Source organism: Lathyrus oleraceus, chromosome 5 (genome assembly GCF_024323335.1).
Source record: "Lathyrus oleraceus cultivar Zhongwan6 chromosome 5, CAAS_Psat_ZW6_1.0, whole genome shotgun sequence".
NCBI classification, from domain to species: Eukaryota; Viridiplantae; Streptophyta; class Magnoliopsida; order Fabales; family Fabaceae; genus Lathyrus; species Lathyrus oleraceus.
In genome coordinates this window covers 616,054,674-616,126,762 of record NC_066583.1, presented here as the reverse complement: position 1 = coordinate 616,126,762, position 72,089 = coordinate 616,054,674, and the positions used below count along the sequence as shown (strand labels likewise).

The 72,089-nt window shown below is 36.6% G+C and overlaps 1 protein-coding gene and 1 pseudogene across 1 annotated transcript; one reads left to right on the top strand and one right to left on the bottom strand.

Moving 5' to 3' along the window:
* Positions 1–26,444: 26,444 nt before the first annotated feature.
* LOC127082427 (uncharacterized) lies at positions 26,445–57,203 on the bottom strand (annotated as a pseudogene).
* A 10,823-nt stretch (positions 57,204–68,026) lies between these two features.
* On the top strand, positions 68,027–71,053 carry LOC127087090 (probable CoA ligase CCL7). Its single transcript, XM_051027946.1, has 6 exons — positions 68,027–69,205; positions 69,293–69,482; positions 70,018–70,163; positions 70,262–70,329; positions 70,434–70,536; positions 70,792–71,053. The coding sequence occupies exons 1-6, from the start codon at positions 68,198–68,200 to the stop codon at positions 70,903–70,905; spliced, it is 1,629 nt and encodes a 542-aa protein (XP_050883903.1). The 5' UTR covers positions 68,027–68,197; the 3' UTR covers positions 70,906–71,053.
* Positions 71,054–72,089: the final 1,036 nt, after the last annotated feature.

Here is a 72,089-nt window from a genome sequence, read left to right as displayed (position 1 = left end):
TCGGGTTGTGGTGAATATTAAGGACTACCACTTATGCACCTGCTCCTCAGGCTACCATTACTCCAATTTCGTTCCCTGCTCCTACCTTGATTGTAGAGGCTTCTGCTTTTTCTCCCGGGGAGGATCAGCTTGTTGAGGTTGCAACCACTTTGATAATGGAAGAACCAACCCGCCTCCGATCAACAAAAAGAGCTCGAGATGGGGAACAAAAAACCCCATGGGATGAGGGTTCTCCAAAACATACCCGTTTTGCTAAGGGTGATGCTTCCGGGGAGATAACTCATTTCATGCAGGTGCCAAATGTCTTTTCTTCTCGGCTTTCTCTGACTCCTAAGAAGGCGACCATTACTCTCTCGACGTGATATTTAAACTTCATTCAGAATCTCCTTGGGGGGATAAGACGGAACTGGCTTCTGAGCTTGCCCACAACAAGTTCAAAGTTACTTCTATATCCTCTCTTGTCTTTCTGGATAGAGAGATGTCTTAGCCCCAAATAATCCCTCCCAAGAAAGTGATACTTGGAAAGGGAAGGTCGAAGCTATGGAACAGAGGTGAATTACTCTCCAGAAGGAGCTTGTTACACTACATGAAGAGGTTAAAGCCGCCAACTTTTTACAAGAGGCGGCGAGGGTACATGGTTTTCTTCTATTTTGGCCCCTCGTATGAATGAGATAGAGGGTTCCCTCGGGGATTCAGAGAATCAGTATCAAGTTGCTTTTGATTATGTTGGGAGAAGACTCGCAAAGTGAAGCAGCTCCACAAAGCTCTTCTTCAGGGAACTAAGGCATATGCAGAGGCCTTGAAAGCTCTATATAACAATAAGGCAAGTCAATATCGAGCACTCAGAGACTCTCTTCATCAAACTATATAGGACAAACTCAAGGTTCGTGAGCGAATCTTGGAACAAATGAGGAGATTCTTCCCCGATGCTATAATTTCTCTCGAGACGTTGGACTCGTTCAAGTTCGTTCCCGAGGTGACTCAAGAAGGTGATCAATATTTGATGTTTAATGGAAATAACTTGTATTATTTTATTTTCTACAGTGCTTCCCAGGATTTTGTGCCTTTGGTGAACAATATTTGATGTTTAATGGAAATATTTTACCTTGATGATACAAGTTTTATTTACTTTAGAACCTTTCTCTTGTCTATGTTTTATCATAGTGGATGTTTATGAATTGTTATAACTCCAGAGCTCACTCTTTTATCTTGTAAAGTTTTTCAGTTTAGGTCGGATCAACGACTTTCATCGGCTACATTAGGATATCTATTTTGGTAATGAGAAACCTAACTTCTTGCATTACGAAAGAAAATGTGCATTTGATTGTAATGAAGTTGCAAATATGCCTCTGGAATGTTCCTTCTTTGTTATTCGCAACTTAGTGCATTGAATAATGTTAGCTACCATTTTTTATTACTATATTTGCTTATTGTATTTAGCATTATTTTTTATAGTCTATTGATTTGTATATCACGTTTGGATATTTACTTGAGTTCCGCGAGGCGAGGCCTGAGATCGGTGAAATCAGTGTGATATGGACATACTTTTATATTATGCTCTGCGTCACAAAGGATTGTTTTCCAGCCATGGTAACATCCTTGTCCCTACCCTGAGGCTAGGATCAGATCGAGGTGGAGGTCTCAGGATCCACCATTTATTCCCTTGGATTAGCTTGATTCGAATGGAGGCTAAGGCATTTATGAAGAAATTTGTTTAATATGCCTTAGTTGAGGAGTTAGGTGAGGTATGAGTTTGAGTCGTATTAAAATCGCATAAATGTGTTAAGTCCGTATCAGATACGCAATCGAGAATGGAATGTGTTTAAGCCGTGTCAGAATAGCATAATTGCGTTAAGTCTGTATCAGTTACACATTAATGCAAGCAATGCCCTAAATCCATATCAAAATCGTAGAAATGCGTTAAGTTTGTATCGCATATGCAATCGTTTAATATCTAGTTGGATGGTCGGATCCTCTAAGGGTGTAACTTGAGGGCTACCATTGAAACTTTGAGCTTCTTGAATTGCTCTATTTAATGTATTGGCAAAGTGCCTTTGGATCACCTAGGCCGAGACATTTCTTTATCTTCCTACTTCTGAGTGGATATCTACCTAAAATAGCTTATAGGTGGGTGTCGTACCTCGAAAAAAGCACGAGCTCGTGATGCACATCACACGCTAATGAAACAATGGACTAACAAAGTCTCCACCGAACTTTATTTATTCCTTGAAAAGAAAGGATAAGTATCGATAAAACCCGAAAATAACGACGAGGATATGGTCATTGCAACCAAATCAAGGTTTGAGTTTCGATTATGCAAGGGGAAAGTATTAACATCTCTCACGTCTGTTGTACTCAACAGGATCCGTTTAGTTAGCGTTGAATGAATGTTTGCATGATGTTAGTTTGTGATCTTCTGCTTATTTGAGCGAGAAAAAAGAATTGAGATATATTTTCGGATTTTTTTACTAATGTGCCTCACAAGATTTTAAAATCCTGCTTCTACGTATCTCTGTGTGTGATGGAGAACTCAAGGCTATGTAGTTTTTGGTAGAAATGTTTCTTTGTTGGTTGATTTTAGCAAAAACTAATTTGTCTCAATCAACGGAAAAACATTGTTTGCTACCCAAAACAAGTGAGAAGAGGGTGTTTGCATCATATTGAATGGATTTCTACATATCAACATTCACGGGAAAACATCACTTATCTCAACTCACATGATTATGGACGAAGCATTGTCTTGTATCGTCTCGAGACAAAATATATTTCGTTTGAAAAAAGGTTTTAGGATCGCGCAACAGAGAGAAAAGATTTTGATTGGTTGGATTATTTTTGGGTTGGAAGTAGAGTATTTATGACTTGTAAGCTTTTACAACTTGAGTCTAATACTAGTGACTTTGACTTAATTTTACACCCAGATAGTTCTTTCCTTCCATTTTTTTATGAAAAAAGTCAAAGTTGTTATTAGTCTGAATTTATTTGGGAAAATGGCTTGACGTTGGATCTAGCTTTTTATTTGTGATGTGAGTGGATTGAAATAGGTAGATAGTTGAAATGGATGGTGAAAATGATTTATGGTTGAAATGAGTTTGGAGTTGAATGGTGAAAACTTGGTGTTGATAAAGTATTTGTGAAAATGGAGCTTGGTGTTGACCAAATATTTTTATTGTTTTGAAAAGGTTGATTTTTTATTTGGGACCAAATATTTATTTAGTTCATTTTAACTAACTAATACAATAGAAATTAAAGCGAGAAAATAAGTACAAATCACAAACAAGAGACGGGGGTACATTTATCATTTCGAGAATAATGGAAAATGAAATAAAGCAAATAAGAATAATTATAAAAAACAACCCAATCAACATAAGAACAAAACAAAAGATAAAATAACTATTAATTACAAATAAAACAAGATAAATAAATTAAAATATTTTTGTGTTTTCCTTAGAAAATTGAGAAAATACTTCTTTTTCAAATAAACATTTTCAAAAATATATTGAGATTTTTTTTCTTGTTTTATAAACGATCAATGTTTATTTTTATCTATAATTTTAGATTACCTTAATGTCTAATTAAAATAAATTAATAAGACAACTTAGAATCATAAAAAGAAATAAATAAAAGGATAATGGGCTCTAAGTATTGAAGATGTTATAAATGCGGCTCGCGTTGAGGTCAGTGATCCTTTAGAGTGGTTATCCCTTTCAGTATCAGGGGAAAAGAGGATATATGGTTCTTTTGACGACTGCGTGGTCCCATTATATGAGTGTTTGTTTACAAGAATATGACTTTGACTTCCTTTTTTTCTGAATTTAAGGTAGTCATCCTAAAATATTTAAATGTTGCACCTACCTAGCTTTATTTGGGGTCATTGGGATACATAAGGGTGTTCCAGTTATATGCCAAGCATAAATCCTAGAAGCCCTATCTTAGCTTAGTTTTTGATATTTTCCATCTGAAACGTACTTCCATGGATAACTTTTGTAATTAGGGGCTTATCTACTTCCATCTGGACAACTTTGGTTTGACCCATTTACTCTAGGATGAGGCAACTTCATGGTCATTATTTACTAGTAAACCCTCTAACCATCGACGCCCATCTCGTTTTCTGCTATATCGCAACCGATTCTAATCACTTATGTCGGATTTTGTATCCAAAGTATTGGTTCAAGATCCACTTTAATTGGGATGTTTACTTCTATTGTACCAAGTTGGGTTCTCTTTCTCCAGACAACGTGACAATGAAGGAGGAAATGAAGTATTTATTTTAGGGGCTCGACTATAAGGTGGGGTGCCTCTTACCGGGGTGAGAAAAATACGGATTAACACACGTGTTATCTTGAATGCAGTTAGCTAGAAGGGGAGGAGAAATATTTTAGGTTAAGTTGGAGTATTCATGCCTTTTTTTTACATGTGTGATTACGTTTTACATATAGCATGGACAAGGTAAACCTTGTAAATGCCCAAGGTATTCGTTTTGTGGTGAATATTAGGGACTACCACTTGCGCATCTGCTCCTCAGGCCACCACTACTCCAACTATGTTCCCTGCTCTTACCCTGGCTGTAAAGGCTTCTTTTGCTCCTGGGAAGGATTAACTTGTTGAGGCTACAACCACTTTCATATTGTAAGAATCAACCCCGCCTCCGGTTAACAAAAATAGCTCGAGATGAAGAACACCCCCCCTCCCCCCTCTGGGACGAGGGTTCTCCAAAACAGACCTGTCTTGCTAAGGGTGATGCTTCAAGGGAGATAACTCCCTTCATGCATGTGCCGAATTTCTTTAATTCTTGGCTTTCTCTAACTTCTAAGGAGGCGGACACTACTATCTCGACGTAATATTTAACCTTCGTTCAGAATCTCCCTGGAGGGATAAGATGGAAATGGCTTGTGAGCTTGCCCACAAAAAGTCCAAAGTTACTTCTATACCCTCTCATGCATTTTCTGGATAGGGAGATGTCTTAGCCCCAAGTAACCCCTCCCAGAAAAGTGATACTTGGAAAGGGAAGTCCGAGCTATGGAACAAAGGTGAATTACTCTCCAAAAGGAGCTTGTTACACTACAAGAAGAGGTTAAAGCCGCCTACTCTTTACAAGAGGCGAAGAAAATACATGTTTCTATTCTATTTTGGCCGCTCGTGTGAATGAGTTTGAGGGTTCCCTCAGGAATGTAGAGAATCAGTATCAAGTTGCTTCTGATTGTGTTGGGAGAAGACTCGCAAAGTGGGGGAGCACCACAAAGCTCTTCTTTAGGGAATCGAGGGCCATACAGCGGCCTTGAAAGCTACCTATAACGATGTGGCAGGTCAAAAGCGAGCGCTCAGAGACTCTCTTCTTCAGACTATGCAGGCCAGACTCAGAGTTCGTGAGCGAATCTTGGAACAAACAAGGAGATTCTGCTCCGATGCTATAATTTCTTATGAGACGCTAAACTCGTTCAAGTTTGTTCTCGGGGTGACTCAGGGAGGTGATCCCAGTTCCTCAGCTCTAGATTCTTCGACTTGCCTTTCTTTTTCTTTGTATTATTTTATTTTCTATAGTTCTTCCCAGGATTTTGTGCCTTTGGTGAACAATATTTGATGTTTAATGGAAATGTTTTACCTTTATGATACAAGTGTTATTCACTTTAGAGCACTTCTCTTGTCTATGTTTTATCATAGTTGATGTTTACGAATTGCTGTAACTCTGGAGCTCGCTCTTTTATCCTATAAAGGCTTTATGTTTAGGTCAGATCAACGACTTTCATCTACATTGGGATATCTATTTTGGTAATGAGAACCCTAACTTCTTGCTCTAGAAAGAAATAGTGCATTTGATTATAATAAAGTCGCAGATATGCCATTGGAATGTTCTTGTATTGTTATTTGCAACTTAGTGTGTGGAATAACGTTAGCTACCATTTTTTGTTGTTATATATTTCTTATTGTACTTAGCACTGTTATTTGTAGTCTATTGATTTGTATATCACGTTTAGAGATTTACTTGCGTTCCCCGAGGCGAGGCCTGGGATCGGTGAAATCAATGTGATATGGTCATACTTTGGTACTATGCTCCACGGGATAGAGGACTATTCCCTAGCCAATGGTAGCCCATGCGTCCTTGCCCTGGGGCTAGGCTCGGATCGAGGTGGACGTCTCAGGGATCCACCGCTTATGCCTTTGGATTAGCTAGATTCGAATGGAGGCTAAGGCAGCTATGCATAAATGTGTTTAATATGCCTCATTTAAGGAGTTAGGCGAGATGTGCGTTTGAGTCGTGTTAAAATCCCATAAATGTGTTAAGTCTGTATTCCATACGTAATCAGGGATGGAATGTGTTTAACCTGTATCAGAATTGTAGAATTGCATTAAATCTGTATCAATTACACATTCATGCAAGCAATGCGCTAAATCCATATCACAATCGTAGAAATGCATTAAGTTTTCATCAAATATGCAATCGTCTAATATCTAGCTGGATGGTCGGCTCCTCTGAGGGTGTAACTTAAGGGCTACCATTGAAACTTTAGGCTTATTCAATTTCTCTATTTAATGTTTCGGTGAAGTTCCTTTTGATCACCTGGTTCAAGACATTTCTTCTTCTTCCTACTTTTGAGTGAATATCTACCTAAAGTAACTTATAGGTGGGTGTCGTACCTCGGAAAAAGCACAACCTCGTGATGCGCGTCACACGCTTGTGGAACGATGGACTAACAAAGTCGCCACCGGACTTTATTTATTCCTAGAAAGGAAAGGAGAAATATCGATAAAATCCAAAAAGAACGACAAGGATATGGTCGTCGAAACCAAATTAGGGTTTGGGGTTCGATTACGCAAGGGAAGATATTAGCATCCCTCATGTCTATTGTACTCAATGGGATCCTTTTGTTAGCGTCGAATGAATGTTAATGTGATGTTAGTTTGTGATCTTCTACTTATTTGAGCGAGAAAAAAGAAAAGAGAAATGTGTTTAGATTTTTTACTAATGGGCCTCACAAGAGTTTAAAATCCTACTCCTACGTATCTCTAGATGCAATGGAGAACTCAAATCTATGTAGTTCTTGGTAGAAAAGGTTTCTTTGATGGTTCATTTAAGCAAAAACTATTTTGTCTCGATCGACGGAAAAACATTGTTTGATACCCAATACAAGTGAGGAGAGGATGTTTGCATCACATTGAATGGATTTCTACATATCAACATTCATGGGAAAACATCATTTATCTCAATTCACATTATTGTGGACGAAACATTGTCTTGCATCTTCTCGATACCAAATATCTTTCGTTTGAAAAAGGTTTTAGGATCACGCAGCGGCGAGAAAAGATTTTGATTGGTTGAAATTTGTTTGGGTTGGAAGTAGAGTATTTATGACCTATAAACTTTTGCAAATTGAGTCTAATACTCTGGACTATGACTGAATTTTACACCCATGTAGTTCTTTCCTTCCATTTTATTATGAAAAAAGTCAAAGTCTTTATTAGTCATTTTGAATTTATTGGGAAAATGACTTGATGTTTGATCAAGCTTATCATTTGTGATGTGAATGGATTGGAAATGGTTGATAGTTGAAATGGATGGTGAAAATGAGTTTGGAGTTGAATGGTGGAAACTTGGTGTTGATAAAGTATTTTTGAAAATGGAGCTTGGTGTTAACCAAATATTTTTATTGTTTTGAAAAGGTTGATTTTATATTTGTGACCGAATATTTATTTAGTTTATTTTAACTAACTAAAACAATAGAAATAAAAGAGAGAAATTAAATACTAATTACAAACAAGGGATGGGGGTACATTTATCATTTGAGGAATAATGGAAAACGAAATAAAGCAAATAAGAATAATTATACAAAACTACTCAATCAACATAAGATCAAAATAAAAGAGAAAATAACTATTAATTACAAATAAAACAAGATAAAGAAATTGAAATAATTTTCTCTGTGTTTTCCTTAAAAAAATGAGAAAATACCTTTTTTCGATTAAACATTTACAAAAATATATTGAGATTTCTTTTTTTTTAAAAGATTAGTATTTATTTTTATCTATAATTTTAAGTTACCTAATATCGAATTAAAAGAAATTAGTAATACAAAATAGAATCATAAAAAAAAAAAAGAATAATGAACCAAATAGAAATAGATCAAAACAAACCAAAAAAAAATTGAAGAGGGTGTAAGAAAAAATGCGGTGCAAACATTAAACTATATTGGGTCCAAATCAAAATTTTCTACTAACCTTAATTATAAAAAGAAAATATAAATAAAATAATAATAATAGTAATAATAAACAAAAGAAAGAAACACTAATGTTGTACTGGAAATACACATACCATTAAAAAAAATCCAAATAATTAACAAAACCAATGAAGAGCGGACATGTGTTATGCAATTAATTAAAAATATAAAAAATAAAAACATGGCAAAGACAAACAAAATGAAAATCATATTTTTTATCCTAAATAAAAAACTAATGATAATGAATCACACAAGATAGTCCAATTTAAAAAAACATAAACATGGAACTCGTCCTCTCTCTCCCTTTCAGGTTTTCATATTTCTCTTTCAGTCATATTTTGCATTCTTCTCTTTCAATTATAAACTTTCTCATAAGCATAACAAACAAAACGCAATTACAACACATGAATCATCACCTTCTTCATATAATAAGTTTATCAAATAAAATCAAGATTAAAAAAATCTTACCACGGCGGTGCCGGAGTTGCTAGGAGGTGGTGATATGGGCGGCGGTCGTGGTACATCACAGAAGGAGTTATGGATGTTATGTGTAGTTGTTAATCATAAAATTTAGTAAATAAAAATAATCTCAATTTATTTAAGGGATTAAACTCGAAAAGATCTCAAGACATATTTTATGTGAATCATGCATGAATTTTAAATGATTTTGACATGTGTAGTTTGAAAATAATAACTGAAAATCGAAATGTAGTTTAAAAGTAATGATTGGAATTTAAATTGAAATTGAAATACGTAAGAAATAATTACTAAAAATGCATAAATGATTAGAATATAAAAGGCTTTAATATGTAAAAAAATGGAACACATACGTACATTCTGAAATTCTTTCTCAATCACATAAATACTTTGAGTTATGTAGAATTGCGTATAATTATGGACCCCTAAAACACAAATTTAACGTTAATTTTATACTAATCTTAAGGTAATTGTCTACAATGGTCGACTACAAATGCCACGTCTTCAATCCCATGCAGCCTTCGCCTTCGACAAGCTTCCATGTGTCTTTCAGGAACCATTTCACCTTATCCATTTACACTTCATTCGACTGCACAGAGAATGACTTGAAACTCTGAATTTTACTAAGTCTCCAACTCTTTAATCTTTGTCTGACTGCAATTTCGACTGCAGTGACATTCCTTGTCGACAAGTCACATTTTTCAAAATCCTTATGACCATTATTCATTATTTTGACTTTACACTAAAGTCATTATTACATGAGTTTTTTCACATTAATGCTAGTGTCGAAAATTTGAGATAACAAATTTCCCCCAAAATGCCATGTTTCGATTTTAGATCAGAATAGAGAAAGGTGGCATTTTTTAATGTATTTTCGACAGCGCTCCAACTCCTACATTGACGTCATCGTCATCATCACCAATTTGTCGCGTGTTGTCATTTTCAGAAAAATCTTTTCGGAATCCCATCATTGCTCCTAGTTTCTAGGAGATCATGCATTTTCACATCTCATTAATTGTTCCACACACATCAATTTCTCCACTTCTTACCAACTCCCTCACTTCTCAAGACACTAAAACGATCCACATTACCACACATCTGTAAAGTGTCTGATAATGAGATGGAAAGAAACTCTATAAATACATCCATAACACTCACTTTTCATCTTCTTCACTTTCGCTTCCAACCGTTTCGTGTACAGAAAAAAAAACCTCTTTTTCTTCACAACAAGCTCTACAAATCTCATCAATGACAGCTAACACTTCATCCAACAAGTTTGATACTAGGAAGAATCTGATGGGTTACACGATTTTTCCATCAGAAAATGATGAAGGAATGAATTTTGTCCCTAAACCGTCAATGGCTAAAGAGAGGATCTCCATTTGGAAAAAATAGGTACTTATTCCCTTCACTCTTTCTAGTAAACTGTTAGGATTTTTAGGACCATAGCCAACTACTAAAACTCAAACCTGAAAAAGTAAAGAACTTTTTTTTGTGTTATGCAGTCATTATGCCCTCAGCATTCAAAGAACGCTCTCTTGACTTGTCCTTTATGGAGACACCTGCACGTGTCTTTCGATATGTTCCTCCTACCCAAAGTAAAGAATACCTTTCCTAGCTTAACAAATTCAAAAGCAAAAACAAAAACAATGGGAAGATTTAGGCATCTTAGACATGATACGAATTTCTCGAACTAGCCCTAGGTATAACCCGACCATGTTACCTGCGCCAATCTTATTTTGGGAAATTTCGACTAACACCTTTCAGTTCCCTTGTGGAATTCTTACACCAACCTTGTTCGACATAACAACCATCACGGGACTAAACCCTCTTGGGGAAACTTTCACCCCCATCATAGAAATCGACCATGAATTTGATATTAAACACTTCAGCTTCAAGAACTTCATTATCGGCCACCATGAAAAGCAAGTTAATGAAGTTTCAGACTAAGAACACATAGCCTACTTGACCCATTTGGCTTTCTTACTATGTTTTATGTTCAGGATCATTACATATAGCTAAAAAGTTTGTCCCACTTGCAATTCAACTCCATGAGGGTCGAAAAATTTCCCTAGCCAAACTACGTCTAGCCAATCTCTATCAATCACTTGGGAATTCTTCTAACAAGTTAAAACATATCCCCGAAATCAACAAATCATACCTCGTCTCTGACGCTTTATGGCTCTTGCAACTCTGGTTGAAATCTACCTTTGAACCTAAGTTGCATATTACTGAATCGAAAGCTTCACTTGAAAAAATTGATTGCAGAAGTATCGAAGGCACTAGACTTGTCTTAGTCACTCCTTATGACAATCCTTCCCAAATAAACTTTATGAAATATATCAACCTCTTCCTTGAATCGAAAACCTTTGTTTCGACCATGGCCCCTTTTGTAGACAAATGTTTTGGTCCATCTTGGTTTTAAAACAGGTTCCCTGGTGTAACCCATGAAGTTGCTGCAATGTCGAATTCTGTATGGGCACATTTTTTTACTTTGACGCTCCTCTTCACCAGAATTGAAACTGGAGCCCCTGGGTTTGACTTCATTGGCTACCATCACAATATGGTGCCTAGACAACTTAGTTTTAGCCAAATGCTGCCAAGTTTGCTTTACTCTTGGGAAGGAAATTCACTCCAGCAGAATGTAGAGATTGCATCGCCTTTGCTCGTTAGCAGGTTCTCAAGCTACCCACACTTCCACTTTCAGCCATCTTTCTTTCTAATAGTGGAATTTGACAACTGGTGGACAAGCTACTTTCAAGGCCACCTTTCCGAACAAATTTTTTGTAAGAGGTTATCGACTACCTTCTCTAGCTTACATGAGAACCCAAAAAATAAAACAGGTATACATTTAGTCATTTAAGTTATTTTCTTTAATACCTTATATTTCTCATATGTTCCTTTTGTAGATGAGACTGCAACAAAGGGTGACACCAAGGTCGAAGTCCTTTCCAATGCTGGTGATGATAAGAAAAAGAAGAAGCTCAACAGAAAAAAGTGAACTTTTTTTCATTCTTCATACTTTATCTAATTTTTGAAATGGTTCTAATATTTCCTTCATTTCAGAATCGAAAACACAATCCCGACTCCCTGCAACCACCAAAACCAAGAAGAAAAACAAATCTCAAAAGGCTACCACAACACAGGTACATATTTGATTTCTTCTTTGATGGCTTCAATTGACAGCAAAACTAAACCATCTTTTCAAACAGGATACTCCAAGATCCATAGAAATTGTGGCTGAATTCGAAAGCCCATAGGATAGTGAAAACACTATGGTTTTGTCAAGGCCCAAACCGAAGACTCCCTCCAAATCAACTTTCTACAAAAAAAGGTGCAGCCCCCAAAATCATCGTTTGAAAAACAACAACAACCTCAATTAGTGGTCCCTTCAATAAAGTTAAAGGAGCAGAAAACTTTCCTACTGAGGAACCAACCCAGGATGAGCAAAAAAGTTCCCTAATTGAAGAAAATAATCCCAAGGTATTGCTTTGCATAATACATAATTTTACTCTTTGATTTTTAACTCAACTAACCATTTTTATTTTTAGGAACCACTGAAGCCGGATGAAAACATGTTGAATGAAGTAACAGGTATCTCCTATTAGATTCCTTCTGAAACCTTCTCTCATATTCATTGGTCAGACTTTATTGACTTCAGACTCTCTTCTATTCATTTAGAACACAAAGTAACTAATGAAGATACATGTGTCTCACTGAACCAACCCCTGAAGTATAGGTTAATTCTGAAGAATTGTTTCCTCAAAGAGTCGAAGAGTTAGATGACATCATAGCTTCCATTCATGATAATTTGTCTTCCGACCAACCAACAACAAAAAGCCATGAAACATTGGAATAGGAACAAACCATCCCAAATGTTGAAATTGTTCCGACAAAAAAGGAAAATCATCCAGCCACTGTTATAGAGAAACATGCCCAACATGTTGTTCATGATTCATCATCCAACACTTCTTTGATCCGGGAAGAAATTCTTGCCCTTAAGAGGAAGAACCCGACAAAGGCTCTAAAAAGGCTTCAAAAACCGTGCAAGCTTTCAACTGGCTCCAGATCCTCTCAATCCTTTGATGCTTCGTTGGTTGATACAGGTGATGACTCGAAAAACCTCTTGATTTAGCAACTAAAGGCAAGCATATTTAAGGTTGATCTCCTCAATGCTATCGAGGGAAACGCCTGACTTGGTACTGACATTCAAACTTTATTGGCTAAGCTCAACCAACATTGTGTCTTTAATCCTATGGTCCAATTCTAGTTCAACTTTGAATCTTATTTCGACCAAGTCTGTTGGGATATCGAACTTAAAAGAAACAACAATGCTCAACTCCAACAAACAAAAGAGGTTATATTTGTAGCATGGGACGTGAGTGATGCGTCTGAGAAGGAAATCGATATACTCAAATCTAAACTTCAAGAGTACACATACAAGAAAGCTTCCCTTTATGAACAAATTGCATAACATCGTTCCAAAATTCTTGAATTGACCAAAGAAATCGACAATTTGAAAAGGAAGAAAGCTAAAGTTGCCTGAGAGAAGTCATTGCGTACCCAATAAATAATTGATCAGGAGGCCACCAAAGGTGTTGAACATGTTAAAGTTATTTTCAACCTGGGACTTGAAGTCGAATCTCTGGAAGAGACCCATGATCGATTGATGGCAAGGTTCAACTTTTCAAAGATCATGCTTGTAGAGTTAAAATCCAATTTCCCCGTTTAACTTGTACTTTGAATTTTTTTCGCTTTCCATATTTTGATATCTTGTAATGACTTTGCCATTTTAGCACTTTTATGAACATCATTTTGGAACTTTCTCTCCTATATTTATTCTATTGCAATTCTAATTTCCTGTAGCACAGGTTTATATCTTTTCAAGTATTTCCCATTTACTCTCGATATTCAATGATTAGGTGCTAATTCTTCGATCTCATAAGCATTTTTGAAAATGTTTGAATGATTCGAAATGGACCTTCCCAATTAGGAGACCATTTACCCAAAGTCTTATCTCTTTGATCCATAGGTAAAATAACCTTCCACACATAGGCTCCAACTAAAAAGGTTTTTATCGTAACCTTCTTATTGTAGGCCTTAGCTACTCTTTCCTTTTTCCTTATTAAGACATCAAATGCTGCTAACCTTTCTTCATCCAAATCATCCATTTTTTCCGATATTATATTCCAATAGTGATCAGATGGAATATCTCCTTGCCACTGAATTCGCGTTGATGGCAAATATATTTCGACAGGTAAAACAACCTCATGCCCATAAGTCAATCGAAATGGATTTATATTCTTCGCCTCTTTAGGAGACGTTCAACATGCCCATAATACTTGATCCAAGCTTTTATGCCGATTCTTTGGCTTTTTTCCCACATGTTTCTTAATCAAATCAATAATGACTTTATTGGCCATCTAGACCTAACCATTGGCTTGGGCATAATAGGGCGTAGACGTCAACAACGTAATCCTCATCTCAGAGGTGAACTCCTGCATCTTTCGACCAGTAAACACCGAACTTGATTAGTCGTAATGGTTTTAGGAATTCCAAATCTATAAATAATATGTTTATGAATGAACTCTATTACTGCTTCTTGGTTAGCATTAACTAAGGGAATCACTTCTATCCACTTAGTAAAATAATCAATAGCCGCCAAAAATATATTTCTGACTTTTATATGATGATGGTCGTATTTTAACAATTAAACTCAATGCCCAACCTCTGAATGACCATGGCTTCACAATTGCATGTAATTCTCTTGCATGGACATGTTGAATGTCTGCATGTACTTGACACTCTTGACAACCCTTAGTGAATTAGATACAATCCTTTAGCATAGTAGGCCAGTAAACACCTTGTCAACAACAACCATCTCATCTTTTGCCCCACTTGATGGTCACCACATGATCCGCTATGAACATTCGAGACATCTAAATACGCCTTATTTTCACCAAGGCATTTGAGTACAACACCCTCATGTGTCTTTTTGAACAATTTGTTCCTTATGATAACATAACTCAGAGATCTATACTTAAGCTTTTGATCAGTTGATCATGTCGGATTCTCTAAGTATTCGACTATTGATCTTCGCCAATCGATATTAGTCAAATTTTCGACGGCAAAGACTTCAAAAAATTTCAGGATTTGTTGGCCCTAACTTCGTCATTGTTAGATCTGAAGGAGACAACCTTATCGATTTTACTCTTCCTCGTACCTCAACCAAATTCTCTAACTTCTCTTTTGACACTTTGTATCCTGAAGCAATTTGTGCTAATTCATTCGCCTTTTGATTTTCCAGTCGAAGAACATGTTGGATATCCACATAATCAAAGCAATTGATTAGTCAGTTGGCTATAATAAAGTACATGATTAAGTTATCCTTAATATGTTTGTACTCTTTTGTTATCTGCTTGAAAACCAATTCAGAGCCTCCTCTTATCTCAACTCTTTTTACCTTTAAATCTAACAAGATCTCGAGACCAACTATTAAAGCTTCGTACTCAGGCTCATTATTTGAGAAAGAGTCGTTAATTCTATATTTAAACTTCGTCGGGATCTTATAAGATGAAATTATTAAAGTTCCAATGCCTGTTCCATTTCTATGGATGGAGCCATCGAAGTATAACTTCCAAGGTTTTGGATCCAAATAATTTTGAGGTGCCTCGACTATCGCATTATCGACGATAAAGCCAGCGACCACATGTCCCTTCATTTCCTTTAAAGGGACATATGTTAGGGAATATTCTATCAGGGTAAGATCCCATTTTCCAATTCGACTATGCAAAATTGGTTTAGATAACATGTGTTTAATAACGTCGAAATGTAAATACACATACAGATCAACTAGTTTTATATAATGTTTCAATTTCATACAGGAGAAATACAAGCAAAGTCACATCTTTTCTAAGACTATACCTAGTTTCTGCATTGTTCAAGACCCGACTATAGTGATAAATGGCCCTTTCGACACCATTATCATCTTCATGTGCTAACATGCTTCCTATAGTCAAGTCCGACACAAAAATATACAACCTCGTGCATCTATTTCTAATAGGAGGGGACAAAATTGGAGGATTCATTAAGTACTCCTTTATTTCGTTGAACACCCTTCTCCAATCGAAGTAGTGGCGAGAATGGTCGAATCTTGCCACTAAGGTTCGAGATAAACCTCCTTAAAAAATTAATCTTCCCTAATAAAGATTGGAGCTCCTTCTTAGTTGGAGCAGGTTAAGTTTCTATGATGGCCTTAGTCTTAGTCTGATTAATCTTGATTTCTTTTTATGGACAACAAGTCCAAGGAAGTCTCCAGCCCGCACACAAAAAACACACTTAAGAGGATTCATTTTTAGTTTGTGCTTCCGTCTTCGGCACATCTTCATCAGCAATAAAAATTTGGTTATAACCAGAATAACCATCTAGCATACTGAGATATTCAAAACCCGCAGTTGAGTCGACCAACATTTCAGTGACATACATTGGCCGTCTTTTAGGGTTGCTGCATTCGAATCTCCGAAGTCGATGCAAACCCTTAATGTTCCGTTTTTATTAATCATTGGAACAACATTTTCAAGCCATTCGACATGCCTCGCCATCCTTATGAACTTTCTTTTTAGGAGTCTTTCAATCTCCTCTTTTATTTTGCGCATCACCTCTGGTGCGAACCTTCTAGGAATTTGTTTGACCGGCTTTTTCACAGGCTTTATTGGTAGTTTTAACTCCACCAAGTCCCTCCTCAAACTTGGAATTTTGTTATAATCCCAAGCAAAGAAATCTTTAAATTCATGAAGTAATTTAATCACATCTAACCTTAGACTTGGGTTGATGTTGGTGATGATATATGTTGGCCTCTTAACGATTCCATCACCCAAATCGACTTACTTCAATGGATTATGGGGCTACATCTTTGTTACTGATGCGTTGGGATCCTTTTCGAAGCCCAAAGGCTCATCATTGTAGATGAAATATAGCCTTTGGATTTTCAAGCCATCGTCTTCCCCATGTCTAACACCTCTAACTCGTTGCCTTCGATAGCCATATGTGGTATCTTGGCCTCTAAGGCTGCTTTTAGACTATTTTTGGCTACATAAGCTAAAATTCGTTCTAATGCATCAAACTAAGACATCTTCGTCGAATTCGTCCCCCTTCCAATCTGCTGGATGGTGTCATAATACCTTTCACCCATAAGTTCTTTGTCCCATGTAAATCCATGGGTTGGGTGGAATTTAAGAGAGTAAAATGCCTCTCCCAAAGGCATGTATGTAAACCCTACAAGAGTGCAATGTAATATCCTTGATATTCCTCTACATTCTCAACTATTATATCGTTCCTTCATTTCTCTATTCTTTGATGAAGTGGCGAAGGTACTATCCCCACTCCATGTATCCACTCCGTACCAAGGAGCCAGTTATAGACCCCATTATCACATCAACTTGGATAACACCCATTGTCTGGCTTGTTTTTCCTTCGTAATTTGAGAGCATCATGTAATATGGTCTTAATTTCGTGTCATATTTTCCAATCTTCTTCAGCAAAAAGTGGGGCATCAGATTCACCACAACTCCTCCATCCACAAGAATTTTATTCACCGTTGTATCTTCAACTTTTTCCCTCATAAAAAGGGGCTTCAAATGACTTTTCATTCCTTCGCGAGATCTCTCGAAAACTACGTTATGTTTCTCAATTCAGTTGTTATTCATGAAGAAATAGTATACAGATTTGTACTTTATCATTTCCTACTCCTCACAATCCGTTGGTTTAGAAACTTCGATGGCACAATCATACTCCCTTGGGAGTACCAATATGACATTACACAACACATCGAAATCCTCTTCCGACCTCGTCTCAAAAATTATGAGTAACTAATCATCCTACTTAGATGGTAATTCCTCCTTCTTTTTTCCCTTCGACTTAACTTGTTTAGGTGAAAACAAATGTCTTCCCTCTTCTTCTTCCTATGAAATCTTCTCAATGAGTCCTTAACATAGGGTTCTTCCCCATATAGTTACTAGCACCATATGAGCGCCTCTCTGATACCTGGAAATTTTCTCGATAGGTTATTAAAGAGTCTCGAGCCATTTCGATATTCCTCCACCTCTGATTTCCAGACTGATCCTTTCAAACAGGCTTCGACCATCTCCCTTGCGGAGCATTAAATGATGGTACGTAAATGCAAGGCTTGCCTCTCTGGTGGTTAGGAAACTGCTCCTTTTTCTAAGGAACTCCCCTCTTATCGAAATAGACTCATGCTTGCTCCTCCTCCAGTTTTCCTTCTTCTTTTCCTGCTGGGCACTTTCCACTTTCTTTGCAACTCTCTTGTCAAAAATAGAATTGCACCTAGGGCACAACATAACTTCCAAATCCTCAGCTTTGCATCGGTGGAGGAATTAAAGAAAACCTTCGCCAGCCTTATGATAAACAACTTCAATCTCAATGCTCATGAAAGATTCATCCTCTTCCTTCATGTCGAAATCAGTGATCTCAACCATGTTGATTCCTACAAGCTCAGCAACATTGGTTTCCCCGAGTTATAGTGGGTCGGAGTCGATCTTCGTTGGAGCTTTGCCTTTAGTGAACTTGAGTCTTTCGTATTTCAAAGCATTCTAAACAAGATCCTTGAAAATAAAACATTGTGAGGTTTTATGCCCTAGAAAATTATAATATTCACAAAACCCTCGTTTCTTTCTTTTCTCTAATGGCGAAACTTTTGCGCCTGGTGGAACTAGTACCTGGCCACCTACAAACAATAAGTCGAAATTTCATCAAATTTGGTCACATCGAAGGTATAGGCTTTCTTAGGGAACTTATCATTTTTCTCAGGTTCAGAAGGGTTCTTCCCATTTGCAGGTGTAAGCAGTTTACATATATATGGAGGGTTCGAATTTAATTCGGCCATATCAACCTCACTTTATTTGATATGGTCATACTCGATATCTGATATCAAGTCATTGTCTCCCATATCGACATAGGCCATTTGCTCTGTTAACTTTGTTAACTCTGGCTTTCTCTGCCTTCAAGTGTTCGACATGTTGAAATCTGTCCGCTAGCTGAGCCATATCTCTTAGATATTATGTGCAAACTTCTTCCTAATAAAATAATCTAATCCTCCAGCGGCCATTTTTACAAGTTCATGTTCAGAAACTTAAGTAAAGCACCTTGTTTTTAAGATTCTAAAGCTATTAGGGTAGTCATCAATTGTTTCAGCAAATTTTGTTTCACACTCAATAATTCTTTTAGACTGATCTTAGATTTCCCCATATAGAATTGTTCATGGAACAACCTTTCCAAACGAGTCCAATCATTTATAAAATGCGTGGGAATCGTAGTAAACAACGTAAAGGCATTCTTTGTAAGGGAACTATGAAAATATATCATCCTTAAGTTTTCATTATTCACTATGTCCTCCGCCTCATTCAAATATTGAGTAATATGCTCAACTGTCAACTCATTAGTATCACCAGCAAATTTGGTGAACTCATGGGCTTTCCATCCCCTTGGGAGTTCAGTTTGCAAAACATACTTCGAGAAAAGAAACATATAATTTGGCTTCTATAGGCCTATGCTGACACCATTTTGCGCCATTATTCTTTCGACTATGGTTGCAAAATTGTTTTATCCTAACAGATTCTCTTGTCGAACTTGACGAACCACTTGGTCAGCGTCTTGGTCTTGATTCACTACCAAAATTGGTGGTCATTCGGTCTCTTTAGGCCTCCCTTGTTCGATTACCTGGGAAAAAAATTGTTTCCCCTAATTCACCGTGTTTTCCTCACAGGCTATCCCTTTATTTCGAATTTTCTTAACTAATTGAGGTTGTACAATGGGTTAAATCGATGTTGGTGGAGCGCCAAAGAACTCATCCATTTGATTCATTTGAGTTGACAACTGTTGGTAACTCTTATTCGTATTTTAAATCAATAGGTTAAATATGGTACCCATTTGCTAAGTAAGCGTATTAACCATATCATGGTTACTTTCATCCATCTACTATCTCATCGCCATCATAGAATTTGTAGTAAGTGTTGGCGTTGCTTGGGAACCAAGTCCCATCCCTACTTGGGGTTGTATGGTTCGACCAAGGTTGCCTATGGCAGAGCCAGATGCCAATATTGGTGAATATACATTCATAACATTGTTAGTAAATGTCGAAGGGTTAGTATGTAGGCTTTCCATCATTGATGTTGGCATACCATAAGGTTGTTCACACCCTGACACGGGCATTATGAAATTAATGAGAAAATGTCTATAATCCATTTCCATAGTCGGTTTAGGAGTCACTAGGTGACTCTGCATTATCGAAGGGGAAAAAAGCACCCCTTCTTCTGGATTTGATGGCATAATCATCGTTGACGGTATGGCCATCATGCTAGCAATAGAGGCGACTGGTTCAGTTGAACTTGCAGACACCGTGCCTGCCCCAGTGCTATTGATTGGTTATTCTCCATTATTGTTGTTTCTGGGATTAACTATCTTCCTAACTTTTCTCCTCATTGGATTTCTACTTTTCTTTTGGTTATCCTACCACTCCTCAATCTCATCACTCTTACGATATAAGAAGTTTCTTAAATGTATAACTTAAAAATAAGAATTTTTAAAAAAAAGGTATATATTCACAAAAAAAGGTCCCACCGGGTGTGTCATTTGTTTATCGTGAAATTTAGTGAACAAAAACAAGTTTTAATTTACTTAAAGGATTAAACTCGAAAAGATCCAAAACATATTTTGTGTGAATCATGAACTTTAAATTCTTTTGACATAAATGTTGAAATGTGTAGTTTGAAAATAATAACTGAAAATTGAAATGTAGTTTAAAAGTTATGACTGGAATTTAAATTGAAATCGAAATACATAAGAAATAATGACTGAAAATGCAGAATTTATTCAAATATAAAAGGCTTTAATTTGTAAAAAATGGAACGCATGCGTGCATTCTAAAAATGTTTTCTCAATCACATAGATGGTTTGAGTTATGTAGAATTGCATACAACTGCGGACCCATAAAACTTAAAGTTAACACTACTTGTATATTAATCATAGGGTAACCGTCTACAATGGTCGACTACACATAGCATGCCATCTCTTCAATCCCATGCAAATTTCGCCTTCGAAAAGCTTCCATGTATCTTTCAGTAACCGTTTAATCTTATCAATTTACACGTCATTCGACTGCATAGAGAATGTCTTGAAACTCTGAATTTTTCTAAGTCCCCAACTCTTTAATCCTTGTCCGACTGCAATTTCGACCACAGTGACATTCTTTGTCGACAAGTCACATTTTTCAAAATCCTTATGGCCATTATTCACTATTTTGAATTTACACTAAAGTTATTATTACATGATTTTTATCACATTAATACTAGTATTGAAAATTTGAGATAACAGTAGCAAGGTTCTTGGTGGTGGTGCTACAACGCTTGAGTTGGAGGTTCCACGGTTTATGTTATGTAGTATTTTTTAAAAGAATTTGAGAGTTGTGTTGAGTGGTGAGAATGAAGCTTTTTATGGTGTTGTGAGGGAAATATGTTGTTTGGTTGTTATGTGTTTTGGTTTGTATGGGTGGGTTTTTTTGTTGTTGTGAAGTTTGTTGGTTTATGAGGTTAGATGGAAGAAGGTGTTATGGTAGTGAGTTGTTTATGAAGTGTGAAAAATGATGTGTGTTAATGGTTGTTGTTATGAAATATGGTGGTTTTATGAAGTAGAAGATATTGTTGTGAATGAATCGTTATTGAATGCTGATAAAATGGTGAAGGTAATGTTGTTTTTTGAGTAGAAAAGAGAGATTATGTTAAGAGGGAGTGGATATTTGTGTATGTGGGAAGAAGACAGAAGTTGGTTATGTGAGGAATCAAAGATGAAGATAGTGAAAATGTATCCTCTTTTTTCTCAACTTTTTCTCTACTTCATTTGATTTCTGAAATTGAGAGAGTGAATTGAGGACAAGTGGGTGTCGGGTCTCACTAAAATGGTGTGTGTCTCTCCATTTTTTTCATCAGTAATAATATATGCATGTCACCTAGGGTTGCTAAAATTCAATAAATGCCTCCTTGGAGTGTCACTTAGTGTAAAAAAGTTAGAAACAAATTAAATTAAATAAAATTACATTAACATAAATAATCAAAATTAACTCGAAACAAAAACATAGAAATTTCTAATTATTTATTTCGTACACTTGGGCGAAAAAATAAAAATAAAAGGACTCAAAATGAATAAAAAACCGGGCACAAAAATACTTGAAAAATTAAACTGGGTGCACTAAAATGACCAACACGAAATAAACTTCTGGAAAATAGACAGTTTTTTTATCAAATCTTAAAGTAAAACATAATCGGTAGAACAAGCTGATCAAAGTGAGACCAAAAAAGGAGCCGAAAAATAAAACGAGCATGCTAGGTTAAACTACATGAACTGTAGATCAATAAAACTGAAGTCTGCAAGCTCGATTTTAAAAAAAAATTGGCCACTAATTTCATGTACTTTTGAGAAACGATTCGACCGATCAGTCTGTAGATCTGATAATTTATTATGGTTGACATTTTAGGCGTGATGCAAAATGAAATGCATGTATGCATTGGTTTATTGAATGAGAGGAAAATTGGGGTATGACAGTGGGTAATGGCATGTCTCTGGGTGATCCGGTTTGATGATCATCTTCCCCTTAACCCAGTGTGACAATAGATGTGGACGACTTCCCTTGGGAGGCCTGTCTCATTGACCAATGCGGGGAGAGGTCGAATATCCCTCCTCCTTTGGGACAGTGATGTTGGTCAGGAGTATGGGATTACATGGTAAGATAACCCCATCCATTTTTTGATATTCTAATCAACTTTAGGTCCATAGCTTATTCTTCTTGATATATCGCCCCAGAATAGTAGCGGCAAGTAGTTAATCAGTAGGTTGTCACTGAAATCAACTGCTTCCCCGAGGCTATTAACCTAAGAGATATAGAAAGGGAGCAGTTGAATAAGCTTGCTCTATTCCGACTTACTGGACTTACCCTGATGAGGATCTGGATGCAAGTCTAAGATCCTTTAGTACCCATGATAGGCGCCCCCAATGTTTATTTTATGCACGATGTTATTATGAACTTATCATATATTGTGATGTTGTTTCTGTAAGTACCCCAACAACGACGGAGAGTACAGACGATGTTAGATTGGAGGGAGGATCGTGAATCTCCGACCTGGCCTTCATGGTTCTTGCCTTTAGACCTCGACATAAACCTAGATCTGGATATAAATTCTTCATTATGTTGTTTTGTGGAGCTTCTAACAGAATCAAAGATTTGGATTTCGAAGAATGGTCGTTGAAACGATAATCGTCTAAATCAAATGTGATGGATCTTCGCATTCCACTTTGAACACTCTTGATTTAGTGAACTGAAGAGGTTGCGAATCATAAATTGGAGATCTTGATATGAAATCGTAAGAATATAAATCTAGAAGTTTTATGTTCGCACTATGAGGTTGGAGAGTGAATGTGAATTCGTGAAAATCGTAGGAATCAGAAATTGATTCCAACATAATGTGTCATTATTCCGTTCGGGAATCAGAAATGAATTCAATTGGAAAACTGGTGATCTTGAACGGTTGCTTCGATCTCCTTTATGGCAGCGCGGACTGGAATATAGTGAAAATGGAGATCGGGAATTATACCTTGCACTCAGCGTGTGAACTGACTTTTATACCTCAAACCAAATAAAATAGATTTGAGATGGATTGAGTCTTGGTCATTTAAGCCTTTAATCGATCCAGATTAGAAACAATGAAAAGTTACTATATATATATATATATATATATATATATATATATATATATATATATATATATATATATATATATATATATATATATATATATATATATATATAATCAACTTTGTCTAAATTTATGTATTATAATTTTTTGTGTTCTTCAATAAATTGAAAAAAGATAAATATTTGAAGATGAAAATGATTTTAATTTTTTTTTGAAAAGTTTATTAAAAATAATGAATATTATTTAGGTCTAAAACTACACTTAAACAAAAAAAAATTATTAATTAAAAATATGTTATTCAATACTAGTGTCCAAACATACTCTTTTGTACCTGTTCGTTAGGATTTTTTTAAAGAACACACATGTGAAAAATATAAATAAATATTTTTTTTATTTCTTTTTAATTTATATTATTTGTGTAATGAACTTGATGATTAGACTTTATAAATGGCGAAATAAAAATATTATATAAATTGTGAGAAGTTACCATTATTTAATATTTTTTTAAAAATATTGAGAAATTATTCATTTATAAAATAATTTTAATAGAAAAAAAATAAAAAAAATATTTTTTGAAAGAAAAATATATCATCTCAAATTCTCCAATCCCCTAAATATATTGTCCTTTGTATATAGTTAGATAAAAACATTAAATATTTCAAAAATAAAATAGAATATAAAATTATCGATAAATATTAAAGCAGTTTGAACTATGACCAAAACTGATAATAAAAAACAAACGAACATGAGTAATTATCCAATACATCATTAATTCATTAGGCATAAATTACATCATTAATTCATTATCCAATATACATTCCCCACCTGACATTATTACATTAACATGTTATTAAAAACAAACAAACATAACTATAACATGGTGAGGGTTTTATTAAAGTTTTGCCTCTTAAAAAAAATTACAATTGGACCAGCAATAAACACATGACAGGAACATCCTAAGACAATACTATTAGCACCCCTCACTTTTTTGTTCCAACCATAATCGTTTGCCAATTCAATTTTTTCTACTTGTGAACATTCTCATATGCATTTTACACCTAACTACAACCAAAAATTTTGCTTCCAAAAGTCATTGTCATTATACGCCTACGTTTTCTACATCACAAAAATGGTACTACTCGGCATGTATTTACCAATGTTTATATATAGTTATTTATAAGAATGAAATTAAATCTAGAAACTAAAGTTGAATGCCTGAAATATTATATAAAATATCAATTTTTATATTAATCTTTTAATTTTTTTTAGCTGTAAAATTATTTATCATAATTTTATAATTAGGCAATTCTAACACTTCAATTTCATTGAAAATTATCATGTCTGATAGGACCCTTTTCTATCATTAAATCTCTAAATTTTTCATCAATATTTTTTCATAGTTCGGGGTCATCAATATTTGTAGGTACTTCACTAGAAGTGTTATTATGCTCAACATTCCCTTCTATTTCTATTTCTAAAATATTATCTTCTAGTTCTTGATCAAAATTATGACTATTTATGTCGTCATTATTATTTATATGTGATTGTTCTATCACATTTTCAATATTGTCAGTATCATCTCTAGGTGGTTGCTCTACACCGTTGTCAGTATTATCTAACCGTGATTGTTCTATCACATTTTCATCTATTAAACTTGATTTTACGTCCTTTTTATGAACAATAACAAAATAAAAATCAAAATAAAAATAAAAATAATTTTTCAACTTTTCGTTTTTTCTTCAGTTTTTAAAACCAGATTCATACTTTCTATTTGACATTTTTTTTTGTAAATAATCAAAATAAAAATAATAATTAAATATTAAAGAAATTACTCTAAAATAAATATAGAAAAAGATAATCGATAAACAAAATGACAAAACTTGGAATTGGAAACGGACAGAGATGAAAGGCTTTGACGCTCCGTACGCGGGACGCCGGGATGTATGTTGTTTATAGGTGTTCAGAATCCAGACGATGTCAAATTCAGAGAGGTTGAGCCGCAAAGACAATGTTTGATCAATAGACAATAGGTTTCAAGGGAAGGAGAAGAAGAATTTTTTTATGAACAGAACTAGTAAAGGACCCGTGCGTTCGCACGGGTCGCGCAAGTGCAATAATTTATTTTAAAAAAATTAAAATATAATATATTTTTTTGTTTATATATATATATATGGTTGGATCAACGTACACAAATTTATTGCATAAGAGTTTTTTTTAATGTAATGGATGTTAAATGATCAATGAATGAGTTCAAAAAATTTCCACAAATAACTTTTTTCAGTTTGGGACATAATAAAGTAAAACATTATTAATTTATAGTAATATAATTTGCTTAATTTTTTTGTATACTATATTAAGGAAATAATCAAAAAATATAATACAAAAATATTTTTACAATTTATTGGTATATTGATATATAATAAACATTCCATTGTTAATGTTATGAATAAACATTCCATTTATCATTGAGATTTTGGACATAAGAAATAAAAATATATTTATTTAGTAATGGATGAAATTTTCCAATCTGTTACTAATTTGAGGTATAAAAACGCAAATATTAACCTTCATAATAAATGATTATTTAACCAAAATACATAAACCATGTAAAAGAAATACCAGAACCTCATTTGTTTTAAAATATAGTAATGAATACTACCAAATGTTGAAATTAATTGCAATTGATACAGTAAGGTTTAATGCAACAAAAGATATTGAAACAAAAGGTTCACAATTTTAGTTAAAATTGTGAGAAATAAGTCCAGCAACAAAAATGATTTAACTTCGTACAATTCTTTGGTCCTTAAAAAACTGGGTTTATACAAAACCTGCCCGCAACCTTTTAGGAAGTGATGATTCATTACCCTGTAAAAAACAATTACATCCATATAAACAAATGTTAAAACATAATGTATATTTTATACAACTCATTCAATAAAATTCTAATAATAAACAACGACATTTGTTGATATAATATAACTAATGAAAAACTTACGTTTTATAAGTTTTCAAAAACTTCTTTGAACAAGACGTTTGTTGTAGAATTCAATGGATGGTTATCCTTGTCATGGATTAATATCTTAAGCCCTTTTTTACTTTTGACCCTTGATATTGCAACATATATGTCATACGGTGAACTGACTTAGTGTGCTTTTGCTTTGTAAAGCAAATGTCGCGGTTAGCAAGAGTCGCCACCGACTTTTCTTTTATCCAATAAGGAAAGGCGGAAAAGAACAGGAAAGACCTTAATTAGATTTTGGGTTCGGGAGGTACATTATACAAAGGGAAGGTGTTAGCACCCTTTGTATCCATGGTTATCCATGGGCTCTTAATTGCTTGATCACTTATATTATTTTTCTTGTCTGAAAAAGTGTTTGTGAATTGTTTAGAAATTGTTCTGAAAAGAGAATTTAACTTTGTAATGATTCTTGTATGAATGTATGCAAACTGGTTATCTCGTTTGGTTTTGAAAGTTGTTTAGAAAAATATAACTCGGTAATGATGAATGTATACCAAGTGGTGATTTTCTAAAAGATGTTTTTGAAAGGTGTGAGGTGTGAAAAGTATTTTAAGTCGTGAGTAAGCAATTAAGAGTTATACCTTCCTAGGGTCTTTATGGGCATTTCCTATCCTTATGAGGGTAAAACTGTCCTTACTATTGAGAAGTAAGTAGTCTTGTCCTTTTGAATTTAAGGGTCATCGTAGGGTCATCGTTAGGTCATTGAAGGCAACATTTGTAAGGATACCTTAGCATGCGGAGGGACGATCATCATTTAACCGTAGGCTACAACGAAGGGTCATCGAGGGACAAAATCATATATTCTAAGGCAACATCCGAGGGACTATGATTTATTTTAGAGGGACATGATGATTTAATCGAAGGGTCTTTGCTAAGTGTATCCCCACATTCGCGGGACATGACCATAATACCGTAGTCGTAGGGTAACAAAGAGAGGTCCAAGATCACTTATTTAAAGACAAAGTTTTACAATTAATTAGATGGCCGTAATCGATTAAGTAATTAGGTCCACATTAACATCGATGAAATCAATACATTAAAATCAACTAGAGAATTTAGGATGAATCTCCACATTAAAATTAAGTAATTCAGAATCCATCTCCAAAGGGATATCCCACACATATGATGGAATACCTAGCCGGCCGTTTCCTCGGGAATATGTAAGCCTTTACACAATTCAGCACACGGGTTAGAGCATCGAGATAAAGTACAATTGAAAATCGCACCACAAAATAAACACAACAGTCATAAAGTCAGGCCAAATAAAGCAGAGTTATAATGAAGTTTGATTAGACAAACATAAGGCAGAACAGAAAAGAAACAAAACAGCCACTGTCTCGTTCGCTCCTGCTTCGCCTAGCGAAGGCTTAGCGAGTGCTCGCTACAAGCTCGCTTAGCGATGTGCTAGCGAGCGACTGCTGGTTTTGAATTTGATAGCAGCATGGTCTCCGGAACCCTGAACTTTGTGGCATTGAATTACAGGAATAGCATGGACAAACATTCAGGATATTCAAGCATATTTAAATTCGCATGTGAAATCAAATTACATATCCGAAAATTTAATCATGATGCCTTATGTATGTAGAGATTATCGATTAAAAGCATAAAACATTAGAGATACGCAAACCTGTTTGCAACCGAGCTGCGATGTTGAAGGGACTGACCACTCTTGGTATCGGATGGAATTGGGCGGCGGTAGCTTCGGAGCGGAGGAGCGGAAGAGCGGCCTTCAGGGTTTCTTTACTCGGAACTCTCTAAGGTAGCCTCCAGGGTTTCTGTGCCAGGGTTTCTGTCCGTCTTCGCCTCTGTCCCCCTCTTTCTGACTGAAGCTTGGCTATTTATAATGCTCTTGTTGTGACCTAATGGGCTCAGAGTGAAGCCCGAAAATTCTGATGTTCGCAAGCTTCGATAGGCGAAGGAGTTGCTCGCCTAGCGAGCCAACTAGTTTGGGCTTTTACTGGATCTGATGCTTTGCTGGGGCGAGTGTCATAACGAAGTGTTCGCTAGGCGAAGGAATTGCTCGCCTAGCGAGCAAGCTAGTTTGGGCCATTTTCTGGATTGGGCCTGTTGTGAGCTGGGCTTTTGTCCCTTTAAGGTTAGTGCCTTGCAGAATAAGTCGGAGTACTTCGAGAAATGTTTTGCAATATTAATGGGCAAATTTTGGGGTATGACAGCTGCCCCTGTTCAATATTCTTGAACCGAGAGAGTTAGGATGGCAAGTATGCCGTTCGTGGTCTGGAGGTGGAAGATTATTGAACACTAGAATGCCCCAAAAATTTGCACTTGTCAATCGGGAGGTGGGCTTAACGATGTCATCCAGGAAGTTTGATGATGGGAGCTTCAAATTGTGTCGTACGTTAGACGATATCTGAAGACATGGGTGTCATACCGGGTCGTACGTTAGACCGTATAATGAGTCCTCCATTATGCTGTTGACTTCGTTGGGGAGTCAGAGTGTGTTACACGCTGCTGGGGATAAGGGATCAGAATGGATCATATGCTAGACCGTATCTGAATACCAGAGTGAGTTGTTCATCAGGCGGATGACTTTGCCGAGGATGAAAAATCAGAATGGATCGTACGCTTGATCGTCTCTGAGTTGCAAAATGAGACCTCCATTAAGCGGGTGATTTCACTGGGGATAGAAGATCAGACCGGATCGTATGCTAGATCGTATCTGACTTGAAGATCCAAATGGGTCTTATGCTAAACCGTATTGGAGTTGCAGGATGAGCCGTCCGTTAGGCTGTGTCTGATGATGAAAGGGGGTAGTCGTACGCTAGACTACACTTCAGAAATGTACCGTACACTAGGTAGCATCTGAGGAGACGAAGGTCTAACTGGGTCGTACATTAGACCGTATCTGAGCAGAATAAGCCGTCCATTAGGCTGAGTCTGATGATAAAAGGGGGTAGTCATATGCTAGACTACACTTCAGAAATGTACCGTACACTGGGTAGCATCTGAGGAGATGAAGGTCTAACTGGGTCGTACATTAGACCGTATCTGAGCAGAATGAGCCGTCCATTAGGCTGAATCTGATGATAAAAGGGGGTAGTCATATGCTAGACTACACTTCAGAAATGTACCGTACACTAGGTAGCATCTGAGGAGATGAAGGTCTAACTGGGTCGTACATTAGACCGTATCTGAGCAGAATGAGCCGTCCATTAGGCTGAATCTAATGATAAAAGGGGGTAGTCATATGCTAGACTACACTTCAGAAATGTACCGTACACTAGGTAGCATCTGAGGAGATGAAGGTCTAACTGGGTCGTACATTAGATCGTATCTGAGCAGAATGAGTCGTCCATTAGGCTGAATCTGATGATAAAAGGGGGTAGTCATATGCTAGACTACACTTCAGAAATGTACCGTACACTAGGTAGCATCTGAGGAGATGAAGGTCTAACTGGGTCGTACATTAGACCGTATCTGAGTTGTTGAAGGTCAGAATGGATCATACATTAGATCGTCTCTGAGTTGAAGGAGTCATATGTTGAGCTGAATCAGAATAAACCGTACGCTAGGCTATATCTGATAGTATTTGTATATGGTGTATTTGCAATAAATGTCTGGGATGGGCTTATAGATGCCATCGTTATGAGGATGTCAGAATGAATGTTGACATGGAGTATATCTGAAAGATGTAGTTGAATCCTGAATGTAATTGATAAAGATGTCCGTCTGAATGGACCTTTGTTCTGATTGTATCAAGAGGATAATTGACCTGAAAAATAAAGTTAGCTTCATGCCATGAGATGCAAATGTTGTATGCATGCGTGTGCTGTGAAATGATGTAATGAATGAATTATGCGTCTGAAATAAATGCGAACATTGTATGCATGTATATGTTATGCAATGATGTAATGAATGCACTATGCGTCTAAAACGTTCTTCCAGGAGACTCTACTGGGGAAATAAATCTCAGTCTGCTGGTCGGAGATATTTGTATTGATGATCCTTCCTTAGCCGGGGATACTTGATTTATGTCTGACGATGGAAACACTCAACAGAGCCTGGCTAGGGCTGGAAGAGATGACCAGTCTGTCTGGTAATGCCAACCTCTTCTGGGAAATAGCTGGTTTTTGTTGGGGAATAGAATTAGCAACGGATTCATTGGGAAGCGTGATTAGACCTTCTCCTCGATCCTGAAGTCGTGTAGTAATTGCTATTGCTATTCTAGGCATGCATTTTTGGTAAACATTGATCATATTCAGATGCATAAATCAATTCAAATTAAACCAATGGACGTTTACGCAAACAAAACAGAAAAGTAAAAACGAAATCATCTTTTTGGAAATAAAATTGTATTGGTTTGAAAGAGGGCCCGTAAACAGGTAATTTGTGTACAAGGAGACAGAAATCCTAGTAAGAGGAAATTGTCAGGCAAACAAAGAGGAAGCTATGCAAAAAAAAGTCCTATCGATTCTAATTCCACTACTCTCATTATGTCTTCAAGCATCTCATCTCCTGCTGTCGGATAGAAGTGATTAGCTTGTTCAGTCCTTTGAACTTGGGTGAAGCTGACTGGGAACAGGACATAGTCATACGCTTTAATCCCTAATTTTTGCCTGGACCGCCTTTTCAGGTTTTCAGTCCATCAGGATACCCTTTTTTGCCCAAGCCGCCTTTTCAGGTTTTCGACTTGCCGGGTGTACATTTTTATATGTTTATCCCTAATTTTTGCCCGAACCCTTTTGGTTCGCCAGGATGCCTTTACTTTTGCCTAGATACGTCGACCTAGCGGGTCTCTTTTATGCGTAGTATTTTTTAACTATGTTCGCGTTCACAGGAAGCGGGAAATCTTCGCCGTCCATTGTAGCAAGTATCATGGCTCCACCAGAGAATACCTTCTTAACTACAAATGGCCCTTCGTATGTGGGAGTCCATTTACCTCTGGGATCACCTTGCGGTAGAATGATACGCTTGATCACCAAGTCGCCAATTTGATATACCTGTCTCTTGACCTCTTTGTTAAATGCCTGGGTCATGCGCTTCTGATATATCTGCCCATGACAAACAGCCGCAAGTCTCTTTTCATCAATCAAATTTATCTGATCGAGTCGAGTCTGAATCCATTCATCTTCATCTAAGTCTGCATCTTTCATAATTCTTAGAGAGGGCATCTGAATTTCCACTGGTAAAACGACTTCCGTTCCATAGACTAAAGAGAAGGGAGTTGCCCCTGTCGAGGTGCGCACTGAAGTGCGATAAGCATGGAGAGCAAAGGGTAACATCTCATACCAGTCTTTGTATGTTACTGCTATCTTTTGTATGAGCTTCTGGACATTGTTAGCAGCCTCCACGGCGCCGGTCATCCTTGGCCGGTACGGAGAAGAGTTATGGTTTTTTATTTTGACTTGCGTGCAGAGTTCAGTTTAGTACCATTATCAGTGATAACTCTTTCAGGAGACAACAGGTTTCTTGAATAGACATTTGATAGAATCCATCTTAGAAGTCAATAAAGTGGTATGATTCAACATATACTGTCTTAGTCGGCGAGCAGCCTAAGCCAAAGCACAGCAAGCTTTCTCGAGCTATGAGTATCTTGTTTCACAGTCGGTACCTTTTGCTAAGGCAGTATATGGCATGCTCTTTTCGACCAGACTCGTCATGTTGCCCCAACACACACCTCATTGAATTTTCTAACACGGTCAAATACATGATTAGAGGTCTTCCTTCAACTGGTAGCATCAGAATTGGAGGTTCTTGGAGATACTTCTTGATTTTGTCAAAAGCTTCTTGGTATTCATCATTCCATACCATCTCTTGATTTTTTCTCAGTAATTTGAAGATGGGTTTGCAGGTAGCAGTCAAGTGTGGGATGAATCGGGCAATGTAATTCAAGTGTCCCAAGAAACCTCTGACTTCTTTCTTGTCTATTTCAGTATCCAGATTTACAATTTCGATTGATTCCTCATGCGGCTGTATAGTCTTTTCTTCTTGCAGTAGTCTGGCAAGTTCTCCAGGGAATTCACAATCTTCCTCGCTTCCATCCTCGGCTTGGTAGATCGGATTTTCAAAGTCATAATGAACAGTAGCAGAATTATTATCCACAGGATCCAGAGTGGCTATGGATCTGCAATTTGTTACGTGAGTGTGTGCAAGAAAACATAGCTTGTTTAAAAGATGACAGGAAAGATAAAGAGCGTAATATTTGAATGCAAAAAGCCCATTGATTTATTGAATATGAATATGCTTATGAAATGACAAAACCCTTAACAAATTAGCTATTGTGCCCCGGGCATAGACACAATGCTTTAAGAAGTTTAATTGTAAAAACTAAAAAGTTGCAACACTAAAATAGGCAATAACAATTACTCCTGACTAAATGAAATCGGGATAGTGTCTTCAGCCTTCCAATTATTGAGTCCGTCACCAATTGTTGGGAAAATCCAGCTATCCCAGTCACAATCGTTATCAGCATCTTCCACAGCATTGACAGTCTTGTCATGATTAGGCAGGGGGGCAGTGATGACATTAGGAGTCTCAGGAGGATCCAATTCAAATTCTCCGGCGTCGATCATATCCTGAATTTTATTCTTCAACGACCAACAATCGTTTGTATTATGCCCGGGGCTATCGGAGTGATACGCACACCTGGCGTTGGGATTATAACTAGGAGAAGTAGTGTTGGGTTTTGCAGGAGGATCTCTGAGGGTAATTAAATTTGCTTTTAGCATACCCTGCAGTGCTTGTGCTAAAGTCATATTGATCTTCGTAAACTGCCTTCTTCCCGGGTTAATGTGCCTCACAGATTTCTTGTCTTTTTTCTTCTCGAGCAAGAGAGCCTTCAGTTCTTCCTGCCCCTTGGATAAGTTCAAGATCATCTCCTGGAGTTGAGCATTCTGAGCATGGAGATCTTTGACAGTTTGTCCGAGGTCCATTTTTCTATTTGCATGAAAACCGTGAGAACATTGATCCCTTTAGAACACCCGTTATGCAATGTTATGCTATGCAATGTATGAAATGTTTTCAAGGACTTTTGGAATTTAATTTTTTTTTTTTTTTACAAAATAGAGCAAAGTTAAATCCCTAAGTCCTCGAAATGGTTAGTTCAATGCCATGATGTTATGATGATGTTATGATGTTAAGTAAATAACAAGCACAAGCAAGTCACACAACCATCATTCCTAAGTTTTAAGGCTTGCATGAGTTCCATAGGTAAGTACCATCCCCACTGAAGTTTGGTTGGTTCAACCTGTCCTAGAATAGTAACCGGGTTCTAGAAGGATCTCAGATCATCGACCTTTCTTTAAGTCCACTTCAGTGCAACGCCAAGTGGTTGACCAAAGCTTCCCTAAAGTCCAATCTCAAAGAGTGTAGTATCGAGTCTCAACCAACCCCAGTCGGAACCGAAGTCAGTTATCTCACTACTTTCTAATGGCTAGGATGAGTCAATTAGGGTTCTAAAGGTCTGGTTAATGCTTTGATGACACCACGCGAATGCCAAAATTTTCCTCAAGTAAACATGAGGAACATCAGGACATCCAAAGTGTCACATTAACCATAGCCATCATTTTAACCATTCCAGTATACGCCGGATAGTCGCGATGATCTATTGCTACTTACCTAAGGCACACTAGATCCGGGTGTAGGATCTTTCACTCAACAATACCCTTAAAAGAAGGAACAGTTTAAAACATAAATGATTTTTAAGGTGACCTCTCTCTTTGTAAGTCCCCAGCAGAGTCTCCAGTTCTGTCATACGGTGAACTGACTTAGTGTGCTTTTGCTTTGTAAAGCAAATGTCGCGGTTAGCAAGAGTCGCCACCGACTTTTCTTTTATCCAATAAGGAAAGGCGGAAAAGAACAGGAAAGACCTTAATTAGATTTTGGGTTCGGGAGGTACATTATACAAAGGGAAGGTGTTAGCACCCTTTGTATCCATGGTTATCCATGGGCTCTTAATTGCTTGATCACTTATATTATTTTTCTTGTCTGAAAAAGTGTTTGTGAATTGTTTAGAAATTGTTCTGAAAAGAGAATTTAACTTTGTAATGATTCTTGTATGAATGTATGCAAAGTGGTTATCTCGTTTGGTTTTGAAAGTTGTTTAGAAAAATATAACTCGGTAATGATGAATGTATACCAAGTGGTGATTTTCTAAAAGATGTTTTTGAAAGGTGTGAGGTGTGAAAAGTATTTTAAGTCGTGAGTAAGCAATTAAGAGTTATACCTTCCTAGGGTCTTTATGGGCATTTCCTATCCTTATGAGGGTAAAACTGTCCTTACTATTGAGAAGTAAGTAGTCTTGTCCTTTTGGATTTAAGGGTCATCGTAGGGTCATCGTTAGGTCATTGAAGGCAACATTTGTAAGGATACCTTAGCATGCGGAGGGACGATCATCATTTAACCGTAGGCTACAACGAAGGGTCATCGAGGGACAAAATCATATATTCGAAGGCAACATCCGAGGGACTATGATTTATTTTAGAGGGACATGATGATTTAATCGAAGGGTCTTTGCTAAGTGTATCCCCACATTCGCGGGACATGACCATAATACCGTAGTCGTAGGGTAACAAAGAGAGGTCCAAGATCACTTATTTAAAGACAAAGTTTTACAATTAATTAGATGGCCGTAATCGATTAAGTAATTAGGTCCACATTAACATCGATGAAATCAATACATTAAAATCAACTAGAGAATTTAGGATGAATCTTCACATTAAAATTAAGTAATTCAGAATCCATCTCCAAAGGGATATCCCACACATAAGGTGGAATACCTAGCCGGCCGTTTCCTCGGGAATATGTAAGCCTTTACACAATTCAGCACACGGGTTAGAGCATCGAGATAAAGTACAATTGAAAATCGCACCACAAAATAAACACAACAGTCATAAAGTCAGGCCAAATAAAGCAGAATTATAATGAAGTTTGATTAGACAAACATAAGGCAGAACAGAAAAGAAACAAAACAGCCACTGTCTCGTTCGCTCCTGCTTCGCCTAGCGAAGGCTTAGCGAGTGCTCGCTACAAGCTCGCTTAGCGATGTGCTAGCGAGCGACTGCTGGTTTTGAATTTGATAGCAGCATGGTCTCCGGAACCCTGAACTTTGTGGCATTGAATTACAGGAATAGCATGGACAAACATTCAGGATATTCAAGCATATTTAAATTCGCATGTGAAATCAAATTACATATCCGAAAATTTAATCATGATGCCTTATGTATGTAGAGATTATCGATTAAAAGCATAAAACATTAGAGATACGCAAACCTGTTTGCAACCGAGCTGCGATGTTGAAGGGACTAACCACTCTTGGTATCGGATGGAATTGGGCGGCGGTAGCTTCGGAGCGGAGGAGCGGAAGAGCGGCCTTCAGGGTTTCTTTACTCGGAACTCTCTAAGGTAGCCTCCAGGGTTTCTGTGCCAGGGTTTCTGTCCGTCTTCGCCTCTGTCCCCCTCTTTCTGACTGAAGCTTGGCTATTTATAATGCTCTTGTTGTGACCTAATGGGCTCAGAGTGAAGCCCGAAAATTCTGATGTTCGCAAGCTTCGCTAGGCGAAGGAGTTGCTCGCCTAGCGAGCCAGCTAGTTTGGGCTTTTACTGGATCTGATGCTTCGCTGGGGCGAGTGTCATAACGAAGTGTTCGCTAGGCGAAGGAATTGCTCGCCTAGCGAGCAAGCTAGTTTGGGCCATTTTCTGGATTGGGCCTGTTGTGAGCTGGGCTTTTGTCCCTTTAAGGTTAGTGCCTTGCAAAATAAGTCGGAGTACTTCGAGAAATGTTTTGCAATATTAATGGGCAAATTTTGGGGTATGACAATATAGTTGACCATGACTAAATACACTTCTAGGCAAATACAATCCAACATAATCCAATGACTGACCTTGAGATTTGTTAATTGTCATAGCATAACATATAGTTATGGGAAATTGCCTTCTAGTCATTTTGAATGGCCACGGAGATTGTGTTGGAGTCATATCCATTCTTGGAATATAGATAACCCCTCCAATATTCTTTCCAGATATAATCTTTGCCTCGATAATGTGGTTTGCCAATCTTGTAACTATAAGCCTTGTTCCATTGCAGAGACCTTCAGGTTGATCAATGTTTCGAAGCAACATAATAAGGATCCCAATCTTCAATTTAATCTTGTGGTTAGGTAGACCGGAAGTTGTAAGTGTATTCAAAAATTCCGGGGTCAAAACATCAAAAGTTTCATTTCCTTCACCGTCAAAAGTGTCTACAGAATCTGAACTTAAATATTCCTTTTCTTCACCTTTGGGAAAATTTTTGAAATTTTATTATTATAAATCTATGTTAGTACATATAAATATATGAATGTATCTATAAATATGTTTACAATGGATAACGCATACCTGGTATGAATTCCAAAACGTATTGATTTATGATGTCAACCGTTTCAATTGTTCCTGCCAATATAGCTCTTGATTGCAAAAATTCTGGATTCTTGTAATTGTTAAGAAAATTCGGATATGTTTCACTAACAATGGCTTGTAGTGGATCATCATAGTTAGAAATTAAGAAATCATTTGGAATAGGAATATCCGTGTAACCATCGTTAGGTTCTTCCAATTTCCCATCGCCAACTTTTAATATCCAATTAGAAAACAATTCTAATTCAGATGTACTTGAAGTATTGCCGGCTTGTTGGAGTCGCATGTTCTTTGTAAGCTTCAGCACAACACAATGATCCCAGATGTATGATGAATTTATTGTAGAATGTATTATATCTGAACGGCTGCCCCTTCGTATAACTGGTAATATTTGCCGAAAATCTCCACCAAATACAATTACTTTCCCTCTGAATAATTTGTCAGAACAATTGGAACGCCCCATTATGTCTTTAAGGGTTTTATCAAACACTTCAAAACAAAATCTGTGTGCCATTGGAGCTTCATCCCAAATTATCAACTTTGCCATTTTTAGTAGCTCTGCACGATCACTACCTTTGTCGATATTACATGTAGAAGACTCCATTGTAGGTATTGGAATTTTGAACATTGAATGAGTCGTTCGACCTCCTGGAAGTAGTAGTGAAGCTATGCCCGATGAAGCAACAGTTAAACAAATTTGTTTCTTTGATCTTATGTAGGAAGCTAGAGTTCTCCACATGTAGGTTTTCCCTGTGCCACCGTATCCATACAAAAAAAATACGCCTCCTTGTTGATTGTTTACTGCTTCCATTATTCGCTTGAATACACCTCTTTGCTCATCTAATTTAAAAAAAATACATAGCAAACATGCAGTGAATAAATTAATTATACATTAAAAAAATTGTAAGATAAAATCATACTTTAAAAGTTAACTTTATAAAATTATGACAAAACTTACAAACATTTAACATATTTACCTGTAAGATTTAAGAACAAATTATTGTATTCTTGCAATTGTTCGGCTGGATTGTAACTCCGCTCTTCGTATATGAGCTTATTTCCCAACTGCTCAACCACATATCCACTTGGATAAGGCATTCCAGCAAATTCCTTTAGACTTTGGCTCTTCCTTTGAAGATTTCGTTCAATCTCAATTAATGTTAAATTCATTATCTCTTCATCCGACAACCTCAAACCTTTATACAATAGTAATTATAAGTGTAAACTATAAAACAAATTTACTTTTAAGAATCAAACAAATAAATATAATAAAAATTCACAATATAGGAAAAATAATACCTCTATTGTTTGCAATTCGCTGTTGAGCATATAGTATTCCATCAGCTAAGAGATGACATGTTTTACTCCATACATGTCTTGGCCTGTTAATGCTGCCTGATAATAACATGTGAACAAATAGTAATCTCAAATATTTACCTGAACCCCAATGATTTGCCTCTTTAATAGCTGCAATGAATTCTCTATCATCGCCGATAAAACCCATAGCAAAACAGGCATCCCGGAAAGTATCATATTTTACGTTATTCACTATTTTTATATCATTATAACTGCGGGGGCCTTTGATATGTGTGAGCATCAATCTAAGATAGTACAATTCGCCAGTTGTTGGAGGAACCCATATAAGCCTACCAATTGTGTAACCTTTTTGACGGGGTTTCCATTCTCTTTTTTTCTTAACATAAACAAATTTTGAAACAAATTTGCTGTAAGTTAAATTTTGTGCTTCAAGATACTTGCAATTTGCTTCGAACCATGATGTAAACATCGATTCAGTTACACTTGGTTTTTCCAGAACTGTATTGATACAATCAAAATCAGTGTAATATACCAAATTTTGACCTTCACAATGAAAGTACAGTCTCTCAACAACTGGTTTTCTACCATGGATTGGAAAGGAGAATATCCTCCAAGATGCTTCACTCGGAGAAACGTACCTACAAATAATATAATGAAAGACAGTGGATTTAAAATTAATAGAATGATTATTGTAGACAGAATATATAAATTTTATTATAACACATATAGTCAAAACAGTGTACATATAAAATTTTCTACACCATGCATGTAAAGAAAAATTGCACACTTTTAGTTGAAATAGATAAATTGCATGACATCATACTTCAAGTGATATATTAGAAACGTACCTACAATCAATATACTGTTTGATCTCATCAATATTCTGCGGCTGGTTGGAAGTTCCATCATCATTCGGTACAATGGCAGCGGTGATTCTGCAGTAACCTTTGTTGATGTACTTGAATAAGTACTTAATCGATGTACTTTGATTGCACCATTCCATGTTTATGTGAGCTTGGTACTTTGTCAGCAACTTTGCATTGTATGGAACAACATTCCGGTTATCAACTTGAATTCCATTCTTAAGAACTGTATGTCCATTGTCCCTTCTTCTATATACCGGAAACCCATCTTGATCAACAATTGTTTCGGGCTGAAACTGTTTTGGAAAATATTTAGAATATTTTCCATCTTTCATGCACGGTGAAGATCGATTTGAAAATCCACACGGGCCATGAATCATGTGAGTTTTAACCAAATTATACAACTCTTCATTGGTATCTTGGTCAGGTATTTCAGCTGAAATAATGCGATCAATATCACTTGGAGTTGGATATTTGTTAGATGGATGGAGGAAAATTAAGATGTGAGCATGTGATAATCCTCTCTTTTGAAACTCAATTGTATACATATCTATAAAAATAAATATATAAAATATATACAATAGTCAACACACGAATGATAAATTTGAAAATAACAATACGATTAATTGAATATGGAATAAGTTACTCACATGCAAGAACTTTCCCCAATAGACTTTTCTTTGTGAGATCAGACAAAAGCTCATCAAATTTCATTTTAAAGACTCTGTCATACCCCAAAATTTGCCCGTTAATATTTTAAGACATTTTGCAGGGCATTCCGACTCATTTTTATGACACTGATCTTAAAGGAACAAAGGCCCAGCTCACGAATGGTCCAATCCAGAAAATGGCCCAAACTGGCCTGTTCGCTACGCGCTCGCTACACGCTCGCCTAGCGAACGTTCGCTACACGCTCGCCTAGCGAACGTTCGCTACGCGTTCGCTACCAGCTCGCCTAGCGAAGCTGACAGACAACAGAAAATTTCGGGCTTCATTCTGAGCCCATTAGGTCATGAAAAAGAGCATTATAAATACCAGCACTTCAGTAATGAAGGAAAAAACGAAAAAAAAAAAGGAGAACCCTAGCAAGCAAACCCTCGCGCTCACAGACGGAAAACCCTGGAGGCTAACCCTGAGAATTCCGAGAAACCCTGAAGGAAAAGCCGGCGGCAGCAAGGTCACTTCCGCTCAATTCGATCCGGTCGGCCAATTCAAGGTTACAATTCGATTACAAACAGGTTGGCATTGCTATTACTACCTTATGTTCTTAATTTGCATATGGCATTATGATTAAATTTATGAAAATATCTTAAGTTTGTCATGTGAATTGTAGTGTGCACTTGAATACCTTAAATGATTAACCATATAATTGCTGTAATGAAAGCCATAAGGCATAAAATTGGTTGAAATTGTACTGATATCAAAACCAGAATCCGCAGTCGCTCGCTAGCACGTCGCTAAGCGAGCATGAAGCGAGTATTCGCTAAGCCTTCGCTAGGCGAGGCAGGCGCGAACCTGACAGTAGCCGACTTTTCTATTCTGATTTTTCATTCATGTTTTATCATAGCCAGGCATTGTTTATCTGATCATATTACTGTTGTGATTTCTTTTGCGGTGTAATCCTCGATTGCACCCTGATTTGGTATTCTAACCCGTTTGCTGAATGTTGCAAAGGTTCACACACCCCAGGAAAAGATTGTGGTTTAGGTCTTCCACTTTATTTGTGGGATACCCTTGTGAAGAGCTGCCCTAAATTGCTTAATTAATTTTAATTAATTAATTTTAATGTATTAATTTTAATGTATTATTTTTAATGTATTGATTTAATGTGGAGATTCACCCTAATTGCTTAATTAACTTTAAAATATGGACTTTAAATATGTGATCTTGGACCTCTCTTTTGCCTTACGGTATTACGGTCATGTCCCGCGAATGTGGGGATATACTTAGCAAAGACCCTTCGGTTAAATCATCATAAAATAAATCATGGTCCCTCGGATGTTGCCTTCGAAAATACGATTTTGTCCCTCGATGACCCTTCGGTGTAGCCTACGGTTAAATGATGATCGTCCCTTCGAATGCTAAGGTATCCTTACAACTGTTGCCTTCAATGACCTATCGATGACCCTACAATGACCCTTTTACATCCAAAGGATAAAACTACTTACTTCTCAATAGTAAGGACAGTTTTACCCTCATAAGGATAGGAAATGCCCATAACGACCTTAGGAAGGTATAACTCTAAATTACTGGATCATAACCTAAAACATTCTCCACCCCTCACACTTTACACTTTACAAATCCTAGAAAATCACCACTTGGTATACATTCATACTAGAATCATTACCGAGTTATATTTTTCTAAACCATTTTCAAAATCAAACGAGATAAATACTTTGTATACATTCATACGAGAATCATTACAAAGTTAAACTCTCTTTCAAACATTTTTAAACAATTCACCAACACTTTTCAGACAAAGATATAAGTGATCCAGCAATTAAGAGCCCATGGATAACCATGGGTACAAAGGGTGCTAATACCTTCCCTTTGTATAATGTACCTCCCGAACCCAAAATCTATTGAGGTCTTTCCTGTTCTTTTCCACCTTTCCTTATTGGATAAAAGAAAAGTCGGTGGCGACTCTTGCTATCCGCGACATTGCGATAAAAAGCAAAATACCCCAAGTCAGTTCACCGTATGACAGAACTGGCGACTCTGCTGGGGATATTTTAAAAAGAGAGGTTACCTTAAAAACAAGATCACTTATTCCAAATTGTCTGATTTACTTTTAAGGGATTGCTTGGGTATTTTTGAGTGAAAGATCCTACACCCGGATCTAGTGTACCTTAGGTAAGTAGCAATAGATCATCGCGACTATCCGGCGTATACTGGAATGGTTAAAATGATGGCTACGGTTAATGTGACACTTTGGATGTCCTGATGTTCCTCATGTTCACTTGAGGAAAAATTTGGCTTCCGCGTGGTGTCATTAAAGCATTAACCAGACCTTTAGAACCCTAATTGACTCATCCTGGCCATTAGAAAGTAGTGAGATAACTGACTTCGGTTCCGACTGGGGTTGGTTGAGACTCGATACTACACTCTTTGAGATTGGACTTTAGGGAAGCTTCGGTCAACCACTTGGTGTTGCACTGAAGTGGACTTGAAGGAAGGTCAATGATTGGAGATCCTTTTAGAACCCGGTTACTATTCTAGGACAGGTTGAACCAACTAAACTTCAGTGGGGAGGTTACTTACCTATGGAACTCATGCAAGCCTTAAAACCTAGGAATGATGGTTGTGTGACTTGCTTGTGCTTGTTATTTATTTAACCTCATAACATCATAACATCATAACATCATGACATCATAACATTGTACTAACCATTTCAAGGACTTAGGGGTTTAACTTTGCTTTGTTTTGTAAGGCTATGGCTCCCAGGAAGACTATCCGGATTAATCTTGTAGCAATCTCTCCTCAACTGAAGAATTTAGTGTCAGAGCTCCCCGATCATGCCCAGTTCATCAAGAAACACGGTTCTCTCCTCAATTTGGTTACCAATGGTTTCAAAGAAGATATGATGAGAGTTTTATTCCAGTTCTTCGACCCTAAACATCATTGCTTCACATTCCCAGATTATCAGTTGGTACCTACACTGGAAGAATTCTCCAGACTGCTTGGGATACCTATCCTTGATCAAATACCTTTCAGCGGTTTAGAAAAGGTTCCGAAGTCTGAAGAAGTTGCCGCAGCTTTACACATGACGAAGTCCGACATTGAAGCTAATTGGGTAACAAGGAGTGGAGTTAAGGGTTTACTTGCCAAATTCCTGACAAATAAGGCCCGAGAATTCTTAAAAATTATGAATGTCCGTGCTTTCGAAGACATCCTGGCATTGCTAATCTATGGCTTGGTGTTATTCCCTAATCCAGACCAATTCATAGACATGAATGCTATTAAGATATTTCTCACTCATAACCCTGTACCTACCTTGCTGGGAGACATTTTGCATTCCCTCCACACTCGTACCATGAAGAAGCCAGGGACTCTCATGTGCTGCATACCTTTGTTGTCTAGGTGGTTTATTTCGCACCTTCCTCAATCAGTCTTGAAGAACGAGCAGAATTTGAAATGGTCTCAAAGGATAATGTCGCTCTCCCACCCAGACATCTGTTGGTGTCCTCAGTTCAAGGAAAATGTTACCATCATTGACCGTTGTGGCGAGTTCCCTAATGTACCACTCCTAGGAATAAGAGGAGGTATTACTTATAATCCTGCTTTAGCTCTGCGACAGTTTGGTTGTGCTCGAAGAGATGGTCCACATGAAACGATCATCGAAGGCATTGTGTTCGACTATGACAACGATTCCCAAGGCCTCCGTCAAAGATTTGTACGAGCTTGGGGCATGGTGAAGAGGGGTACGTTAGGACAGAAAAATTTTATTCCTATGGAACCTTATCTCAGATGGGTACGCGCCAGAGCTCGTGAACTTGTCATGCCATATCTTGCAATCGGACCTCAGATTGTCGAACCTGAAGCTGAAGGAGGTGCTCCTCAGATCATTCCTTATCCAGATATGCCTACCAATGTTGAGGAACTAAAGAGATCCTGGATCCAGTTGAGAGAAGAAAGGGATACTTTCGAGACTCAGTTCGTCGCAGAAAGGAAGAAAGTGTTAGAACTTACCCGTCAGCTTAATGAGGAACGAAGACTCAATGCGTATCATCGCCCAAAAAGAAGTCGCCCCTGGGAGACTTGAGCTTTCATTGTATTTTTATTATTATTCCTTTTGTAATGAACATTGGTCAAAGAAATTAGCAATAAACATTTCTCTCTTGTTGGTGATTTACGCAAAGTTAAATTCCAAAAGTCCTTGAAAACATTTCATACATTGCATAGCATAACATAACACTGCATAACAGGTATTCTACAAGTTCAATGTTCTCACGGTCTTCATTACAAACAGAAAAATGGATCTCGAACAAACTATCAAAGATCTCCAGACTCAGAATGCTCAATTCAAGGAGATGATGCTAAGCTTATCCAAGGGGCAGGAGGAACTGAAGGCTCTTTTGCTCGAAAAGAAGAAAGACAAGAAAGCTGTGAGTTTCATTAACCCGGGAAGAAGGCGTAAAGGACAGGCCGCAGGAGTCAAGTTTGGAATCCCGAATGGTCCAGAAGAGGGGGCGGAGAATGATTCAGAAGAGGAGAATGTCGATCTCTTCAACCCTGAGGACGACGATGAAGATTATGAAAATGAACAGTACTCTCCAAGAGATGATAAGTACAAGTTGCTGGAAGAACGTATGCTAGCTATGGAGGGTCAGAAGGCGCCCGGTCTGGATTTCGAAAGTTTGGGTCTGGTCTCCGATGTGACCATTCCTCGCAAATTCAAAATCCCCACTTTCACTAAGTACGATGGTGCGTCCTATCCTCAGATGCATCTGAGAGCTTATGTGAGAAAGATTCAGCCGCATACCACTGACAGGAAGCTATGGATCCATTTCTTCCAAGAGAGCCTGTCTGGCACACAGTTGGAATGGTATTATCAGCTCGAGAGCTCTGACATCCGCACCTGGACTGATTTAGCAACAGCTTTCTATAAACAGTACCAGTATAACTCTGAACTAGCGCCTACCCGGCTACAGCTGCAGAATATGACTATGGGATCTAAAGAAAGCTTTAAAGAATATGCTCAAAAGTGGAGAGATTTGGCTGGCAGAGTCAAACCCCCTATGACTGACAGAGAATTGGTGGACATGTTCATGGGCACACTGACCGGCCCATTCTACAGCCATCTACTGGGAAGTTCTTCATCAGGTTTCACTGAACTTATATTAACAGGTGAACGTGTTGAGAGCGGCATCCGAAGTGGAAAGATACAGGCGGCTACCTCTGCAAGCACCAAAAGGTCCTATCAGGGGAGGAACGAATCAAATGCTGTGTACGGTCAAAAGGGTCGTAACAAGAAAAACCGTGACCACGACATTGGAGCAGTTACGATTGCAGCACCACCATCTCAAAACTTCCAGCCCAAACAAGACAGGCCAAGAAGGCAGTTCACCAGGATCAATATGACCTTGGCACAGGCACTGCAGGGAATGCTAAAGGCAAATTTGATCACCCTTAGAGATCCTCCTACAAATCCCAACACTACCTCTTCTCGTTATAACCCCAATGCCAGGTGTGCATATCACTCCGATAGCCCCGGGCATGATACAAATGATTGCTGGTCATTGAAGAATAAGATTCAGGATATGATCGAAGCTGGAGAAATTGAGTTTGAGCCTCCGGAGACTCCTAATGTCATCACTGCTCCTATGCCTAACCATGACAAGACTGTTAATGCTATGGATGACGATTCTCACATTTCCAATATGGCGGACTTAACATCTCCTCTCCCGATCATAAAGAGGAATTTATTGCAAGCTGGTTTATTTCCAGGTTGTGCTGAAGATTGCAATCTCTGCATACTCCGGCCCGAGGACTGTTTGAAATTGAAGAATGGTATTCAACGGCTGATGGACGATCGTACAGTTCTCTTCGAAAGGATTCCTAAGGCGGAAAACCCTATTGAAGAAATATCTGTGATTGCTAGGTCCAAAGTTCCAGTGAAGATTACCGCTACCAGGGCGCCTGTGAAGATTACTGCTGAGCCCAGGGTTGCTCCCCTAATCATCACTGCACCTGGCCCGATCCTGTATTCCTCAAGCAAAGCTATTCCGTGGAATTATGGCGGTGATGTTTACGTCCATGGCGTGAAGCAAGTGGATAATGCTGCTAATACTAGTGGCATCGTTGGGACTAGTAAAATTACTCGAAGTGGAAGGATCTTCTCTCCAGAAATCTCACCTCCTGTCCTTGAAACTCGAGGAAAGGAACCAGTCAATCCTTCTCAGTCAGAGACACCGGTCGAAGTTACTCCCGAAGATGTTGCCAAACAAGAAATGGAAGAAGTGCTGAAAATCATTCGCAAGAGTGATTTTGATGTTGTAGAACAGTTGGGGCATACCCCGTCTAAGATCTCGATGTTATCCTTGCTGTTATCTTCTGAACCTCATGCCAATGCATTGATAAAATTCTTGAAGACCGCTCATGTACCTCAGGAGACATCTGTCGATCAGTTCGAACATTATGTTGCTCACTTGGCTGTTGACAATGGCCTAGGCTTTTCCGACGCTGATCTGACACCAGCAGGAAAGAATCACAATAAAGCCCTGCATATCTCCATTGAGTGTAGGGGAATCACTTTGTCTCATGTGTTGATCGATAATGGCTCTTCCTTGAATGTGCTGCCGACAGCTGTGCTGGATAAGCTGGATTGTAAAAGCATTGAACTGAAACCTAGTGACATTGTGGTACGTGCTTACGATGGTGCGAAGAGTGTTGTCCATGGCGAAGTAGTCCTCCCTATCAAGATAGGACCTCAAGTCTTCAATACTACCTTCCATGTAATGAACATTCGTCCTGCCTATTCCTGCTTACTGGGACGCCCTTGGATTCATGGGGCAGGCGCTGTAGCCTCGTCTCTCCATCAAAAGTTGAGGTATCCCACAAAGGGCAAAATTGTCACCGTATGTGGAGAAGAAGAGTACATTGTCAGTAGTGTGCATACCTTCAGATACGTTGAGATGGATGGTGAATTCATTAAGACTCCTTGTCAGTCATTTGAAGTAGTTCCGCCGACCAATCCTGTCCTTAAGCCAACTTCCTGTGTACCCAAGGTTATTCGTGCTCCTCCTGCTATGATTTCTCTGAAGGACGCTCAAGCCGTGGTTGAAGATGGTGGTCATACTGGCTGGGGTCAATTGATCGACGTACCGTACAAGTCTGACAAATTTGGCCTGGGGTTCAGCTCTGACAAGAGTCAAATTAATGCTGTAGAAGATGCTGACAGCGATTGCGACCTGGATAGCTGGATTTTCCCAACAATTGGTGACGGACTCGATAATTGGAAGGCTGAAGACACTATCCCGATTTCCTTTAGTCAGGAGTAATTGTTATTGTCTATTTTAGTGTTGCAAGTTTTTGTTTTTTTTTACAATTGAACTTCTCCAAGCGTTGTGTCTATGCCTGGGGCACAATAGCTAATTTGTTAAGAGTTTTGTCATTTTCATAAGCATATTCATATTCAATAAATCAATGGACTTTTTGCATTCAAATATTGCGCTCTTTGTCTTTTCTGTCATCTTCCGAACAAGCTATGTTTTCTTACACACACTCACGTAACGAATTGCAGATCCATACCCACTCTGGATCCTGTTGATAATAGTTCCGCTACTGTTCATTATGACTTTGAAAATCTGATCTACCAAGCCGAGGATGGAAGTGAGGAAGATTGTGAAGTACCTGGAGAACTTGCCAGACTGGTATTGCAAGAAGAAAAGACTATACAGCCGCATGAAGAGTCAATCGAAATTGTAAACCTGGGTACTGAAGTGGACAAGAGAGAAGTCAAAATAGGAGCAGGCTTGGAAAACAGTGTCAAAGAAAGATTGATTCAGATGTTACATGACTATGTAGAGATCTTTGCCTGGTCTTATGAAGACATGCCCGGATTGGATACTGATATAGTAGTGCATCGTTTGCCAACGAAGGAAGATTGTCGTCCTGTTAAGCAAAAGGTTCGCCGTATGCGTCCTGAAATGTCTGAGAAAATCAAAGCCGAGGTTATGAAACAATTTGATGCAGGTTTTCTGGCTGTTACTTCTTATCCTCAATGGGTTGCTAATATGGTACCGGTACCAAAGAAGGATGGTAAGGTGCGAATGTGCGTAGATTACCGAGATTTGAATAAAGCGAGTCCCAAAGATGACTTTCCACTCCCGCACATCGATGTTCTGGTAGATAACACCGCTCAACACAAGGTATTCTCATTCATGGACGGCTTCTCAGGATATAATCAGATTAAGATGGCGCCTGAGGACATGGAGAAAACTACGTTTGTAACGCAATGGGGCACGTTCTGTTATAAAGTAATGCCATTTGGTTTAAAGAATGCAGGGGCAACGTACCAGCGTGCTATGGTGGTTTTGTTCCATGATATGATCCATCATGAAATAGAAGTATATGTGGATGACATGATAGCCAGATCTCATACTGAGGAGGAACATCTCGATCATTTATACAAACTGTTCGAGAGGTTGAAGAAATACAAGTTGAGATTGAACCCGAACAAATGCACCTTTGGAGTAAGATCCGGTAAACTCTTGGGATTTATTGTCAGTGGCAGAGGAATCGAGGTTGACCCAGCCAAGGTGAGAGCTATTCAAGAAATGCCAATTCCCAGTACATATAAAGAAGTCAGAGGTTTCTTGGGACGCTTGAATTACATTGCCCGATTTATCTCCCACTTGACTGCCACCTGCAAACCCCTCTTCAAGCTACTGAGGAAAAATCAAGAGATGATATGGAATGAGGAATGTCAAGAAGCTTTTGACAAAATCAAGAAGTATCTTCAAGAACCTCCAATTCTGATGCCACCGGTTGAAGGAAGACCTCTAATCATGTATTTGACCGTGTTAGAAAATTCAATGGGGTGTGTGTTGGGGCAACATGACGAGTCTGGTCGAAAAGAGCATGCCATATACTACCTTAGCAAAAAGTTTACCGACTGTGAAACAAGATACTCACTGCTCGAGAGAACTTGCTGTGCTTTGGCCTGGGCTGCTCGCCGACTAAGACAATACATGTTGAATCATACCACTTTATTGATTTCTAAGATGGATCCTATCAAATACATATTTGAGAAACCCGCTCTCTCCGGAAGAATAGCAAGATGGCAGATGATTCTAACAGAGTACGACATCCAGTATACTACCCAGAAAGCAATCAAAGGAAGCGTACTAGCCGATCATTTGGCTCATCAAGTAGTGGATGATTACCAATCTATGAATTTTGAGTTCCCAGATGAGGATGTCATGCTTGTTACTGATTATGAAGAACCTGGACCGGATGAAGGACCCGAACTAGGATCCCGATGGACTATGGTTTTCGATGGGTCTTCTAATGCATTGGGCAATGGTGTTGGTGTGGTAATCATTTCTCCCGAGGGTTACCATACGCCTTTCACTGCTAGACTATGTTTTCATTGTACCAATAATATGGCTGAGTATGAAGCATGTATTTTGGGACTCAAGGCTGCTATAGACCGGCGGGTCAAGTTTTTGAGTGTGTACGGAGACTCAGCATTAGTAATCAGTCAGATCAAAGGAGAATGGGACACTAAGCATCCGAATCTCATCCCTTACCGAGAACGGGTGATGACATTAATCCCATACTTTGAAGAAATTACATTCGAACATATCCCACGAGAAGAGAATCAGTTGGCAGACGCATTAGCTACCATGTCATCTATGTTCAGAGTCAGATGGGACAATGAAGCTCCCAGGATCACCATTGAGCGACTAGATGAACCGGCATACTGTTATGAACTTAACACTGAGGGAGTACGGGAAAAACCTTGGTTCCACGAAGTAAAAAGATATTTAGAAACTCAGGAATACCCTGAAGGGGCATCCATCAATGACAAAAAATTCCTGAGGAAGTTCTCCGCTAAGTTCTTTCTGAGTAATGGAGTATTATACAAACGTAACCACGATTCGACTTTACTTCGCTGTGTGGATAAAGAGGAAGCAGAAAAGATTATGGGAGATATGCACGACGGTATTTTTGGGACTCATTCTAGTGGACATACGATGGCCAAGAAGATTCTGAGATCAGGGTATTATTGGTCTACCATGGAAGCTGATTGCCACCATCACTCCAGAACCTGTCACAAGTGCCAGATATATGCGGATAAAGTACATGCACCTCCTGCTCCATTGAACGTGTTGACCGCACCTTGGCCCTTTGCAATGTGGGGCATTGATATGATTGGGGAGATTAAACCTACTGCTTCTAATGGACATCGCTTCATCCTTGTCGCTATTGATTACTTTACTAAGTGGGTAGAGGCCGCCTCATTTGCTTCTGTCACCAAGAATGTGGTGGCACGATTCATCAGGAATAATCTCATTTGTCGGTATGGCATCCCTGAAAGAATTATCACTGACAATGGTACTAATTTGAACAACAAGATGATTACTGAACTCTGCACGCAGTTCAACGTAAAACACCATAACTCTTCTCCGTACCGACCAAAGATGAATGGCGCTGTAGAAGCTGCTAATAAGAATATCAAGAAGATCATACAAAAGATGACGGTGACGTACAAAGACTGGCATGAGATGTTACCGTTTGCTCTTCACGGTTATCGCACTTCAGTACGCACTTCGACAGGAGCAACTCCTTTCTCTTTAGTCTACGGAATGGAAGCCGTTTTACCAGTGGAAGTTCAGATTCCCTCTCTACGAATCATGAAAGAGGCGGGCTTAGATGAAGATGAATGGATTCAGACTCGACTCGACCAGATAAACTTGATCGATGAGAAGAGACTTGCGGCTGTTTGTCATGGACAGATATATCAGAAGCGTATGACCCAGGCATTTAACAAAAGAGTCAAGAGACAGGTGTATCAAATTGGCGACTTGGTGGTAAAGCGCATCATTCTACCACAAGGTGATCCCAGGGGCAAATGGACTCCCACATACGAAGGGCCATTTGTGGTTAAGAAAGTATTCTCTGGTGGAGCCATGATACTTACTACGATGGATGGCGAAGACTTCCCGCATCCCGTGAACGCAGACATAGTCAAAAAATACTACGCATAAAAGAGACCCGCTAGGTTGACGTATCTAGGCAAAAGTAAGGGCATCCCGGCGAACCAAAAGGGTTCGGGCAAAATTTAGGGATAAACATAAAAAAAAATGTACACCCGGCAAGTCGAAAACCTGAAAAGGCGGCTTGGGCAAAAAGGGGTATCCTGGTGGACTGAAAACCTGAAAAGGCGGTCCAGGCAAAAATTAAGGATTAAAGCGTATGACTATGTCCCGTTCTCAGACAGCTTCATCCAAGTTCAAAGGACTGAACAAGCTAATCACTTCTATCCGACAGCGGGAGATGAGAGGCTTGAAGACATAATGACAGTAGTGGAATTAAAGTCAATAGGACGTTTTCGGCATAGCTTTCTCTTTGTTTTCTTGACGATTTCCTCTTACTAGGATTTCTGTCTCCTTGTACACAAATTGCCTGTTTATAGGCCCTCTTTCGAAATCAATATAATTTTAGTTTCAAAAAAAAAATGCTTTTGTTTTACTTTCTCTGTTTTGTTTGCATAAGCGTCCATTGATTTAATTCGAATTAATATATGCATTTGGATATGATCGATGTTCACCAAAAATGCGTGCCTATAATAGAAATAGCGATTACTACGAGGCTTCAGGATCGAGGAGAAGGTCTAATCATGCTTTCCAATGAATCCGTTGCTAATCCTATTCCCCAGCAAAGCCAGTCATTCCCAGAAGAGAGTGGCATTACTAGACAAATGGGTCATCTCTTCCACCCCCAGCCAGGCTTCTGTTGAACATTTCTACCATCAGACAGAAACCAAGCATCCCCGGCTAAGAAAGGGTCATCGATACCAGTATCTCCCAACCAGAAGATTGAGATTTGTTTTCCCCAGTAGAGTCCTCTGGAAGAACTTTTCAGATGCATAATTCATCCATTACATCATTTCACAGCATACGCATGCATACATCGTTCGCAGTTATTTTCGAAAGCATAGAACATCTCATGCATCATGACATGGCATGAAGCTAACTTTATTTTTCAGGTTAATTATCCTCTTGATAGAATCAAAACAAAGGTCCATTCAGACGGACGTCTTTATCAATTACATTCAAGATTCAATTATATCCCTCAGATACTGCCTAAGAGTACGGTATATTCCGAGGTGTAGTCTGGCGTACGACTACTTTCTTCTTCAGATACATCTTTCAGATATACTCCGTGTCAACATTCATTCTGACATCTTCCTAACGGTGGCATCTATAAGTACATCCCAGACATTCATTGCAAATACAACATATACAAATACTAGCAGATATAGCCTAGCGTACGGTTCATTCTGATTCAGCTCAACATATACCTTCCACAACTCAGATACGATCTAGCGTACGATCCATTCTGATCTTCAACCACTCAAATACAGTCTAATGTACGACCAAGTTAGACCTTCATCTCCTCAGATGCTACCTAGTGTACGGTACATTTCTGAAGTGTAGTCTAGCGTACGACTACCCCCCTTTTATCATCAGATTCAGCCTAACGGACGGCTCATTCTGCTCAGATACGGTTTAATGTACGACCCAGTTAGACCTTCATCTCCTCAGATGCTACCTAGCGTACGGTACATTCTGAAGTGTAGTCTGGCGTATGACTACCCCCTTCATTATCAGGTACAGCCTAACGAACGGCTCAGTCTACAACTCAGATACGATCTAGCATACGATCCATTCTGATCCTTCACCCCCAGTAACGATACAGCCTAACGGACGGCTCGTTCCGCAACTCAGATACGATCTAGCGTATGATCCATTCTGATCCTTTATCCCCAGCAGTGTATGACTCATTCGGATTCTTATCTCATCCTGATTCGGCACAGCATACGACTCCTCCAACAAATCCGATACGGTCTAGCATACGACCCATTTGGACGTTCTTTCCTCAGATAATACCTAGCATACGGTACATTCTGAGGTGTAGTCTAGCGTACGACTACTTTTCGTCAGATACAACCTAACAGACGGCCCATTCTGCAGCTCAGATACGATCTAGCGTATGATCCATTCTGATCTGTTATCTCCAGCGGCGTATGACCCATTCTAACTCCCCAATGAAGTCGACGGCCTAATGAATGACTCACTATACGGTCTGGCGTATGACCCAGTGACACCCATGACTTCAGATATCTTCTAACGTACGACGCACTCTGAAGCTCTCATCATCAAACTTCCTAGATGGCATCTTTAAGCCCATCTCCATCAAGACTAACTAATTGACAAGTGCAAATTTTTGGGGCGTTCTAAGTGTTCAATAATCTTCCACCTCCAGACTACGAATGGCGTACATACCATTCTGACTCTCTCGGTTCAAGAATATTGAACAGGGGCAGCTGTCATACCCCAAAATTTGCCCGTTAATATTTTAAGACATTTTGCAGGGCATTCCGACTCATTTTTATGACACTGATCTTAAAGGAACAAAGGCCTAGCTCACGAATGGTCCAATCCAGAAAATGGCCCAAACTGGCCTGTTCGCTACGCGCTCGCTACACGCTCGCCTAGCGAACGTTCGCTACATGCTCGCCTAGCGAACGTTCGCTACGCGTTCGCTACCAGCTCGCCTAGCGAAGCTGACAGACAACAGAAAATTTCGGGCTTCATTCTGAGCCCATTAGGTCATGAAAAAGAGCATTATAAATACCAGCACTTCAGTAATGAAGGAAAAAACGAAAAAAAAGGAGAACCCTAGCAAGCAAACCCTCGCGCTCACAGACGGAAAACCCTGGAGGCTAACCCTGAGAATTCCGAGAAACCCTGAAGGAAAAGCCGGCGGCAGCAAGGTCACTTCCGCTCAATTCGATCCGGTCGGCCAATTCAAGGTTACAATTCGATTACAAACAGGTTGGCATTGCTATTACTACCTTATGTTCTTAATTTGCATATGGCATTATGATTAAATTTATGAAAATATCTTAAGTTTGTCATGTGAATTGTAGTGTGCACTTGAATACCTTAAATGATTAACCATATAATTGCTGTAATGAAAGCCATAAGGCATAAAATTGGTTGAAATTGTACTGATATCAAAACCAGAATCCGCAGTCGCTCGCTAGCACGTCGCTAAGCGAGCATGAAGCGAGTATTCGCTAAGCCTTCGCTAGGCGAGGCAGGCGCGAACCTGACAGTAGCCGACTTTTCTATTCTGATTTTTCATTCATGTTTTATCATAGCCAGGCATTGTTTATCTGATCATATTACTGTTGTGATTTCTTTTGCGGTGTAATCCTCGATTGCACCCTGATTTGGTATTCTAACCCGTTTGCTGAATGTTGCAAAGGTTCACACACCCCAGGAAAAGATTGTGGTTTAGGTCTTCCACTTTATTTGTGGGATACCCTTGTGAAGAGCTGCCCTAAATTGCTTAATTAATTTTAATTAATTAATTTTAATGTATTAATTTTAATGTATTATTTTTAATGTATTGATTTTAATGTGGAGATTCACCCTAATTGCTTAATTAACTTTAAAATATGGACTTTAAATATGTGATCTTGGACCTCTCTTTTGCCTTACGGTATTACGGTCATGTCCCGCGAATGTGGGGATATACTTAGCAAAGACCCTTCGGTTAAATCATCATAAAATAAATCATGGTCCCTCGGATGTTGCCTTCGAAAATACGATTTTGTCCCTCGATGACCCTTCGGTGTAGCCTACGGTTAAATGATGATCGTCCCTTCGAATGCTAAGGTATCCTTACAACTGTTGCCTTCAATGACCTATCGATGACCCTACAATGACCCTTTTACATCCAAAGGATAAAACTACTTACTTCTCAATAGTAAGGACAGTTTTACCCTCATAAGGATAGGAAATGCCCATAACGACCTTAGGAAGGTATAACTCTAAATTACTGGATCATAACCTAAAACATTCTCCACCCCTCACACTTTACACTTTACAAATCCTAGAAAATCACCACTTGGTATACATTCATACTAGAATCATTACCGAGTTATATTTTTCTAAACCATTTTCAAAATCAAACGAGATAAATACTTTGTATACATTCATACGAGAATCATTACAAAGTTAAACTCTCTTTCAAACATTTTTAAACAATTCACCAACACTTTTCAGACAAAGATATAAGTGATCCAGCAATTAAGAGCCCATGGATAACCATGGGTACAAAGGGTGCTAATACCTTCCCTTTGTATAATGTACCTCCCGAACCCAAAATCTATTGAGGTCTTTCCTGTTCTTTTCCACCTTTCCTTATTGGATAAAAGAAAAGTCGGTGGCGACTCTTGCTATCCGCGACATTGCGATAAAAAGCAAAATACCCCAAGTCAGTTCACCGTATGACAGACTCTTGAAATGATGTCAGGACGATCTGATGCTTTTAGATGAACAGAACCAAGCAAACGCTGAATTTCAGGCCAGTTGGGGTTACATGTGAATGTAATGAAAAGATCTGGAAATCCGACATAGTTGCATATTGCCATTCCGTCAAAGTATAGTTGATCCATATATCTACGACTACCAACGTATGAAGAAGGTAGCACAACCCTTTTCCCTGTGTTTGACCCGTGCGTTTCTCCATTTGAATTATATTCATTCAAATTGTGATACTTGCCAACCCTCAGTTTTGACTGATTCTTTCGAAGCCACCTAAGTCTTTCTGATTCCATCATTGTAAAACCATCTACCAAAAATTGTTGATAAAGTCTCCTTGATCGCAACAATGTTTGTGCTTCATTAGATCTTGATTGAATTCTAAAGGCCAACCACTCTCTTATTGTAAGTCGATTTCGCTTTGTTGCTTCTTCCCAAGGAATATCTTTATTGTTCTGTTTTGACTGTGTTATGTCTGTGAATTGGCGAATATTTGTCCCTTTATCACGGTGCCTCAAATTAGGTTTATATCCATCCTCACCATATGGAAATAATAATGGGTACTGATATCCTAAATAACTGGTATGATACTCATCTATCCTTTGAAGTTCGCCATATTATTTTTGCACTATAATGTCTCTTTTTTCTGCAGTGTCGACATCTCCAACAATTAAAGCAGCTACTTCGGATACAGTTGGTTGATTATATATCCTTCCATCATTTCTTCGTTCAGATATTAAACGAAGTTTTAAATCAGAAACACCTTCTTCACAAAGTTTGTCCCTTGCCATGCGAAATGATTGTGCATGAACATTATGTTCATATAACATTTCAGATAGTTTTCTCACAATATTAACATCAACTCCACTTTTTGACCTACAATGAAAAGAGTTGAAACAGTTTATTGCAAGTTTCTTAAATAAATAAATTTAAAGTTTGGAAAATAATAGATATCTAACCTGAATCCATGCATTCTGTTTTCAATTTCATTCTCAGTGTCATAAACATATAGTTGTGCAAATCGTGGATTTTGACCTGGCACCGGTAACATGTTTCCTATTCGGTGACATGATTGACCTTGGATACGAAGATTGGGAGGGCATCTACCGTTGTTAAATCGATTGTCCACTTTCGCACCGGGAGATGTAAATGCAAACATAACGTTGTACATTCGAATTTGTTGTTGGAAATTTTTTGATTCACATGATTCGTTGTCAAACAACAGATGTTGTAGAACTTTAGGAGCGGGTTTTAACAAAGGTAACTGAACTTTTCCTGATCCACAACACATGGAAAATTTAGGATTGGACGCATGACGACATTTGTTTTTCCTTTCCGAATACCACATATTTGCACCACAATATTGACATTCAATGGCAGGATCCCCTAAATCATAATACCCTCCTGATCATCAATAGTATTTAATTCATATGTTAAATGAGTTGTATTTCATAATAATAAAATATTATTTATAGTAAATCATTTTAAAATACCTGATGTAATTTCAAAAGTTTCCATAGCATCTGTTCCATTAGACATTTCATCTTCATCAAAACTTGAATTTGTTGCTGAACTGTAACCTTTTGACATAACATTTATTGTGTTAAGAATATTGTAATATTCTATGACATATCATAAACAAATTAACTCAAATGAAAAATAATTAAGAATATACCGTCAGATTCATCATTCATATTATCGTCTCCACTATCAGATGCAAAAAGCTCATTGAGTTGCAATTCTGGTATTGGATCTTGGTTTGATGTTGTTGCAGCAAATGTATTGTCAAACCTCTTAGATAAGTTAACTCCTAATTTGGTAATGTTTCTGCTTGATATCCTTTTTGATCTGATATTATTATTGGTACTTGGCTTAGTCTTTAAGGACGAATGAAGTTGACGACTTACTTCAACGTTGGCTATACCACGACCGTGATTTAGTATGTTTGGCGAAAGTTCTGATAGTGGTATCCTCAAAGCTGTTGAGTCATTGCCGCGTTTTTTATCAAATGTACCGTTTTCTTTTAGAGCAGTTTTCAACCTCTTAGATTTCTTGTCATCAATAACACTCTTTCTATAAATTCTGGCTTTTGCAGCATTCTTCCTCCTCAAAATAGTTTTAAAATGTAATTCTTCATCTACCATTTTGAATATTTTCTATTATAGTACTCACTCAGGCTCTATAATTCAAAATGATCATACTTGATCATACATCTGAAAAAATTACACATATATAACAGATATTATATATCTTCATCATTATAAATAAAATAAAAGATATATAATTTTATAGTGAATAAAAATATCAAATGTTCACCTGATAAAAAACATAACTTACATTGCCATGACTTTATTTGAATAAAGTTTTCTTACAGCTTTTGCTCATTCAACATGATAAGTTCATTTCTTGAATTTGGAACAATACTTGAAATGCTAATATATAATATATAAGGTACATGTTAAGAATGGATCATTTCCATTATATATATATATATATATATATATATATATATATATATATATATGGTACGAAAATTCGTCTGTTCCCTCCAAAATAATTGACAATTACGTAACATGTGGATATGTGTAATATAGGGAAATGAAAAGTTTTTCATCAGCCTATGTATTAATATAGTCGTAAAACCTAAAGGGATTTCATTAGAGCATGTTTATCTATAGTTTTCCCAAGTTCCTACACATTTACCGATGTTGCTGTGTCAGAAGCATTTGGATATTTGAGATTTTCCAACGTTCTCTCATTTGCAATATCCATAAAGGAACACATGCTCCTACAATTTAAGTGGTTCATATTTATTATTAAAAAAATTCAATTTGTCATTTAAAGAAAATCAAACAACGATAATATTTGGCAAAAAAAATACAATAATAATTAATTTGATTTCAGGATATTGATTTCATTTTGGAATGATAAGATTGCAACAACAATAAAATAACGGTAATATTTATTATTAAAAAAATTCATTCATTTTGTCATTTAAAGAAAATCAAGCAACGATAATATTTGGCAAAAAAACTACAATAATAATTAATTTGATTTCAGGATATTGATTTCGTTTTGGAATGATAAGATTGCAACAACAATAAAATAACGGTAATATTTTTTAGTAGTATAAATAGGTAAGAAAAAATATTGTCAATGTAAGAAAAAAACAGTATTAAGAAAAAATATTGTCAATGTACAGAATGAATTTATAAAAATTGCAATTACATAATGATTTTTTTTAAAAAAATATATATGAATCCAAACAGAATATTGTACCTGGAATTAATTTAAAATTGTATTTTAGTAATCTTATAGGGGAATGAAATAAATTTGTTAGATTTCAAAAAAAAAAAAATTATATTATTCAAATTTGGTTTCTATCTTTATTGAAAAGTATGATAGATATAGGTTTGATGTGATGTTAAAGTAGAGCATTAATGATGGTTACTTTTGAGAAAGTTTGCTTCAAATATAAGCAAAAAATATTGAAGTGAAAGGTGTGGATATACTGATTTTTTAGGGTTGAAACACGTGTATTGGAAGTTGCATAGCTGTATCCATTATATTTAAAATGATATAATATTGTCACTGGTTTTGGAATAGTGGTTTTGGAATATTTTGAGTTATTAAGTGGGTAAATGGGATTAATAATGATGATAATAAATATTAATAAATAAAAATATTAATAATAATAATAATATCAATTTATTCAATTAAATAAAACCCTAATTTTCATCAAACCATTTCATATTACTTCTCCCTCTTTTTATATTCTCAATTTGACATCTCAGAAAGACCACTTAAAAAATCAGTATATTTATTATTAAAAAAATTCATTTTGTCATTTAAAGAAAATCAAGTAACGATAATATTTGGCAAAAAAACTACAATAATAATTAATTTAATTTCAGAATATTGATTTCATTTTGGAATGATAAGATTGCAACAACAATAAAATAACGGTAATATTATTATTAAAAAAATTCATTTTTTCATTTAAAGAAAATAAAGCAACGATAATATTTGACAAAAAAACTACAATAATAACTAATTTGATTTCAGGATATTGATTTCATTTTGGAATGATAAGATTGCAACAACAATAAAATAACGGTAATATTTTTTAGTAGTATAAATAGGTAATTTATTTTATCACATTTTTCACTCACGTCTAGTCTAAATTTGACCAATTTATTTTATTTAATTTTAATTTTTTTGTGTACACATTTCATTTGAAAATGAACCTCAATCAACATAACACATGCTCCAATTTTATGCAAAATGATGGAAGTCCTCTTTGTATCCCAAATCAACAAAACACCTCATATTTTAGAAATCCACCTCTTATTCCAAATCCACACCATAATTCAAGATTTCAAAATTCTCTTTTTATCCCAAATCCATAAAATAATTCACCCATTGGAAATTACTCATATCATACATCACCTTACCCAATGAAAAACTCTCTTTTAATGTATTTTGATATATTTGAATCAATTTTTTAATTATATTTTATATAATATATAGTGGGATTTAGTGGGGCCCATTTTCTTAGCCCACTTTAATTATTTACAATCATTTTCTTGTACAACTAAATGTATAAAGAATTGATATTCTTATTGATTTATTACAAATCATGCATAACATTAATTATCTTACGGCTGAATTATTTTAATACTCCACTGACCTAGCCAATAGAAAGGAGGCAGTGGACATAATTATTCATTTCAACCCCCAACTATATTTTGGCAAATAAATAATTTAAATATGTTGAGTTATAATACTATATATGATGACGTGAGATTGGTAAAAAGTATAGTTGCATGCTTAACTTAATCATTTCAAACAAACAATGTAGATTTTCCATTACCAATCAAAAGACAATTCACTGTATATGATAATTATACCTTGTTTTTTTTATAAATCCTTAATTCAGTTGAATGCAAGATTCAAACATTGCTCCAACATTTCTGAACTACCTGCAATTTTAACATATGTATTAGACTTTGAAAAAAATTGTAAAAAAAATGTGTTTCTATGTGTTTTCTATAATTAGTTTTGAAGGATTTCATAATAAATTTTTATGTAATTGTTTTTTTAATTTCTAACACCATTAGGCATGCTGAAACCAAACATGACATGCAATAATCTATTTATAATTTAGTCATATACACATATTTCATAAGATGACAACATATTTTGTTATCAATCTAAAATACTTATTAACATTTGAAGATATGATACTCATATAAATTTTGTAGTTGAAAGAACACACAAAACACAATGTTCAACATAACAACATAGGATTTTGAATAATTTCACACACATGAATTAAATACTCATTATCATCCTTTAAACCATACATGAAATATAAATGTCAATTGTAATCCCACAAAATAAACACTTCAAAAAAGTAAGAACACATCCTACAACCAAAACATATCATGTTCTTAACAACTTCATACTTAAACTCATTCTGGTGCTAAAAAGTTCATAAAATATATTTCAATATCAAATTTCTGAAAATTCTAATTAAGAAGATGGTTCTATCTTTACTTTCTTGGATGGTTTGGTGCCTGATAATTGCGTAGCGCCAGACGCTTCAAAATCAACTTCTTCACCCTTGTCAGCAATTACAACATCCTTAGCCGGAGTCATTAGAATGATTGATTCTGGATCATTTTCACCAGATGCAGATAATGTTTGCTTGCAATATAAAAAATTAATTGTCAGATATAAAATGAATTATAATAATACAATATTTATCATAGAAAATTATTATGTTAACAAATGAAGATACTTACTGCGGAAGTTTCCAAATTTTCTTTGTTAGGGACCAACTTTGCATATTCAGTTTTAGACTGATTCTGCACATTGAAACATCGAATATTTATTATACTTGTTAAATGTTTAAATAATACATGAATTAAGTGAATATTATACGTCTTCTACTATGTAGTCATTTTCAATCTCTTTAACAAAGGCTTTATCATCACAAAGCTTCCAAACAAACGCTTGGGAAAACGTTGGCTGCACCTTAACTCTAAAAGTCATTTTCTTATTCAACAGCATTTCAAGCTCATCAGGATAAACCATTGGATCATCTTCTCCATTCTAATGGAAAAATAAAATATCAACCATGAGTGATAATCTGAACTTTACAACTCGATAAACTATTAACATTTTAACTTATGTATAACAATGTACCTCCACCATAGAGTTATGCATAAATTCAGCAGTCATTCCAAGTATAGCAGCACATTCGGAATCCCATAATACAAATCGATATTTTGATTCACCATTGCTAACATATATCTCAATCTTGTACCTATAGTATTTTAAACGAAGAAAATAATATGATTAATAACAAATCCATTACCAAATTTATTTGCAATTCATCTAGATTATATGTACCTTGGTATAGGCTGTTCGACTTTTTGCCCACATGAACATTCATAAGCTTTTTCAGGATTAGGTGCCTTCGAAGAACACCTTGTGCAGCCATAATAAAACCATCCATACTTTGAGACAGCAAATTTCAATGTGGTTGCTACAGTAACACATAAAGTTTCCTAAAAGCAAATCAAAAATGATATTAATTTCAAAAAGCAAACAATATAATTGTAATAGTAAAGATAAATTCGGTTCTATAGTATTCAACTTACATGTTTGATTTTGCAGAACTGACTTAAGGACATACATTTCGCATTATGAACAAACCTTTCTACTGGCGAATACTGAGAACCACCAGACCAATTAGAAAGAGATTTTACAGATTGAGTAGGCTTCTCCTTTTGTTCATTAGTAGGCAACCTATAGAAATAAGATTGTTTTTGAAATTAAAAATTATGTATAATAATCTGAATATACATAAATAAATAAAATCCATACTTAGACATAAAATCTTGAATTTCAGGGATGTCTTCATTTATCAACAATTTGGAACCACTCTATGCATTTGACACTGTAAATTGTATAATTAATATAAAAATTATTGAACGTATAATGAAAAATACAAATCAGCTATGTATTTATAAAGCCTGATAGTGTAATACCTTGGCCATCTTTTACCATTGCATGAGTGAGCAGAATTACAATAGCTCCATTGTTTTTAGGATCATTGTAGTAAGTCAAAAATTTTGATCCATAAATTTCCCATAAATTGCAATTTATGCAATTACCCCTATTTTACAATATAAATAAACAATATTGTATGATGGAATTCAGTGATGCAAAATATAAAAATTTATCAAACACATAAGTTATGAAAACAATGCGCATTAATTTTGAAGTTTAAATATAATATAGTTGTTAAATATTGTTGTATATTATTGAATTTGTCAATATCGATAATATGAAGTAACTATATTGTAGTATAAATATAAAAATTGATAAAATAATATGTAAAAATTATTAAATAAGATACTTTAAGGTTATAAATATATATAAAATAGTATAAATAAATAATTTCATATAATAGTTATATAAAATAATACTAACGTAAATTATAGAAAACTAAATTTAAATATAACATTAATTTTGACAGTTATATATTTAATAAATTTTATCGTAATTGTGTTTGAATGTTGATATTATGGAAGTTATATAAAAATAAAAATAAAAAATTAAGAATTAAATGCAAATAGAATATGTATGGAACATATATAAAAATTCATTAAATAAAGATCAAAATTATTTATATTTTTTAAAATTTTACGATTTTATAATATAGGGACGGGTCGGGTAATGGAGTCACTAGTATCCACCCCGAACCCGTCCCATTTATTTTATTATGTATTATTTTTGATATTTAAATTTAAATGTATTATTTCAAATATTTGAAATGTATATATGAAATTTTTTTAGATTGATTTATTTTATTATTTGTAATTTTATTTTATTTTAGAAAAATAAATATTTTTATTTAAAAAATTGCTTTCACAAAATCAATGGTGGCGGGGCGTGGACACCTCAACCCAACCCGAACTCATTTGGGACGAGTTTGAATTTTGATTCTCCATCTCTGTTTGGGTTTGAGACGGGGGAACGGGAAATGTTTAAGATTTGGATTTGAGGAAGGAAAGACGGTCCCCCACCCGCCTCGTTGCCATGCCTATTCATGTCATTACTAAGTCATTCTATTTGCTCAATTACAAACTTAAATCAAGTGAAATTTTGAGGCTCTTATATTTTTTGATAAAAAATAAAATTATTTTAACATCATTTATTATACTTTAATAGTGTCTATAATTATATAATTATAAGAAACAATGAAATGGAATAAGAAACAATATTCCTACTTTCTATGTATTGGAAGTTACAAAGACAATAAAGATGGAAAGAAATGATGCATTAGAAAGATGTGTGCAGTAAAAAAGAAAGGTAATATATGATTAAAAATAAAAATAAAATAAATGTAATTATGAAAATAGTTAAAATGAAAATAGCCTTTATTGGAATTAAAATGTAATAATGGTGATAATTGATTTTCTTATTTTAATTAAAAAAATAAAAGTAGATAATACTTAATTATGACATATTAAATTAGGAGTTAAATTGTTTATTATAAATATTAACGGTTGATTATAACACATTAAAAATTAATGAAAATATACCCAATTATGCAATCATAAAAACATGGTACAATTATCTCCTTAATTATAACTCTTATAGTCTATATATAAATAATTTATTATTATTTTTTTAAATAATCATTTTAAAAAAAAATCTAAAATAATCAATATTTTAGTTAAAATATCGAAATAACCACGTTTTAAAACAGATGCGCGCAGATGAACTGACGCGTCCATTTTAAAATAAGAGGAGGCGCCACTGGTGTTGGCGCATGCTTTCAAAGCATTGCATGGAGGCGCCAACAACCATGGTGCATATGCTTGGGCTTTAGTGTGTGCGTCAATTCATTTGGCGCATACACCTTTGTATTTTTTTTCCAATTCATTTGACACAAAGCTTTAAAGCTAACAATACTTGAAACACCAAGGTAAAAAATTTCATAAGATGTCAAAAGTTATTACACCCGCGACATAAAAGCTTGGGAAGAATTGCGGGAAATAATTTATGCAAACAAAATAAAATCAAGCTGAGAAATTTGTAGTTGAGACCCAAGAACCATTTCCTTGAGTCACATCGGGAGCATTCTTAAAAGGATCTAGCGGCTCGGTAGAAATCGCAGTACCAGGGCATAACTTCCTATCATGCTCCATCACTCGCTCTCGGACTCCAAGCACATCACACATAGTCTTCCGAAGAGAATCGTGAAACGCTAGCCTCATACCACCCACTTCATCTTTGATGGCTTTCAAGGCCTCGATTGCTTGAACACATGTTTTCTGGTACTCCTCCACCTGGAAAACCTTTTCTTCAACAGAGTCAAAAGTGACCTTACACCACACCTCAGGCTCTTTGAAGGAGTCTCTTAGCTCAGTCACACAAGCTACCAAGGAAGAAGGAGAACCATGTATTCTCACTGCCTCTTGCAAATAGTGAACAACTTTAACCTCCTCCCATAGTATAACAAGCTTCGTCTAGAGATTACTGCACCTTAGCTCCAAAGCCTCAACCTTCCATTTCCAAGTATCCTTTTACTTTAAGGGACTACCCGGGGCCAAAACATCACCCCGTCTAGGAGAAACAAGAGAAAACATAGAAGCAACTTTGAAAATGCCATGAGCAAGCTCCAAAGCCATTTCAATCTTATCCCTTTCAAGAAGATTTAGGACGAAGGATAAATATGACGTTGAAACAATAGCAACAACTTCCTCAGGAGTGTGTGGAAGTTAGGAAGAAAAAATGTTTGGTATCTTTACAAAAGGGGTCACCTCCCTCGAAGCATCACTCTCAGCGACACGAGTCCGCTTTGGAGAAACCTCGTACTTGGGAGACAACAGTTCCTAGTTATAAGCCCTTTTGGTTGAGGGTGGAGGTGAAGTTGGTTCCTCTAGTGTAAAAGTTGCCTCAACATCCATAAGCTGATCCACCTTACGCACAGGAGCCAAAGATTCTCTAGCTAGGGCAAGAGAAGGTGTCAGAGCTAGAGCGATAGCCACAAAAGGAGAGGGGGAAGATTCTACAGAGCTACTATTCATCACAAACAAGATACCTTGGGCATATGCAAGGCGGAATAACATATCCAACATTTTCACTTTGTCCATGCTATCTTCAAAATGCAATCACGCATGTAAAAAAAATGTTGAAGACTTCGTTCTCACTAAAGACTTTCCTCCTCTCCTCAAGATTAATTGCATTCAAAATTTCCCGAGTGTGAATTCACGTTTTCCTCACCTCGGTAGGGACACCTCACTATGGCCGAACCCATCCTTATAGCCAAGTCTATGAAACCAAGAGTTCATTCTCTCATTCATTGCTATCTCGTTTGGAGAAAGAGAGCCCGATTGGGTACAATAGAAGCCACCATCTAGGTTGAAGTGGATCTTAGAATAATACTTCGGATACAAAATATGATAGTATCGAGGGGAGTCAACGAGAACATAATAGAAAAACAGAGTGAGAAATATGGGTGACAGGCTTCACCAATACAAAACGTCTCAGAAAATCACCCTCATCCAAAATAAAGAGGTCGAACCAAGAGACGGTCGGGTGAAGCTGTAGAAGCCACTGGTTACAAAATTTACACAGGGATATGCGCCTCAGACGAAAAAAGATCGAAAAATAAGTTAAGAGATGACTCCCAGGATTTTTACGCTGCACATAGTTGGAAGACCCTCACATACGCCCATGACCCCAAATGAATCTATGAAAGGGAAATCTTCAAATGTTTAAGGACAAAAAAGGGCAGTCAAAGTCGTATTCTTGTAAACACACAACCATAAATGAAATACTGTAGTCATCAAAAGATTTACATATCCTCTTCTGCCCAGGCATTAGAAGGACCAAACACTCTGAAGGGTTCCGACCACGATGCCAACATCACAAAGGGCGGCCCTAATCCTTAAAGCCGAGGGAATACCCACTACCCTTGCATCCATCCAGTCATAATACATCGAAATATCCTATCAAGCCCAAAGAGTTAAGTGTTCTAACACCTATATATTGTTAGGCTCGCGAACTTCAGTCCCTAGAAGAACTTGAATAAAATATTTAGCATATTCCCTCCTTAGCAAATTGACTTGTACTTCCTCTTCAGAAAGAACGGGAGAGGACATGGGGACCTCAATGCGATTTATTCGTCAACCTACATTTGTCATAAGGGCGTCTAATGACCCAAAAAAAGAAGCTTCTTCTTGCAAGGAAGTATCTGTCTTCCCTTCTGACCCATAATCGTCATATACAAATATAATGTATGGTCCTATGTGACCACTATTAAGGAAAGGATGACGAGAATCATGGGATGACCCAAATGAAGTTTCTTCTCCAGAATCACTCACTAAGTCAATATTATTATCGCTCATCTTGAATAGAAGTAGAAAATGCCGAAGGAGAAACTGAAATTAGGAGGGCACCTGGGTGGAAGAGATTGATAAAGCAAGAGAAATGAAAAAGCTGTAAGCTCTAAACGAAACTCTAAATTATTTCTAGTAATACTCTCGGGGAAGAAGGAACATAGAAGTTTCTTTGGAAAGACATCTGAAGGCTTGAAAGCAAAATGTTGCAAAAACTTCCAAACATTCAACTCACCCCTATTTATAGGCAATTACATTCGAAAGATCAAGACAAATTATTAGCAGAAGTAACGAGATCAACAGTTAGATTTTCACTCATGGATACACATTCACTCAAGTGCACTCGAGCCCTGTGTAAACAACACTACACCCTAGTTGGTAACATCATCACATGTGTCAGGAATGGGTGACGAAGCGTCTCAATGATGAAACCGCATTAAATGTGTCTGCTCCCCATTATTTTTAAAAAAACTGATCTCAAGCGATTCAGTTCTACTTCACACTGGACTACGACACAGAGGTCAGTCAACGATACTTAAGGCTTACCCCGAATCTTAAGTGCTCGACAAAGCCTCAGGAGCATCTGTTATGGATCGGCCAAAGACCTAATGGTCCAAGGCTCAATTCATCCCATGCCTACTCAGTCCATAATATAAAAAATAGTTCATCCATTATGATAATATACACAATTTCTGATCTTCAATTTTACTTTACTCATCTTAAATCTTGAATTAACTTGAACGTTGTAGTGTTAATCATACAGATCCACTACGTACCGCCGTAAAAGAAATCAACGTACCCTTAAAAATCAATAATTATTCACCTCTCATCATTTCCAATTCCTTCTTGAAACTGAAAAATCTATTTTAATTTACCAAAACATAACAAATTCATATCTTATATTGGTGAAAATTTCGAAAGAAATATTTATTAAAAAGTTTGTTTAAGAGTGAAAAGATGTGCTTTTTTCTAACAAAAATTGAAAAGGTGTTTTATTAAAAACAAGTAGAACAATGGTAGAGCACGAGTTGCGTCATTATCCAATACACGTTTCTCCACTTGACATTAAAATTCCAAACACGTCATTAAAAATCAAAACATGACTCCATCACAACTTTATCCTAAAATTAAAAACCAGCCAGGGTGGCGATTTTATTAAAGTTTTGACTTTTCAAAAATTAAATCACAACATGACAAGCAATAAAGACAGGGCCATCCTAAGACCATTATCGTTTGCCAATTCAATTTTTTTTTTTGTAGCATCCATTTCTGAACATGTCTCACATGCATTTTACACCTAACTGCAACAATAAATTCCAGATATTTGTCATCATTAAATGCTCCTATTGTCACATATATACACTAAATTTAACAAATCAACTATTTAATGAATTTTTAAAAGTATTTTTATTTATAATAATGACCGAATTTGAAAAAATCAAAGTAAATAATCAATTTTTTTATCCATAAAATCTTTAATCCTTATCCTAAATTTTTATTATAATTTAAAATAGTCAGCATTTACTTAAAAGGAAAAATAATCATATCAAAAAATAAAAAACAATAAAGATAACAAAAACAAATCCTTATATTCAGTTTGTCTGATAAATTAATTACTATCTCATCAATAGAAACAGACACAATCATCACCCAAAAAACCTGGAAAAATTTCTGTTTCATCAAAACCAAATTTTTTTGTTTTTCTAAATTTTCCAATGCAGAGATCAGGTTACGGTTCCGATGGAATATACCGCTCTCTAAGACCTTCCCTTACCTTACCAAAAAACCCGAACCTCTCTCTCGTCACACACCTTTTCAACAACGTTGCTTCTTCCCTATCCAAAACCGCTCTAATAGATGCTGATTCTAATCAATCACTTACCTTCGCTCAATTAAAATCCCTCACAATTAAACTCTCACACGCTCTTATCCACATCGGTGTAAAAAAAACCGATGTCGTTCTCTTCCTCGCTCCCAATAGTTACCTCTACCCCGTTCTCTTCCTCGCCGTCACTTCCATCGGCGCAATCGCTTCCACCGTCAACCCCGCCTACACCACCGCCGAAGTCTCCAAACAAGCTAAAGATTCAAATCCTAAAATCATCGTCACCGTCGCTGAGTTATGGGAGAAAGTCAAACACCTCCACCTCCCCGCCGTATTTCTCAATTCCGACGCTGGGGCGGTTATACCGCCGATATCGAACGTCACGAGTTTCAAATCGTTCGTCAAACTCGGGGAATCCGGTACAGAGTTTCCGAAAGTTGACGTGAAACAAAGCGATACGGCGGCGCTTTTGTATTCCTCTGGGACAACTGGTTTGAGCAAAGGCGTGATTCTGACTCACGGGAATTTCATTGCTTCCGCGTTGATGATTACAATGGATGATGAACTGAATGGGGAAATAAACGATGTGTATCTCGTTGTTCTTCCAATGTTTCATGTTTTTGGACTTGCGGTTATTACTTGCTCGCAGCTTCAGAGAGGTAACGCTGTGGTTTCGTTGAAGAAGTTTGAGTTTGAAGTTGTTTTGAAAACGATTGAGAAGTTTAGGGTTACGAAGTTATGGGTTGTGCCTCCTATCATACTTGCTCTTGCTAAGCATAGTTTGGTTGATAAGTATGATCTTTCTTCTTTGAAGTATGTTGGTTCTGGTGCTGCTCCTCTTGGGAAAGAGTTGATGCAAGACTGCGCGAAGCGATTCCCTCGCGCGATTATTTCTCAGGTTCATTTATGTTTGATATTTTGATTATAACAGGAAGTGGTTTGAACATGAAATAAGCTGATTATAAGTGACTTTTTGTGGTTTCAGGGCTATGGTATGACTGAAACTACTGGGATTGTTTCTGTGGAGAATACAAGGATGGGGATTAGGCACACTGGTTCAACTGGAATGCTTGTTGCTGGAGTGGAAGCTCAAATTGTCAGTGTGGATACATTGAAGCCACTCCCTCCTGGACAGCTTGGGGAGATATGGGTACGGGGTCCGAATATGATGCGAGGTACGCAGCAATGTAGCGTTTAGGCGTCAAACTCCCACCTTTTCGATAAATTATGGTTGTTTTGTTTATCGCATTGCCATTGAGGAAATGATAACTGAATTGCCTTAGGCTATACAGTTTGAACTGCGGGTTGTTGCTTATAATAACAATACTAATTAGAGGTCTAACGATTGCAGGGGCGTGAGTTCCAACTCGTGACATCTCACTAGTTAATCTTTTAAGAGATGACATTCTGGCTATTAGGCACTCGTTTTATATTTATAAGTAATTTCTTTTAAACACTGCATAGCAAACACCAAATTCGAAAAATAAATCAAAGTATGTCACCACGGTTACTGGAAGGAGATTTCTTCTGTGATGTATGGAAATGCATCCCAATGGCTTTAGAAAACATTGGTGTTGTTTCTTATACTCTACATGTTTGAAGTATAGTTGAGATTGCTTTCTGTACTTCACATGTAGTTTGTTGGTAATTTATATTCTGGAGGCTCTTTTCGAAAATGAAAATTATTGAAACTACTGCTAAATTTTTCAGGTTATCATAACAATCCACAGGCCACAAGATTGACTATAGATCAAAAAGGGTGGGTTCATACAGGAGATCTTGGATATTTTGATGAGGATGGCCATCTTTTTGTCGTTGATCGCCTCAAAGAGCTGATCAAGTATAAAGGTTTCCAGGTATGTAATTCAATGTCATAACCTTCTGAAGAATATTTTTGATCTGCGCATATCATCCGTCTGAATTGTTTGCTATATTCTTCATCCTTCTATTTTAGGTCGCACCAGCAGAACTTGAAGGGCTTCTTATCTCTCATCCAGAAATACTTGATGCTGTCGTCATTCCGTAAGTTTCACAAATGTCATCTTTATTCCATTCTACTATCAGAAAAAACACATCTTATATTGTGAGTAATTGGAATTCTTAGTTGAACTTCTTCCATTTTGTAGATATCCTGACGCCGAAGCTGGTGAGGTTCCGGTTGCCTATGTTGTGCGATCACCGAATAGTTCTTTGACAGAGGAAGATATTAAAAAATTTATTGCTAATCAGGTAAGATAATGAACAAAATCATTAGAGTTAGCGATAGACTAACACGAAATCATTAGAAAAACAGTTTGGTATAGTTTAAAATTTGCATGAAATTATATATTTCATGTCTTATATGATGAAAAAACAATAATAAGAGACCAAATACTAAGATATTGCAGGCCTAACACTGACGAAACCTGAATGTAACATTTGTTATGAGTTATGTCTGATCTAGGTGTGTCTCTGCATTTTTTCTGTTGTCACTTTTGTTTGCAGGTAGCACCTTTCAAAAGATTGCGAAGGGTTACATTCATCAACACTGTTCCGAAAACAGCATCAGGAAAAATTCTAAGAAGAGAGCTTATTGACAAAGCACGATCCAAAATATAAGTTCATAGTTTTTTTTCTTCCTGTTGTTTAATCATTTAAAAATGTTGGCAAACTTTACCAATTTAATTCTGAAACATTGAGAGGTCCACGTATCCACTTTATTATATTATTAGTAATAGATGCTTGTCACCACATCAAGTTTCATGTATGCATCTCTTGCTCCAGTTCAAGCTTTCAAATTAAAATATGAATGGCAACGTTTTTTTTTCTTTTATAACAAATTTACAAAGATCTTATTTTTGATATTTTTAAATGTATATAACATATACTAAAAAAACTATTATTATATTTATTATATATTTTAAATTAATAAGTCAATTTCTTATTCATATTTATTCAAATATTTAATCGAGATCGAGTGTTAATATGAAACTCTAGTTTTCTAAAAATAAATAAATAAATTAAAAGTTATTATTATTAGTAGTAAAAAAAAACAATGACTATTTTACAATTGTTGGTGAAATTTGAACATTATGTTTTGAAGTTAAAAAGCCAAAATTTTACAGTTAATTGACATTCATAATTAAGTAAATATTGTAAATTGATCTAACAAAAAATATATATTTTTGATTTCATATTTTTCTTAAATACAATAATAGATTTACAAGATTTATAAAATAAATTATCAGTGTCACCTATCATCAAAATTATGTTTTATTTTTATTTATAATTATTATATAACTATTTAAAAAAACATTAGAAAAAATTATCAATCCATTTATTTTATATAGATTATATTTAATATAATTTGACAAAAAATATATTATTTAAAATTTTTCTCATTGTACTCACATACTTACTTGAGCATTAGAGTGTTAAAATTTTGCAAGTCAATCCCTCTCTAATCGCATCGGAAGCACAAGTCCAACGTTACATCTCGTAACCCCCATTATTCGATCAATTTTAGTTCTCTAGCAAAACACAAACAACGTTTGTGGGAACGGATTATGATTCTCGCGTTTTCCACGACTGATTACTCATCTTTTGATTCATTGAATAAAAGCTCTCGACCTAGCAAATCAGAGTTATGATATTGAACCACAAATCCTCTGTTTTTGGTATACGCAAGTCTAATGTTGAAAATTTGAGTCATTGTTCGTCCAAGGTTGGAAGAGTCAGTTAAGAATGATCTTTTCTAGTGTGATACTCGTGAATTATGATCTGAGAAGGTGATGGTGGACCTC

Bases quoted from the DNA above. Each gene is read 5' to 3' on its own strand.
- LOC127087090 (XM_051027946.1), top strand. From the start codon at position 68,198: ATGCAGAGATCAGGTTACGGTTCCGATGGAATATACCGCTCTCTAAGA. The intron at 69,483-70,017 runs GTACGCAGCAAT...TAAATTTTTCAG, and splicing joins GGGTCCGAATATGATGCGAG to GTTATCATAACAATCCACAG. The intron at 70,164-70,261 runs GTATGTAATTCA...CTTCTATTTTAG, and splicing joins TCAAGTATAAAGGTTTCCAG to GTCGCACCAGCAGAACTTGA.